At 42.0% G+C, this 67,119-nt stretch overlaps 2 protein-coding genes across 2 annotated transcripts in view; one reads left to right on the top strand and one right to left on the bottom strand.

Annotated features, from left to right (window-relative positions):
* Positions 1–9,328: 9,328 nt before the first annotated feature.
* On the bottom strand, positions 9,329–35,183 carry hsf4 (heat shock transcription factor 4; the record flags this gene model as incomplete). The annotated part of the gene is made up of 13 exons (XM_079502187.1): positions 9,329–10,790; positions 11,721–11,806; positions 11,977–12,042; positions 12,267–12,381; positions 13,398–13,622; positions 13,940–14,058; positions 17,712–17,811; positions 20,295–20,362; positions 20,644–20,719; positions 29,013–29,137; positions 31,226–31,353; positions 31,906–32,014; positions 35,058–35,183. The coding sequence occupies 12 exons, from the start codon at positions 35,181–35,183 to the stop codon at positions 11,747–11,749; spliced, it is 1,317 nt and encodes a 438-aa protein (XP_079358313.1). The 3' UTR covers positions 9,329–10,790; positions 11,721–11,746.
* Positions 35,184–50,790: 15,607 nt separating this feature from the next.
* Positions 50,791–67,119, top strand: part of cpne2 (copine II) — a 54,988-nt gene continuing 38,659 nt past the window's right edge. The window contains exons 1-8 of the mRNA XM_079500981.1: positions 50,791–50,918; positions 55,067–55,266; positions 60,441–60,620; positions 61,915–61,989; positions 62,666–62,737; positions 63,127–63,210; positions 63,844–63,933; positions 64,483–64,581. Of these exons, the coding sequence (XP_079357107.1) occupies positions 55,090–55,266; positions 60,441–60,620; positions 61,915–61,989; positions 62,666–62,737; positions 63,127–63,210; positions 63,844–63,933; positions 64,483–64,581 (777 nt within the window). The 5' untranslated portion in view covers positions 50,791–50,918; positions 55,067–55,089. The remainder of the gene's footprint in view (positions 50,919–55,066; positions 55,267–60,440; positions 60,621–61,914; positions 61,990–62,665; positions 62,738–63,126; positions 63,211–63,843; positions 63,934–64,482; positions 64,582–67,119) is intronic.

Here is a 67,119-nt window from a genome sequence, read left to right as displayed (position 1 = left end):
ATCCGACTTGAGCACATGACCATAGAGATACTGTGTAACAATTTGTGAGATTTTTGGACAGAATCTGGAGGAGTAATATCCAAAAATGTGTTTTACAAAAGTCGGCCTCCTGGTGGCGCTATAAAAGGCAGATGCGGAAAATGCAGGTCAAAGGTTTGTCCTTGGCCTCTAGGGAGTGTGCATGCAACATTTCACGCAGATCGGTGCAGTTTTACGTAACAAATGTGAAAAGCTGCCTCATGGTGGCGCTATAACAGGCCGTTCTGGAAAATGCGGGGCAGAGGTTCATCGTTGGCATCTAGGGAGTGTGTGTGCAAAGTTTGGCATCGACCGGGTTAACGGTGCCGGAGATTAGCTGGTAACGGACGGACGGAAGGACACACGGACGGACGGACACACACACACACGGACGGACACACACACGGACGGAGTGCAAAACATACTCTCTCACCATGCCTTCGGCCTGGTGGAGACAATGACAACAGATTATTAGTGCATACTAGGGTTTATAAGCACAAGCATATGACACTGACCAGCTCCCCAAAACCCAAATAAACCCAAACAATTTAATACAAACAAGGATATACAATGCTTAATGACAATGTGTGCGTGCATGCGTGCGTGCGTGCGTGCGTGCGTGCATGTGTGTGTGTGTTTGTGACCTTGGGACCTTAGGCGTCCCAGGCAGGCTCACATACCATTCAGCTACCGGTATTTCACCCTCTCTCATAATGTGTCCGGTCAGGTCAATAATTATGTGTTCTGTGTGTGTGTGTGTGTGCGTGCGTGCGTGCGTGCGTGCGTGCGTGCGTGCGTGCGTGCGTGCGTGCGTGTGCGTGTGCGTGTGTGTGCACGTGCGCTGTAAAAGGATGTTTGGAAAGTATTTAGTCCATGAGCCAGACCCCCCTAATTTGCGCGTTAATTACGAAATGGGTGGGCAAATTCTTGTTTGAATTTTTGACTAGCTGTACATCTCTACTTCACATTTTTGTATGATAACAATCGCAGACTAGCAGCTTAGTGGTAGTAATCATGCATTGAGTACATGCACCCCTATATTGCCACATGCAAATTGTGACAACACATATATGATCAACTTTTGAACCTTACTTTGTGCAGAGACCAATCAAACCACTTTTCTGCATAATTCAAATATGGGGAATTGATTGGAATGGTTAGTTTACTTCCACAAAACTTCCATATATGCTTAAATGGGCTTTTAATGCAGTATTTTGCACACACATTACACACTAATTTAAAATAAGGCTTGCAAATATCCCCATTTTGGAAGTGTGTGCTAAGAACCAACATGTTCCTAATGGCTATAGAAAACTGCTCACCATTCTAAGCTTTAATATGAGTGGTAACATGTGTTTGTACGTTTTGTAACTCTAGAGATACAATCAGAAACACTATTATAGTGTGATAACACGAGCCAGGGCCATAGCTATAGAATCAAATCGGTGGGCAAAGCTTGACTTGTTGTGCATCTCTACTTCACAGTTTGGCATGATAACCATTGCATACACATAGCTTAGTGGTCGTTATCATGCATTGAATATGTGGCCCCCTATATTACCTGCACACACATTCTTACAAAAATATATGATAAACGTTTGAGCCATTATTGTGTAGAGACCTATAATCACACCTTTCTGCATAATTCAAGTATGGGTAATTGATTGGAATAGTCATTTTACTTATTCAATACTTTCATATATGCTTAAATGGCTTTTTAATGCAAAATTATGCACACAAATGATCCATGCAATAACCAACCCCAAGAAGAGGACCTGATTATCACAGAGGCAGCCTTGACTGACTCGGAAATAAAGGACTGAATTTACCAGTGCTCCCATGGGCCAGTGCCCGTGGGATCACTGGGCAGGGGCCCTGCCTAGAGCCCGGGCAGAGGACTTTTGTGGCGGTTCTGGACAACCGTGGGTCTGACCGACTCGACACCGGGCTGGCTGAAGAAGTTCCTCATGCAGAAGACCCCAACACGGTGTAGTGTCTGGCCCTGAGACTTATTGACAGTCATGCCGAAGCAGGGTCTCACTGGAAACTGTTGGTGGGGCAGAGTGAATGGATAGATGATGTTGGTTGGACACAGGGTGATGCGTGGCCGTGGACTGAGAGTGCATCCTGCATTGACACCAACCACAGATCTTGCAGCTTTAGGCGTGCATCTCGTGCTTTGTCTGACCAGCGGATTCGACCGTTATCTCTCTGTGCACGTTGTTGTGCGTCACGCACATGCGGCATGTAAAAAAGGTGATCTGTAACTGCCATCTATTAGCCAATTCATCGTTCTGTTAAGCTGGTCAAGTCATGGTGATGTCAGAAGTGATGTCAGCAGTATCACCTTTTATGCCCATCTTTGTCAGGCATGGCCAAATATGGGGTCTATGCAGATGTCAGAAGTCGGTGGGACGAACCCGTATTTAGGCATGCCCAAATATGGAGTTGCAGAGGCAGAGGCCTTGTGATGTCAGCTGTGGCCCGGGCAGAGGCCTTTTGTGGCGGTTCTGGACAACCATGGGTCCGACCAACTCGACACCGGGCACTGCACTCCCTGTGGGGGTGTAGAACGCGTGTGTCGAATTTGAAGTAGGTGGGGCGAACGGTTTTGGTGTTACATGTATTACAGACGTACAGCTGTACAGACACAGAGACTTTGCATTTATAGTTAGATGATACATTGGCTACTATATGGACATTGAATATTCCCTCATTTAAAACCTTTGACTTTGACATGTTAACAAAATGAAATAAGAATGTTGACTCTGTCAATAAAATATTCAATTGACAGAGTCAGGCAAAATCAGGCATATTTTCCTATATAATGCCTAATTTGCATATTTAAATATACAATTTCAGAAAACTTGTAATACAATAAATCATTGTTTTCATGTAATTAATCAACTAGGGAAGTTTCATGGTGATCACTAGTTCTTAATTTTTTTCATCCTATTCACCCATCATGTATATAGGTGAAAATAACAAAATGTGTGATAAATATGAAAAAGCTGCTCCTGTGGAAGTGTTATCATATATTAATTTACTTATATTGACCTTCTAAACAATTTAATATAGGTATGGTTTTGCCCACTCATTTCGTAATGAAAACTTGTCTGGCTCATGGACTAATTAGGTAAATACTGTATGTTAAGGCTACAGTATATGGATCAGTTATGACACTGGCTTCTTATTTCATAATTTTATTCTGTGGAAGCAAATTTGTAACATAACTACAGGGAGGAGTGATGGCAAAAATGAATGCGGAGGACAAGACATTTATGATATATATTTCATAGTTACTTACGCAAGCAGAGCGTGCAAGTAATGTTATCAGTCAGGTGCTACGATGCGCGTGTTCGGGCCAGCACATGTTATGACGTCATATGCTGGCCCCAAGTTGACCGTGTAGGTATGTTTTCCGTCATCCTACGAAGCATCTGTCCCATGACGTGATGAAGATTTGTACCAATGTCCCTTAGAATGCACGTGATATGATGTCATACGGACATACGGAAGCTGACCGTGCAGGTATGCTTTCTGTGAACCGTGATGAAGATTATGTACCAACGCTAGGGTATAATTGGTTGACGATGGTGACGTAACGATGACACATGTTTCAGTGTCGGGTGGACTAAAGGTAATGCCCCTATGTATACATGTATGTAATCTGACACCACTGCCATAACAGGCATAAGTAATCATTACCATACTTCAAAATACTACTTTTTCTCCTCCAAAAGCAAGGTACGTAGCAAATAGCTAAACCTAATAATTCAATATGGCAAACGTTCCTTCACAGAGAGGCTGAGATTTGAAAGTTTGTAGCGGTCTACAGTACTTGCACGCTCTGCTTGCGCACTAGTAGGCCATTTATGGCCTACTACTGAGGGCTCTGCATCAGTGTTGATTTTGACAGCAAATTTAGATTTAGATTTAGGCAAGTCTTTTGAATAAAATTCCATTTAGTTTTAGTCATATTTGACAACTTTAAGGCCGGGTCCCATGGAGTCCCAGGCCGGTGAACAGCCGTACCCCCACATTTTAGTCTAGTTTTTGTGTTGATGAAATTGGCAATGTATTTAGTATTGTTTTGTCATCACAGCTTAGTTACTGTAGCTTAGTTTTTGTCTGTGAAATATGGTCCGAAATTTTTCGTCATCATTTCGACAAAATGAACACTGCTACACAAACATGCACATGCAAAACCAACTGCATATATCTTGATATCTTTTACTTTTATTGCATTTGAACAACTTTAATATTGTCATATTTCATACATCAGTGGCATACATGTTCAGTTTCATTGTGACTCTCTGTAACAATACATGGTATAGTCATTGCAAAATGCCATTAAAAACAATTCACATTTTCAGCAACGTTTCCCAAAAGCATCTCAGCAGTATAAGAGCAGTGTCTTTGGGCTTTCTTTGTGACATCCACTTGTCAACCCAACATCCCTATATTGGGCATGTTATATATGAATATTATATTATGGTGAAAATCGTTATAAGATTGTCGCTATTGGTTGTACAACAACGTGTATAGGGCTTTAAGTGGCTATGTGTGCATATCTATAGGTAGGCTATTGTGGTTTTACCGATGTATTCATTCATTGATGTAGAAGAAGGAGTAGGGGAAAAAGAGGAGAAGGAGGGAAAAAACTAAAACAAAAAAAGTCCATTACTGCATCAAAAGTAATCAACAAACTATAAAAACTGGTCAAACACTGGCCAAATTGTCAAATAATATAGCCTAAGATTTTTTTTTGAAAATACAAGCTTGTATAGATTTGCTATTTTCATTATGTACCGAGTCAAACAAAATGTCATGCCTCAATTACTACAATTTCGAATGGTTATCAGCCCAGTTCAAATATGATTTTTTTTTTTTTTTGGGGGGGGGGCTGATAAACCTTAGAACGGTGGTGGTCTATAACATAGACATAGAAAGGTAAGACGCCTCATTCGGCGCTGTACTTCTTTGGAGTGACATGTATCTTTAGGGCGCTGCCATATTGAGCTAAAAAAATCACACCTGTGTGATTTACATCATACTTCATCTCATTCTGGCCAATCACAATTGGCGTCCTCACTTTTGTCTTCAGTGTTTGTGTTTACACACTTTTGTCTTCGGGTGCGTTCGGAAATGCACACCGGGAATGTGGTCAGTTTGTTGAGTGTGGTGGGCGGTGACGTCACAGTGTGCCTTATTTACGAACAACCACAGCTGTGACGCATTCACACCGCCGACACCGGACAACCCCAGCTTCAGAGTAGGGTCGCTCAGTGCACTCGGCACACCCGGTGTGCAGCGCACTGGATTTTCGAACGACAACGCACCGAGTGCACTGAATAAACGAATGACAAGAGAGCACACCAGTGCGTTCAGGGCGCATTTCCGAATGCACCTATAAATGTTTGAAGTGATTTCACTGGGGAGGAAGTGATATCACTGAGGAGGAAGTGATGATTCTGACAAGTACCGGAAAAGACGTGCTGTGATTGGCCAGTGGACACACCCAGAGTTTTTAACTTTTTATAGCTCAATGGCAGCCGCCATAAGGCATAAGGCCTATTCATAGTCCAGTTTTCGATGAAGAGGTGACCACCGAAACGGTAGTTAGTAAAAAACAAATGTGTTGTGTGAACGGTGACCACCGCGGTGTGACGTCATGTTGTAGTTTTCGGTGGTCACCTCTTCACCGAAAACTAGACTATGAATAGGCCTATTCATGAATAGGCCTGTATATATGAATAGGCCTATATATATGAATAGGCCTATACGAATACGATACACATGCCCCAGATCAAGGAAGCTAGATCCGGAGGACGCATCTCCTCCTTTTAATGTCTATGGTCTATAATGTGAGTGTTATTCATCATCCTGCCACCTGAGTCCAAGGTTCGTATGGAGAAGAAGTGAAGGTATAATTCAAATTTACAATAATAGTGTTTTGTTCATGATGTTGTATGTGTGCTGCTGAGATGCTTTTGAGGGCTAAATGTTGTTACAGCAGAGAACTATGGATGCAACACACAAAAATACTTCCGTAATAAATCCGCAATCCTGACAAGCAAACTAATGTCATTTGAACACACATCCAATCATTCCCAGTGCAAATTAATAAAATACTGTAAAATAAAAACAAACAATAAATTGAGAACACAACAGTGTGTGTGTGTGTGTGTGTGTGTGTGTGTGTGTGTGTGTGTGTGTGTGTGTGTGTGTGTGTGTGTGTGTGTGTGTGTGTGTGTTGTGTGTGTGTGTGTGTGTGTGTATCACTCCATGGGGGAAAAAAAACCGTCAACACTCATATAATGAAAGTAAAGAACAAGAATAAATGCTATGTCTAAAATGTACTGAATACTGTCAAATATCATACAATGATTTTTAGTGCAATTCATGTGGTACACCACAGTCCATTTGTTTGTTTGTTTGTTTGTCTGTCAAGCATACACACAGAGGAAGATCTGCTATAGTGAAATCGCTAATCTTTATAAAAAAAATGTAGGTGGCAAGCTGCATAATTATGCAATTAAAGGAAATTCATCATACAGAGTGCCACATATTTTGTGTATAATGTGTATAAAATACAATATCATGTTGGCTGGACTTCAAATCCAAATAGGATTTCCTCTAAATACATCATAGTCTTGCATAGCCAGACAACTATTCCACAATCTCCCAATGCTATAGAGTCTGGAACCTCCCGTCATCCGTTTCTCATTTCTGTTCACGAAAATATATTTTAAAATATCTTTAGATTTTATTTTATTAATATCCATTTCTGATATTAAAGAAGCAAGCTTAGATTATCGAGATTTATATTAGGATACATTTGCACGACTGTAAAGACGAAACGGAAGTGCATGCGGCTCATCAAAAGAGCTTCCGTCCTCCAGTCTGTATGACCGGAAGCATTTACAAATTGTGGGAGGCAACAGTCTGGCCATGCGAGACTAAATACATCATAATAAAAAGAATTATGATAATGACCACAACTTGCGATAAAACACTAAAATACACTATTTACCCTGTGGGTCCCTGCTAGCATTGTAATATGTCATCGTGCAACAGATATCGGCAGTACATTCATTTAGAATGTTTTACAAGGCTTGTAATCTTGCCATTTTGGCAGCGCAGGCCTTGTAACCTGACCGTGGCCTCATTCTACAGTACACAACCACAGACTGTTACTGTCCCATACATTCCTATGGTCATCTTTTACGTATTGCAACTTTGTGAAGTTCTCACGATTTCCGAATAGTATTGCACGGTATGCAGAGTATCTTCAGCACTGGGGACAAGGTATAGGTCCCCAGAAAACTGTTCAAGTTAATCTATGAACCATGGGCCTGTAATCAGAGATAAGGGGTTACGGGTGAACAATGTAATAAAGTCACTCAGTGTTCAGTTACCTCAGAGTGTACACACATGTAACCAAATTAATGGATAGTTCTCTATCGTGTTCGAGACTGGCTCTCCACTACATATTATTAATATGTACGGGAAGCTGACCCCACGGGCAGTGTACTTCCCGTACATAGTAATAATATGTAGTGGAGAGCCAGTCTCTTCACTCAGAGAACCTGGGTTACTGTGTAACCCTCCGGTCCATTTGGTTACATTGATACACACTCTCAGACAGGGAGTGAAAACGCAGAGATTGAAATTGATCGTGAAAATTGTCCTCCGCCAAACACTATAGGCTTGGCATTGGCAATTGGCTTTTGTTGAGCTGCAAATTCCGTACCACTAAAACCCTCTATACGTGATAAAAACAGACTTAAAGAGTGCATTTGGTACGCTCTTATTTCATTCTACACAAATCAAGTTGCCAAAAATAGCCGATCTACAACACGTTGTGAGTTTGTACATCGGCTATTTTTGGCCGATTCGCCGAGTGGCGAACGTTCAACCCCAGAATAGGGATGCTGGGGGTTTGAGTGGTTAACAGAAGTGGCATTTAAAATGTAACATTTTTTTTGATTATCGCAATATCGTTAATCACAATTATTGTTGGCACAATAATCGTGACATTTAATTTGTCCCATCCCTACAAATGGATACAATTAACAGTGAGGAGTTTTACTGTGTAAGTGTGTAAATGGTAGCAGGATTGTAGGTCATCTGATGGCGGCTGTAATCTGTTCTGTAGTTCAATCATTCCAATTACTATATTGAGTTTCAATGAGTAGCAAGGAGTCCTGTCGATGAATCTATGTGTGCAGGTTTGTCTTCAAACCTTCACACCTGGAGGGGCAGTAAGTCTAGTGGACCAGTGGTATTTTATTCACATGAACCCTACCGTCCATATTCCCGGGTGAACGTTCAGCGAAAATAGTCGATGTACAAGCTCACAGTGCATCGCACCGTGCCTTGAGCTTGTACAGCTTGCCTGTTTTCGCAGAACAGATTGATTGGTCTATAGGGAAAAGGACTGAGTATAGACATCTGCCAGTAAGCATACAGGGTTTACATGGTTAAAGAAGCACAGTTTGTTTCAGTAGAAACAACAAGTGCTAAAAAGAAATGTGTTTTGATGCATGATTAAAATTACAGTACATTACAAAGTACTTAAGTTATTGTTTTGTAATTAAGCTTGATTTATCAGAATGCATATGATGCACCTTCTGTTTAAATGGAATGTGCAGTACTATACGCATTGAAAACCCTCTTCACTGCAAACTTTCCAAGGACAAGTCTTTGGTATCTAAGTGGACACAGATGCTGCAAATGATTCATATCAATATTTTGGACACAGCACCTAAAATATAAGAGTTAAGTACAGAGTATCTGCGGGGCCTGTATGGAGTATGAATACTAATGGCTTTCACCACACATCTCCTGACTCATTGGCAGAGCTCTAAGCATAGTGAGTCAGCCAACCATTGTTGATTTTGACAGCAAATTTTGATTTAGTTTAGTCATAGTCTTTTAAATGAAAAAAATTAGTTTTAGTAGTCACCTCAAAAGTTTTAATCTAGTTTTAGTCGATTATTATCATAAGAGTTTAGTCGACAAAATGCATTGTTGATTTTTGTCGTCGAAAATGTAGGCTATTTTAGCCGGCCTTGATGGCTGATTTTATACACTTGGGTTGCATGCTGAAAATAGACAATCTACAAGCCCAGAGTTTGTTGTGAGCTTGTAGATCAGCTATTTTCAGAGTGCAGCACCCGAGTGCAACCAAGTATCAAATTATTTGTCTTTTAGTTCTACTCAATGTCTTTTCCACTTTAGTTTTTATTTAGTTGTCGTCAGTGGGAAAAAAAAGGGTAGTCGATATTTTTTCGTCATAGTTTTAGTCTACAAAATTAACACTGATTGGCAGAGCTTTATGCTTTAGTCAGCCAATTCACAGTCTTTATACACATACTGTTCGCTACTGTACATCCTGTTATTATACAATGGGTTGTGGGCCTATTTCTGTTGGGGCTCCAGCCCCCCACCTGACAAGAGTAGTAACATGTTAAAATGACCATGGGAACAAAACGTTTTGACTGAAAAAGGTTAAACAACCCCGATTATACAGACCAGTGGCTCTCGTATACAACAGCATACAATGCAATTTCACTTAGGCAACGCAGTGATATAATGTTGGTCACGCTCGCAAAGAGAAAATATACAGTATAGTCTGTTGCCATAAATAAGGAAATTAGTGATACAAATTGTGCAAAAAAGCAAATGTATGGTGTCCTCACAATTTTTGTCGAATGAGAAATCCATATTCTTATTTACTTGACCCCTCACATTAAAATGGACAGAAGAGAAGTAACACTATGTCTATATGGAAAACCTGTGCAAAGATACAGTTGGGAATTGGTGCTATTTTAACCACTATCTTTACCATGGTAAGCCAAGAGCAAAAAGGCATCTCAGTGGATTGTGTCTTCGAATCCATTATTTTAGCTCCTTACAAAAGAACACCCTTTTTGTCTTTTTCAAGGGCATCCATTCTTGCAACACTAGAGGCCGGCGTGGTAGCATTTGAGATGCCCATGGTCTGTCTTTGAACAGACTCAAAATTGGGCACATAACATGTTCTGTAAATAAATAAGTACACCATGTTATTTATAGAAAGAAAAAGTCAGCTCTACAAGCAAAAGCTCGCTCACACAAAGACTAAAGTGCTTACAAACTGGAGCCAGGGGCACAGCTTTTGCAGTCTCTCCAGCAGGCGTAATGGTCAAGACTAATGGAATCTGGTAATTACAGTGCTTTTCATATCACAAACCCCACGTTTGGTGAGTGCAGTCATCATATTGGATGATTGGTCTGCTTCTAAGTATCACAGGTCACTCCAGTCCTGGGTGAAGTTCTTCCCATTGCTGGGAAGAAGGCGTTCCTGTTGGTCGCGGTGTCCAGCCGATTGGCCTATCAAGGTTGTCCCGTCACTGAAACGCTCAACGTCAGTGATGGAAGACATAATAATTCCAAAGCTTCTCCAAAAACATAGGAGCCAGGAAGTCGTTTCCAAAGCAGTGTCCGGCCAAATCTGTACATCCTCTGTCCTCCATGCCCACAGAGCTATCTGATGGTTGGTCCACACAGTCAGTGACCAAGAAATACAGGACTTGAGATGTTGAGGTCCAAAAATAAGAAGTTTGGTTGGCTGTTAATTGCTGTCTTGTCTATAGGTATTGCACAATATGCCAGAATGGTGGAATCAACACTATTGAGTCTCTGAAGGGCTGTGGTTACTTCTGTAGCCTGAGGATAAGAAGACAAGGAAGTATGATGGCCATTCTCGGGGCATATATATCCACCTGTAGATACACAGAAACGGACAGGGCTCAGTAGCAGAGAACATGTCGATTGGGAACACAGAATTCTAGTGATGCACGATATTATCGGTAGCCATTATTTTGACATCGGTATCGAACCGATGTCAAAATAATGCAGATATGTTTTCACCGATATTGTCCGATATTTCACCGATATTGACACAATAATGATGTGACCATTAATGGCTTTGAAATTAATTACAGAATTCAGCAATGAGCTTAACACAATCCAACCTATCATGGCGCCAGTGCCAGAAAAATGCGTAAAATAAACAAAGAAGAAGGGCCCCCTGAGTAACCAGGCGTAAACGTGTTCTATAAAATATAAATATCGTATCGGGAAAAATCTGTATCGGCAGATGCTTAAAACAGATTTACTGCTTGTGACGTAACGCTCCGCCAGAAGGAATCCAACTGGCAACTGCTTCTGGCGGATTGGTCCGTCTGATAAGCTTCATTATTGATATCAAACCGGATCGCTGATTTCTATTTTCCGTATGTCGGATCCGTATGTATGCTGTCATGCGAGTAAAAAACAAATATATAAAATAAATAATATTATTTTAATTACTGGATTAAATTAAATTAAAGAGAGACGGGTTCCCTCGTTCTGGCAAAGGCGGATTGTGGAGAGAAAAGCGAGGTCCCGTGTTCGTGGCAAAGATTGTGTTAATATAATATAATATAATATAATATAATATAATATAATATAATATAATATAATATAATATAATATAATATAATATAATATAATATAATGTACATTTGGTATCAGTATCGTATTGAATCTGCATATTATCAGATATCGGACAAAATTTCAATATCGTGCATCTCTACAGAATTCCTTATGACCACAAGATGTAGATGCTGTCCACTTCTTCACACCAATCTGAAATCACGTGGTTTACTTACCAGTATCAAGGCACGTGATTGGTCAATTATTGCTCTTCACAACCAGCGGTTGGGTAGGCGTCAGGGTCCTGGTTCTGGAACATGTACTATAGAGAGACAATTTAAATGTCCTTGCTGTACTTCAGAGGGTAACATTTTGCAAGAATGTGTTTGAAAGGTGTTGCGCGCCACAATATCCAATCTACAAGTTCACGCAATGCAACACTATTTCATGTGATGGTCTGATGGAGCATGAATTATGCATTATAGGACTCACTGATTTAAGGTTCGACTCCATCTCTGTAAAGTTCCACTCAGTCAAAGGCAGGTTTAAATTGAAGGGCTAGAAAGAAAGAAAGAAAGAAAGAAAGAAAGAAAGAAAGAAAGATTATAAAACAAGAAATTACAGTCATTATACAAGCTTGCGCCAAACTTTTGTATGTTTGTGTGTGTGTGTGTGTGTGTGTGTGTGTGTGTGTGTGTGTGTGTGTGTGTGTGTGTGTGTGTGTGTGTGTGTGTGTGTGTGTGTGTGTGCGTGTGCGTGTGTGTGTGTGTGTGCATACTGACATCCATAGCAGCTGCTCCAGGTTCCACAGTGTTCTGTTGATGGCTCCTCAGTAGGAGTTGCTGCAGATCCTCGAGGCTCATGTCTACATTCTCTGCTGGATCACAAACCTCCGTCCTGCACGCACGCGCGCGCGCACACGCACATGCACATGCACACGCACACGCACACACACACACACACACACACACACACACACACACACACACACACACACACACACACACACACACACACACACCCCTTTAGGCCTATTTGCGCTCACATTTAACAACAAATTGTTGAACACGAATACGATATGACAAGGCTTAGAAAACTCAACAATTTCAGGATACAGATCACGGATACAGGAAGCATCGCCTCCTCCATATGTGGCGACTGCCAATTATAACAGTCACTGAACAGAATTTAGCCAATTAGCCAATGCCTTACTCCGCTTGGGCATCCCTGCAATCTGCAGGCCGCTCACAACTAATTTATGGACATCACAGAGGCTTCCAAATATGAACACAAGCTGTTTTCATTTGTAACCCAGCTGCACACACACATGCAGATGCACAGACACAAGTAGAATGATAGCCTCAGTGTTTTCACAGACAAGAATAAACACTTGGACACATACGTATGTCTACAGACATATTATGTCTACAGACATAATTATGTGTGTGTGTGTGGGGGGGGGGGGGGGGGGGGGGCAGTGCTACGGCCTCTGCTACAGAGTTGACGCGGAATTATATAGGTAAGGTTAGTAAGAGTGGTGTAGCAGAATGAGCTGTTGATAACATGATGAGGATGTTGCAGAATGAGCTGTTGATAACATGATGAGGATGTTTCACAGAAACCCTAGAGTTACTTGACTTCCTGTCATGCATCTGTAAATGGTGGCACGATGCTAGGAGGTGATTTTGGCAAAAATGAAGTAAAAGAAGTTTGGTGCTTGTAAGCAGCGTACTTTGAGGTCAGAGCACAGGGCAATGTTGCGTGAGGGGCGTAGAGGCGCGCCAAAGCGCCGCCGCGTTTGGAGATGGATCCCTAAGCGAGCAGCAGTCTTACGCAGTGCTACGGAAGTGACAGACAGACAGACATACAGACAGACATCTATAGAATTAGTAGTTAGATGTAGCTCGCTATACCTGTCAAGAGCAGCTCTCTTGCCCCGCCTCTCCCCCAGGGAAGCCACCGAACCCCTCCCCTCCAGGACGGACTGTACCATTGCCACCGGGAGGACGGGGGGTTCTGAAGAGCACACATCGCAGGAGGAAGCCAGTGCTACGGCCTCTGCTCCTGCTCCTCCTCTCCCTCCACCTCTTACTCCTGGACTCACTGGCTCCTCCTTGATCAGCATGGCGCACTTATCTCTATGGATGCAAGCCATATTCATCAGTGTTCCTCAAAGGCTGGTCCTATAGGTCAAAGCCTCAGAGAGGTTATCCATGGCCTTAGAGGCGATCCTCTAGGGCAGTAGTTATATATTTTATTTGTTATAGTCATAGCTATTAAACTGAATTAAACTCTTCAGTTGAGTTGTGAGTTGGGAATTTCTTTGCCATTTTACTTGATTACATTATTGTATTGTATTGTATTGTATTGTATATTATTGTATTGTATTGTATTGTATTGTATTGTATTGTATTGTATTGTATTGTATTGTATTGTATTGTATTACTGTACTCACCTGGTCTCCTCAGGTTGCATCTGGATAGACATACTTGGCTGGGACATGTCAGTGACATCTGAAATGATTGGTCCCCCAGACAGCCCCCCACTTGAGCAAGAGGCAGTTTCATTGGATGGCTGAGGAACAAGAAGAGAAAGTTGACTCGAAGGGAGAGAAGAGTTTATGACACGAGTTGATGTGCTGTTTGTTACCTACCAGGCTAGACTGAATATGGCTCTGATTGTACATTTACAAGTCTCTATTGTAGAGCACAAAGGACATAAATTAGTACTTGAATCACAATGGCCAAAGTAACCCCCTTGCACAAGAAAGGGAGTAAATTAGACCCCGGCAACTACCGCCCTATTTCTATTCTTAGTTCCATCTCGAAAGTGATGGAAAAAATAGTCTATGAACAGGTTGAAAAGTATCTTGCCACTAATAAATTATTGTACGAGTTCCAATCTGGCTTCAGAACATCCCACTCCACTGACACATGCCTTCTCTATTTGAGCGACCACATCAAACAAGAGGTGGACGCTGGCAAATACTGCGGCATGGTCATGCTGGACCTCCAAAAGGCTTTTGACACCGTGAACCACTCCATACTGGTTAACAAGCTAAAAGCAATTGGTTTCGATAGCACATCAGTGAGCTGGATGCAATCCTACCTGGAGGGGAGAGAACAGATGGTGGAAGTGAACGGAACACTGTCCCCCCCCCTCCCAGTGAGCTGTGGCGTTCCACAAGGAAGCATACTAGGGCCTCTACTGTTCCTAATATATGTAAACGACATGACTTCAGCCTGTGACTGCAACTTGTTCCTGTTCGCAGATGACTCAGCACTGCTGGTCTCGGACAGGGACAAACTGCAGGTTGAAAATGCCCTCAGCTCTGAACTCGGTAGAATCTGCACCTGGCTCGCTGATAACAAACTATCTTTACACCTGGGAAAAACTGAATCCATTCTCTTTGGCTCTATTAGTAATCTCAGCAAGGCAAATGGCTTCTTGGTTAGAGTGGGTGACAATGTTATCACACGTAAAGATGAAATTACCTACCTAGGTTCCATCCTGGAGGCTAATCTTTCCGGTGATAAAATGGCCACCAACGTAATCAAAAAAGTCAACCATAGAACAAGATTCCTCTACAGGATCTCCTCACTGGTCAACAAAAACACCTTGAAGACCTTAACAGGAGCCCTTGTACAGGGTTTCTTTGACTATGCATGCACCTCCTGGTACCACAGCACCTCAAAGGCCCTTAAAACCAGGCTCCAGACTTCCCAAAACAAACTGGTCAGGCTCCTACTTGATCTAGCCCCCCGAACCCACCTCACCCCTGCCCACTTCGACAGGCTGGAATGGCTTAGGGTCGACGACAGAGTACAGCAACTTGCAATGGGTCTGGTCCACAAGATTCGATACACCACCAAGATACCCATGTACCTGTCTAGATACTTCCTTAATGTTAACGAAGTCCACACCCACAACACCAGAGGGAGTGCAACGAACCATGTACAACCCAGATTCGGCACAAACAAGGGACTAAATTCTTTTCGCTCCTATGCCACCAAAATGTGGAACGCCCTACCAACTGTCATTAAGACATGCGAATCCCTTGACTCCTTCAAAACCGCTCTCAAAGGGCACCTACGGATGGCTGCAATTCGAAACTGGCCCCCGTAAAATCTGAATCCCCCCCCCCGCCCCCCCCTTTTTTCCCCTCACTGTATATATTTCTTTTCCCTTTTTACCTCCTTTTTGATGAATTCCTGTTCTGTCTATAGAAGAGTCTATTTGTACGTCTCTAAATGTTTTGATGATTTGAACATGGTGGACCCTGTTGGAAACAAGTGTAATGCTTAATTGGGTCGTCCACTCACAGTTAACAGCCTTTGTATTGAGTTTGTGCTTGAAATGTACTGTAATTCTGCAAACTGTTAATAAATTCTTCAATCAATCAATCAATCAAACAGTCATTGGTACGGTAAAATAACAATACATGTTGGTGTAACATTGTTGTCTGTATTTGTTGTCTGTATTTGTTGTCTGCATCTTGCAGACAACAAATACTTGCATCTTGCATCTTGCATTGGGTATTGCAATGGGTCTGGTCCACAAGATTCGATACACCACCAAGATACCCATGTACCTGTCTAAATACTTCCTTATAATGTTAACGAAGTCCACACCAACAACACCACAGGTATTTTCGCTTCTATGCCACCAAAATGTGGAACGCCCTACCAACAGTCATTAAGACATGCAAATGTACTGTAATTCTGCAAACTGTTAATAAATATTTTCAATCAATCAATCAAAAGGCTCAAGATCATACCTAAAATTGTAGTCTTTTCCATTGTCTGACACAAAATGTCTCCCTCTAGTGTCGAAGCAAGGAACAACCGCAATAACGGTGCAAAGTCACTTTATAATAATTATTGGTCTCACTCTCCTGACTTTGATCTTTTTTACAACTCTACTCAGCTTGTATCCACCAGATAAAAACAATCTCTTGTAAATGCACAACCACAGACCATAACAGCCCACCAGTGATCAAATGCCATGAGCTGATTTGGGGTTCAGGTTTTGTTGTCCTACCAACATCTTGCTGCTTGAATTCCCACACCGGTGTATACAGTTTATCTTCTCTGTCTGGTGGAAACCTCATTATGTCCAAAACTGTAGTTCAAATTCAAAGGTAGCAGATCTACAAGCTCAAAATCAGTTTCGACCATCTGCTACTTTTGATGCTTTTGTGCAACGATGTAGTGTTTATGCATACCTATGCATAACTGTGGGCATGGTGTGACGTTATCACTTTACTTTGTAAAACATTTATGTCACCTAATATGGCACAGTCCTACACAGTATACACACTTGATCTATAGGTAATAATGGGACTCTGTTCTATAACCCAGGGGCGGCGGTGACTCAGGGGTAGAGTGCCTGGATGGCAACCGTAAGGTTGCCAGTTCGAACCCGCGCTCCCCCAGAGTTACTGTCGAAGTGTCCTTGAGCAAGACACTGAACCCCTAATTGCTCCCGATGTGCTAGTTGGTGCCTTGCATGGTTTCCACTGCCATCGGTGTATGAATGTGTGTGTGAATGGGTGAATGTAATGCACAATCTCTGTAAAGCGCCTTGGATAAAGGCGCTATATAAATGCACCATTTACCATTTTTAACCCTACTACACACTGGTGAATGAGGTATGAAGTACTTGGTTCTCAAACGTTCTTCGTGCCAAAAGGAACCCCAAGCGGATTTGGCCACAGATTCCCATCTGAAAGATTTTTTTTCAAGATTTTTCAAAAATAGCAGATGTACAAGCTCGCAGCGTGGCATGAATTGAGTGCCGCGCTGTGAACTGCTTTGAGTGCCCCCTTCTGTGAATGTTTGGTCTTTCAGACTTCTTAACAAAGTTAAAATGGGTTAAGTGGGAGGCGCACACTGGAGGCACTGTCTAATTGTGAACTGAGCAGACTATTATATGAACTGTACTTGATTTTCCCTGAATATCCATCGACTTATTATTTTAATATTAGTTTTGTTTATTTTTTTTGTTTGTTTTTTATTGTTATACTTTTGCTTTCTCTGTTTTTCCCTTTTTTTCTGCTTTAAGTATTTGTTTCTACATTATTGCAAAAAGAAATTCTGTTCCCTGTTGATTGAAAAACAATAAAAAAGTATTAATCGTAAAATAACCCTGCTCTAAAGTAGTAGTAATTATCGTTAGCTAATAGCTGTGCTAATTTCCCTTTTGAGTGTAATATTGTGTTTCCATACCGACTGGATGTAGAAGGGCTCGTGGAGGGGCTCCATGGTGTGACTATGGCTGAACTTGGAGGCCGGAGGGCTGGGTGAGCCATCGTCCAACATCAGGGGCCTGTAGCATATCAGTGAACAAATCACATTGTATTGGATAATCCATAACGGTCACGGTGTCAGTATACAGTACCACAGTTAGTTGCGACATACTAGCGTCATGTCCAGGGGGTGGACTTGTACATCAAACTGCCTCACGCTATACAGAAACAGGAGATAGGCTCCTGCCCTATGGGCCTCATGGCTCGGCAAGGCTATACTTACTTACCACAGAACATTGTAGATATTGTATAGTGTTTTCATAGCACTTGCCCTAGCCTCAACGACCTTGCAGGCTTATACAAATGAGGCTAAAAATGTGATTTAGATAGCATGTTACAGTATGTAGACAGATCCTATAGTGTTTATAGTTTCAATGTACAGATTATCGATTTACTTTGGATATTCTACTATATATAGACTGATAGGTTCTTGGTTTACTTATGATCCTAAATTAGATGACTATATTTCTATGCATTTGATGTATTACCTTGTGTTGTCTTTGCTTACTGTAAATCGCTCTGGATTAAGAGCGTCTGCTAAATGCTTAAATTGTAAATTGAGTTACTTGGTAGTTGGTACATATAAATGCCATGTCCTGTTAGGTCACTGTAGTGTACATAAATGTTGTGTTTTGTTGAATCTTTAATAATTTTAACATGTGGAGCATAAAGAAATTGCTCGATCCATGTGGTGAACAGTGAATTAGTAACATTTAAACACAGCCACCTAACTGCCATTGACATGTTTAGAAAATGCCATGCATTCTCTATGATACACATTACCACATACCCAGACTTTATATTCCTCTGGGAGATATGACAAAAGCACAGGGAAGGCATAATCTTCCCTAGTGAAGGAGTTCACCATCTTAACATAATAATAATAATAATCTTTATTGTCCCGAAGGATATTCATCTTCACAGGTCTGTTCAACACCAACAACAACAACAAAAACAACACATAGCACAGAAAAACATAACACCAAGACAAACAAAAACATGAGTTCCCCACTGTATACAGAACCATCCTATCGGCGGGGCAGTTTGTTTAATGCCGCGATGGCTGAGGGGACAAAACTCCTAATGAAACGAACCTTTTTCCAGGGTAAGGTTCTGTATCTTTGTCCTGATGGCATGAGGTTGAAGAAGCGATAACGGGGGATGATCAGTGTCACGTGATATTGAGAGTGCTAGCCGTGTGATGGCATTATTGTTCATATCAGAAAGTGTTGGTGTGGGAAGTCCGATAATTTTGGAAGCAATACTGGTAATACTGAAGAGTTTGTTTCTGTTAGGCATGGACAGTATGGATGAAATGCGGCCACCATACACGGTTGCTGTGGATGGTTTGGTATAGAATACATAGGAGGAGGAGGAGGAGACACCTGAGTCTGAACACCGCGACCTTGGGTGGTTCACAGAAGGGCTGCGTTATAACAGCAAGCACACAGACAGGAGTGTGTGCACATCTCTGCTGGACGTCAAGGCATCAAGGCAAACATCACAGAGGAGGAAGAAGAAACATCCGCACACTAGTAGAGCGTAAAATGAAACCAAATGGACCCGTAAGTGTGTGAGCAAATGGACCCTTACTGGTCCATTTGGTTTCATTTTATGCTATCTATAAGGGTCCATTTGGTTACCAAATGTTCATCATTTAGCTGGGAGGGGACCACCTGGAACCCCCTCAAGGACCACTGAGGGGGTTCCAGCTGGGGACCACCTGGAACCCCCTCAAGGACCACTGAGGGGGTGAAAAACTGACCTAAAAGGGTTTTTAAAGTCTCTTGTGGAGCTCTAGAAACAAGTGTGCAGATTTTTCTTCTTCTTAGCGTAACAGCAAGGCCAGCTGTGAGTGTGTTTTAAGCCTGCTCCTTCTCCTTATCAGCTAGACTACTGTACCATTCTGTTCACACTTCAACTTAAGCTAATTGTCATAATTATGACAACGTATATAAGTAGTCAATTAAAAATGTTGATCATTATGTTATATCCTCGTTGTCTTTGTAAGTAGACAACGAATTAGACAATCAAATTCAATCATGTCAATACGTCATGCATCTCCTTTCTAAAATGTTTAACTGCCCATAGTGGTCTTCTTGTAGCACTGTGTGAGCGAGGCTGCCTTCTCTCACACTGGGGTTGATTCACCAATCACCTGACACAGTGACAGCGCTGAGCCAGCACTTTTCACACACAGACAACAGCGGGGTCATGCACCCATTTGTGCCTTCATTGGTGAATATGCGTGTGTGTGACTGTGTGTGTGTGTGTGTGTGTGTGTGTGTGTGTGTGTGTGTGTGTGTGTGTGTGTGTGTGTGTGTGTGTGTAACCTGACTCAGCAGCCATTTCCATTCACAGCATTTGTTCAGTGTGTCAGCTGAGTTAGCCCTTCCCTCTGCTCCACTCTGACCCTGTTTGTCTCACTATTGTTGATGTGTTACTGTGTGCATGCGTGCGTGTTTGTGTGTGTGTGTGTGTGTGTGTGTGTGTGTGCGCTCACAGTTTTCTCTTCAGGCCCACAGAGCTGGGTGTGTTGGACTGCATCTGGCTGAACAGAAACTGAATCAGCTGGCAAGGAAAAAAGAGGCACAGCATGAATCAGCACCCGATCACACACCCCCCTCCGCTCTCTCTCTCTCAGTCACTCTTTAACCAATGTCGATCACATCAATTACCTACAATCACATAGTTACAAATATTACGTTTGAAGTGTACATATACACACACACGCACGCACACTCACGCACACACGTAATTAGTACCCAAGTAATGTAATCAAATCACTTTCAATACACTGATTACAATCACATAATATAGGTAACATTATTATGTTTGAAGTGTACACGCACCTTGTTCATTACTTTCTGCTGCTGCGTGTGGTTCTGTCTCAGTGAGACCAACTCTCTCCACAGCACCTCATTCTGCCTGGAGGGGAGGAGAGAATAGCTGTTATAAAGTTATAATTCTGTCTGTAGTGATTATTATGATCAATATATTTAACCACTCCGCAGCAGCATGCCCATTTTGGGGGGAACATTCCCCAATGCGTCATGTTGCAATCTACAAGCATAGATCTGCTATTTTTGGTGGAGAGATTTGGTGTAGATCGGGGGGAAAAACAGCGCACCAAGTACAAAACTTTGCAACTCTGGTCTGTTTAACTATATAACAGTATAGAGGTTTTAAGTTGTTAAACAGCTCATTATCTGTTTTTTCTTTCCCTGTGGCCAACAGTTCTTGGCAGATTTACCAGCATTGACTCACTCACACGCACGCACGCACACACGCACACACGCACACACGCACGCACGCATGCATGCAGTGATACTGCATGTATGCATTTACTAAGTAAAATCTTGAGGTGCTTTTACTTTACTGTTTTGTGCAAAGCAGATCGAAATGTGAAAGACCTTGTTGTTGAAATGTGCTATACAAATACAATTGCCTTGCCTTGCTTTGCCTTGCCTTACTGGAGAGTATTTCCAATTTTCAATACTTTTACTTCTACTCCACTACATCTCAGAGACAAATATTGTACTTTTACTCCACTACAATTATTTGAAAATTTCAGTTACTGATTACTTTGTAGATTTGGATTATTATTCAAAAAAAACATATACATTAACCACTTCAACCCTATTCAAACATTGGCTATTAGAAAATAGCCGATCTACAAACTCTCAACGTGTTGTGAGCTTGAAACAGGCTATTTTCTAAAGATTTCTATACATTTGAAACCGTGAAATTGGACATTCTGCATAATGATTTATTTAACCTTTGGTACTTTAAGTATAATTCCAGGCAAATACTAATACTTTTACTGAAGTAAATCTTTAATACCAAACTTTGACTTGTAACAGAGTATTTCTATATTGCAGTAAAGGCTATTGATATGTTTACTTAAAGGGGAAAACCACCCATTTTCAACATTTTACTATGTCATTAATATACCTTAGAGCTGTTGTATGGAAATAATAAAAAGTCCCCCCCATTCTGTGTTTCCTAGAACTGTAAGTATGAAAAAAATCATTAACATGGTGAAACACATCTTGATGACATCTTCAAGATGTGTTTCACCATGTTAATGATTTTTTTCAGACCTCTAGGTATATTAATGACATAGTAAAATGTTGAAAATGAGTGGAATTCCCCTTTAAGTAGAATATTTTTTCCACAACTGCATGTACATACGTACGCACATGCACACACCTGTCCATCAGTTGTCAGGTGAGCAGGTGAACATTCTCTTCTCTCGTTATGAACAATGCAATTACAATATGGACACAAAGCAGCAGGGCCACACAATGGGCCCGCTGTGGTTACGTGTAGCAACAATGGGCTGTACAGACAAATAAATCAGGTGTGAGTAATTGGTTCAAACTTAGTGGTGGTTTGGGGATGGGGGGCGATGGGTGTTAGCGGCAGGTGTTCCTGCATGTGCTCTCCGTTTTTCGCCCCTTAAAATGTGCACCCAATGGGAGATTTTCAAGCACCCATTAATTCAAACTCTATTTTCTCCTTTCGGTATAATTGTGTTAATTGATATTTTGTTTAGTCATGCTTGTTTGTTTTGGTTTTAATTTGAGAAGAATAATTATTGCAGCTCACTGTGCCAAGGATTATGTAATGACTTACTGCTATTACAGTTTAATTACATTTTCACAAAATAATCCTGTCCTTGATGCTATATTTCAAAAGAAAAACAAATGCTTTTTTAAACATTTTGTATAGCCTTGTCTTGTGTACATACTGTAATAGCTTAATCCTTACATAGTGTAGACAAACACAGGCATAACATAATCTCATGTGTTTGTACTTTGTACGCACAATGCACATACACATATGAATACTCGTCACACAGGTGTCTGTCTACTCTAAAGCATTGGTGCCCACACTTTTTTGACTTGAGATCTACTTTCAAAATGACCAGATCAAGAAGACCACACCCAAAAAAGTATTATCCCATTGCTGAAAATAGCAGCACTGGCCTTACATACTATGACAAACACACTTGGAATGGGAAATAGAGAGAGGAAAATAGAATTTGTAGTTATTGTAATGCTATTGAAAGAAACTTATTGGAGCCTGTGTTTGAGCTGACAGGCTCTATATGGGCATGTCATATGGTCTACCTGCAAAGCCTTAGTGATCTACTGGTAGATCGCGATCTACCTTCTGGGCACCCCTGGTCTAAAGTGTTGGCCAACAACAAAAAAAACAAATTTAGTAAAAGTTCATTGTGATGATCATGAGGATATTACCGGTATCATTTATTATTTCAACAGTGGACCGTAATGTTTCCTGATTGGATTCAGGCATGCAGTGCAATGTCGTGGTACCAGGCTAAATGCAGATTTGAATTTCACAGAGTTTGTTTATTTCTTTTATTTAACAGACACACAAGCTGAGCAGCAATATTATAACTATGTTTATTTCAGTGAGTAAATCTTTACTCTTGAAAAGAAAAGATTGTGGATATTACTGTCAGTTTTAAGATGGCATGTGTCACAGCAGGTATGTGGTATACTGTATGTGCATGGTTTAAACTTTAAGGTCTTGAAAAGGAAAGAAAAACAAAGAAAAGGAAACTCTCTGTGGTGACCATGTGCCAACGCAGGTGCTTGCCTGACCTCAGTGGCATAAACCATTGTCAATTGCTGGGCTGGTGCATGTCATTCAGAAGCCTTTTAGCTCTGCTCAAACACTGCCATGTGTATACATCCTGTAGAGAGGGGAGGGACGTCCAAAGCCTGGGAGTAGTTATTCCCATGGGCTCCAGACAGTCCCGTTGTTGAGGGTGAGGGTGGTTGAGATGTAACTGCTATGAGAATAAATAGAGTCCGCACACCAATTGATGCTCCAAAATGTACGTTTACTAGTGCTAATGCTTCGAGCCAACGTTTCCGTCCCAGGTCAGCAAGTTTAACAGCCAGCCAGTGCTACTAGTACTGGGTGGTAGTCATTCAGGCTGACTGGATAGTTGTTCTTGGGCTTGAATATAGTGGTGAAGGGACACCGATGGCCTAGTGGTTAAGGCCCATAGCACATATACTGTACAGTATAGGCTCTAATGAAGCCAGACAGCGAGTCATGAATATAGTGGTGAAGGGACACCGATGGCCTAGTGGTTTAAGGCCCATAAATTCTGGAAAATTGTAAAATCCCTAAACTCTGGTCCTATTGCATCTGCACTGCCAAAATCTCTTGACACAGAGGATGGCCCTATTACTGATAAACACCTGATGTGTGATTTCTTTAATCAACATTTTATAACCGCTGGAAATCTTTTTGAAAGATCCGATCCCTCCCCTGCAGGAGGTTTATCTGCAGCTGATTCAAGCACATCCACAGTGGAGGAAAACAGAGATTCGTTTTCATTCAAAGAGTTTACTGTGACAGATGTTTTACTTGAGCTAACTCATATTGATGCGAACAAATCCACTGGCGAGGACAATATGGTGCCTAGTTTGCTAAAACTTGCAGCTCCACTGATTGCCCCATCTGTAACGCATATTTTTAATTTATCCATAGCTTCAGGAACTATTCCAATTGTGTGGAAATCTGCACAAGTAAGCCCACTATTCAAAGGGGGAGATGCAAGTGCGGTTAATAATTATAGGCCCATTTCTAAATTATCATGCCTGGCTAAAATCTTCGAAGCACTTGTCAAACAGCAGCTCTGTAGCTTTTTAAGCATTAATAACATCTTGAACACTTTTCAGTCAGGCTTCAGGCCTGGACACAGTACAACCACAGCAACATCATTGGTCGTAAATGACATAGCAACTGCACTGGACAAAAAATTAAAATGTGCAGCCATTTTTATTGACCTGGCAAAAGCCTTCGATACGGTGGATCATACCATTTTAATGCAGAGATTAAAATGTATTGGTTTAGATAGCATGGCCTGTTCTTGGTTCCAGGACTATTTATCAAACAGAACCCAAGCCATTATGGTTGGAGACATTAAATCGAACTTCTTAGAAGTTAAAAAAGGAGTCCCCCAAGGCTCCATACTTGGACCCATTTTATTTACTATTTATATTAATGAAATCTCAAAGAACATTGAGAACTGCGATATTAATTTTTATGCTGATGACACAATTTTATACACCACTGCCCCATCAAGTAGTCAAGCTATATTTAACTTACAATCTGCTTTTAACATTATTCAGCATGCACTAGTGGATCTTAAACTTGCCCTAAATGTAGGCAAGACGAAGTACATGTTGTTTTCAAATAAAACAAAAGTGGAAACAGGTGACCCCATATTGTCTCTGAGAGGGGCACACATTGAGCGGGTCTCATCATATAAGTATTTAGGGATCTGGCTAGATGAGGATTTCTCTTTTAAAACACATATAGCAAATCTAACAAAGAAAATCAAACCTAAAATTGGCTTCCTCTATCGAAATAGATTATGTTTCTCTAAAGAGAATAGAAAGAGGATAATCCAAGCAACAATTATGCCAATTTTTGATTATGGAGATATCCTGTATATGCATGCCACTGACAGCATTCTAAAACCCTTGGACGCAATTTATCACAGTGCACTCCGCTTTATTACAGGAGCAGGTTTCAGAACACATCACTGTGCATTATATACCTCAGTAGAATGGTCCTCTCTGGCTCTTAGAAGGAAACAACATGCTACCCTGTTCACGTATAAAGCTTTAATTGGTAAACTACCTCTGTATTTAACAAAACTGCTAGCTCTCAATACATCAGCTTATGGTACTAGATCACAAGATATGCTTTTATTGAAGGTACCAAAAACTACTACTAAATTGGGAGATACTGCCTTCAGGGTGTATGCTCCACATTTATGGAATGGTTGTCAAAATAAATTGAAGTTGAATGTTTTTATTTCGTTTACTACTTTTAAGATACTCTTAACTGACCTCACACTAGAGGAAGGCATATGCACCTGTTTTCTGTAACATTTGGTTACAAGGTTTTGTTTCTGTGTGTATGTGCTTGTGGATTATATTTGTTGTACTGTGTGTCCATGTCATGTATGTAAAATGTAAATGTTCTTATTTGTATACAGGGCGCCATTGAAAAAGAGACCCTGGTCTCAATTGGATTCCCCTGAAATAAAGGTTACAAACAAACAAACAAGGGACACCGATGGCCTAGTGGTTTAAGGCCCATAGCACATATACTGTATAGGCTCTAATGAAGCCTGACAGCGAGTCGTGGGTTCGATTCAAGTCTCTTCTTGAGACTCATATTTTTTCTATATGGATTTTGATAATTCCTGATTCCTGATTTTGTTGTTAGTTTATCTGATTCATGTCTTGTTGCCATGTGGGTGCACATCATGCATAATTGTTTTGATGTATTTGATTTTATATGCATAAATGTTTCTGATGTTTCTGATTTTATTGTTTAAAGCACTTTGGTCAATCTTATTTGTTTTAAACGTGCTATATAAATAATAATGCTTGATTTGATTTGATTAGATTCCCAAGCCTGATGGCCTTTGTTATGTGTCACTCCCTGTCTCGTTCTACCCGTTTCCTGTCACTTCTCGTTGTACGATCCAATAAAGGTCTTGACCACTCTCCCTGAGATACCATCTGGGCTGCATGCTTTCCTGGCGTCCACCTGTTTCAACACCTTCCTCATGTCATAATGCTCTGACTGCCAGGCTAGAACTAGCATTGTTGGCCTGGGAACGTGATTTCTCTTAATCCCTGCCGCAAGCATCATGAGTCATCCTGTTGGAACTGAGTCTAACTTGGCTTGGTGTAATCTATTACCGTTTAACATTTTGCACGCCGCTTTATATTCCTCCAGACAAAAAGCAATGCACACTTCCAGAGCAACACAGATTCATCTGACGAGTCACGGTTATTTGCGTCCTCTTCGGTTTCTCGTTAATTCATCACATGCCCAGCCTTTATTTACCATGGGTGAGTGGAGACTCTGGAGAGATACAAATAATGTATGGGCGATAAACCTTCCTCTGGTTATATGGCAGCTGACCTATCAGTGCAGCTAAATTACCCCATGCTACTGGCACCGTTCCGATCTCCGGGCTTAAAGCAATTTATCATGCCAAAAATGGAAAAGCTATAGGCTGTTCACTAGAATTCACAGCTGAGGAGACAGTGGCCTTTATCTGGGTGCAAAGGAAGCAAAACGCAGAGAGGAAAACTGCAGCGACCTTCAGAAGTTCACAGTATGGCTGGGTACCAACGAGGATGAGGCACATCTTTACAAACCCATTTACAAAAGTAACACTCAATGACAAGAGTGAGTTAACTTTAAATTTCGTCTACATTTCTTTATAATGTTGAAAGGACAAACCTTTCAGCTATCCAGCCTTCGTCGATGTTTGTGTTTGTGCCGTGTGACCCAGTACTTTTGTAAATGTTATTAGTCTAAGCGGGTATCACACCAGAGGAGTCAGAGTGTGGTGGTAACAAAAAGTGGATCTATCGCACAGCCAGCAACATACCTTCTGGTAACTGGTTCGAAGCCAACACACTTCCCACACTGTTAGGGAATTGTTGCACCAGGACTATGCAATTTAGTTCATAGATATTCTATATCCATATTATATTCTATGTGTGTGGTATTGTTGATCAAGTCCTATTTGTTCACCCATTTGAATAACTAAGGCTAAAGACATTTAATGGCCCGGTTTCCCAAAGGACACATGGTGTAAGAGGTATGGTGTTGCACATGCTCAGATGCCCTCTAGGCCACACACCTGAGGCCTGGTATGGTAGGCCTCAGGTCTACCATTCTGAAATTTAATTTAATAATATTTGGACTGCTGGACAGCTGACAGTAGGCTCTCTTTACTATATAAAAAAAAATATATATACATAAATATAATATATAAAAAATATAAAATATAATATATAAAAGAATATATATATATATATAGCTGGCAGCTGTCCAGAAGCTGTCCAGCAGTCCAAATATTATTAAATTAAATTTCAAAATGGTAGACCTACCATTGCGTGGCACATCTATGCACGAAATGTCTATGTTCACAGGCTTCTGTGTGCGGCCTAGAGGGCATCTGAGCATGTGCAACACCATACCTCTTACACCATGTGTCCTTTGAGAAACCGGGCCATTATCAACTGACAATGGTATTATTCAACCTCACACAGGCAGCATCAGAGCCAAGCGGCTGATTTGCCTGCCCTCAGTTGGATAAGCTCAGACAATGATGAATGCCATGATGAATCATACATTTTTGCCCTTTATCTTTGGGCAAAATAAAGTTGGAAAAGGTATTTTGGGAGTTCAATTAACACAGAGTTTTACTAGAAATGGGTGCTACGCAGAGTGATGTGCATTTGTGCTAGGCTGTGTGGCCTACAACGTGCGGCGTATGGTGCCCACACGCACTTTTGGAGGTGCACTCTATAGAGGCCCCTCAATTCAATTTGGGCTTGAATCGGTCATGTTTGTTTGTTTGTAAGATATAGGCCCCACCCACTAATTCTGCAAGCAAACAGTATTCAAAACCTGTTTGAGGCTCATTGTCATATGACTCCTTTGTTGGTATTGCTAATTTGGTGAAAAAAAGCATGTTTCTGAAACAGTGCTCGTTGCAGCCTTTGTGATGAGGTCTGTATGGGACTCCCTCGATGTGTGATTAAAATTTGGGGTGGATTGTAACATGCATTCATACTAGGGATGCACCGAAAGGGAAATTCTTGGCAGAAACCGAATACCGAATATAGGAAACAACACCGAATAACGAAAATCCGAATATGATTAATATTATATATCTTTTTTCCTACCATTGCTGTCATGGCCGTACCTTAACGCTACCTGATTTATGGCAAAATAAATGGTTATGGCAAAACTTAACTTAAATAATAATCACTATTATGGGCACATAAAACATTTATTCAGCTTTTTTGAATGCATTAATTGCATACACTATTCGGTGATATATTTTCTGCCTATTCGGTTTCTGCCGAAACCGAATAGGCCGAAAATGCATTTTTAGCCATTTTCTGCGGAATATTTTCTGCGGAATATTTTCTGCGGAATATTTTCTGCGGCCGAATATTCGGTGCATCACTAATTCATACATTACATTTATTTGTGAAATTGCCTCGAATAGGCCCCTCTCGAAAGTCGCAACCATTGGAAGCTAATTGTAGACAAGCATTTTGATGTTCACCACTAAGTGAGCATGGCAATGACCCCTGACCCCTGGCCTCAGGTAAAAGTTACTCACTGTTTCATGTCCTGCATCTGACACTCCATGTTGTCCTGTTGTGTTCTGAGGAGCTGGACTTCATACAGAAGTTTGCTCAGGTCCTCCTGACGCACTTTACTCTCCTCACTCTTTACTATGGACACCTGGACACACAAATCAGAATCAGCTTTGAGCTTTCACAGGTTTACAAGGTGAAGACGTGGGTGGGATTCGTTTTGTGCATAGCAAGGGCAGAAGAAGGGTGGGAAGTGAGAAAGGAGATCAAAAAAGAAAAACAAATCTACATATCTACAGATTTACACATGTACCTGAGATAAGATACAGCAGATGTATACTACTATACTGTGCTGCGCATGTCATACTTATGGACGTTAGTTATGGTGCTAGAAAAGCACACAAAAAAGGTTGACACTGGTATAACCCACAAGGGAGAGCAAAGAAGAAAATGTCAACACAGAGGAAATGGTTTGCATACAATGCATACAAGTAGGATCTAATTATCTAACTTTATCTAACAACACAAGTGCAGGATTATAGACAGGAGCATGCATTGAGCAAACAAGGACACATAAATTGTCAGATGGACAGCTAGGTAATGGACACAATTAGGCTTCTCACACGTGTGCTGTCACACAGGTGACGACTTGGGTTGGATTTGACCATCCGTCAATGTTTGATGTGAGCCTGCAACATGAAACATTGCATGTTGACGAGGATGTGATGATCCACGATTCTGTCCCTGCATGTGTGTCCCAGAGATTATGCCTACACCTAACCTCAAAACCCCTTCTACCTGGGCGAAACACAGGGAAAAGTGAGAGTCCGCTAAAATAAAAATGATGGGGCATCGTCGGGGCATCGTGGGGCATCGATGGGGCATCGTCACAAATGTTGACGGATGGTCAGATCTGATGTTGCCTCAAGCCGTCTACTTAAGATTGAGAATAAGGCCCGGTCCGGGCACCACTTTGCCATTAAAGGCTTCATTTTTAGTGTTGTTCCACCAGGCCGAAGGCATGGGGAGAGAGTATGTTTTGCACTCTGTCCATGTGTGGGAGTCTGTGTGTGTGTGTGCGTGTGTGCGTGTGTGCGTGCGTGCGTGCGTGCGTGTGTGTGTGTGTGTGTGTGTGCGTGTGTGGGCACCCTTTTCACATTGGCCTATTATAGCACCACCAGGTGGCCACAACCTGACCTGCCCTGGTTTGTTTATATTTTGTCTAAAGTTATATTATAACATTAGCATATTAACCTGAATAATTAAGTCATGGTTGGCTAAACATCATTGCATGGTAATAAAAAGCTATGAATAAAAGTATTTTCGAACAAATTAAAATGCAACAATAACATATCTTTGACAAAAAAATAACTAGAGCTATATTTTTCAATGCTGTCTTTGTGTTGACGTCCTCACAAATTTAGTAATAACTAGATAAAGTGCCCCTCGGGGCACAGGTCTCCACTATGCAGGCCAGGTCAGGTTGTGGCCTCCTGGTGGTGGTATAATAGGCCAATGTGAAAAGGGTTCCATTTCTTCTTACGCCTTGGATGGCAATTTGATGATTTGAGGGATTTTGTTCCAAAAATGTGTTTTGCAAAAATCCACCTGTTGGTGGCGCTATAATAGGCCAATGTGAAAAGGGTGCGGGATATATTCCTCAGCCTAGTAGAAAAGTCTGTGAAAGATTTCACGTAAATTGCATGCTGCGTTCATGATTTGAGGCTTTTTGTTCAAAACGGGCCAATCCTGCAAACTTTGAAAGCCAATGTTAGCCAATTATGATGGAATATGAAATATCGGACAGATCCGTCTTGAACACATGACTATAGAGATAGTGTGTGTAATGATTAGCGGGATTTTTGGACAGAATCTAGAGGAGTAATAGGAAAAAAATGTGTTTATCAAAAGTCGGCCTCCTGGTGGCGCTACAACAGGCCATTCTGGAAAATTTGGGGGCAACACTCCCTCGTTGGCATCCAGGGAGTGGGCGTGCAAAATTTGGCACTGACCGGGTTAACCGTGCCGGAGATTAGCTGGTAACAGACGGACGGACGGACGGACACACTGACACACACACACACACACACACAGACTCACACACACACGGACAGAGTGCAAAACATCCCCATGTTCTCTCCCCATGCCTTCTCTTCCCATACCTTCGGCCTGGTGGAGACAATAAACATGTGTGGTGTGTGTGTGTGTGTGCAGTGTGTGCGTCCATAGTCCATACCTTTCTTTTGATGTGCTCCAGGAGGTGTTCATGTCCTTGTAAGAAGTAAAGGTGTTGGAACTCAGTGTCGTCTCTCTCTGGCTTCACCAGACCACTCTGTTCAATGTTCACCACCTTACGGAAACCATCTGACACATGCACGCACGCACGCACGCACGCACGCACATACATATGCATGCACACACACACACACACACACACACACACACACACACACACACACACACACACACACACACACACACACACACACACACACACACACACACACACACACACACACACACACACACACACACACACACACACACACACACACACACGCACACGCTTGTATTACTATAATTTAGGACTCGCACACATTTACTACCCTGCTTTATGTCAAACAATCTTTGGCTAATGACACCCAGTAAAATAATAAGACTTTTATAGCACATTCATTACAGTCAAATAAGAGTTTATCGCATACAATTGCATTCATGAATACTACTTAATAATACTTAAGCCTTGCATCAATTTATTTTTAAGAGGGACTGGCTTTTTCCACAGTTCCTCATGTAAAACACACGCTATTTACGACACAGCAGTAAAGTAGTCTGGTGTTTAACACTGTTATTTGAGGGGTGTGAAGAGGAGGAGAGGGGAGGAGGACAGAGCTGAGGAGAGAGATATCTACTCACACATGTTGAGCTGTCGAACAAAGCTAGCCATATTATTGTGTTTGAAGTATTTGGGTAGAACTTCCTTGGCGAAGCGTCCTTGGTCAAAAACATGGAAACTAGTCCCAGTCTGCTGAAGAAAAAGAACAACCGGAAATAGAAACCTTAATTGTAATTGGAAATACTCAGTACCTTTAGGTATAGGTATTATTTAGGTATTGCGTATTTATCTACATAGGCCTAATGATAATCCAGTTGCAGTTATACAGTAGCAGGTGATTTGTACTGTGCCCGGGTAACATGATGAAAACATTAGATTGTCTACATGTTCACAACTGAGTGTGAATCAGTTTTAAAGCTGCAATCCGTCATTTCCATGGCCCCTGCGTGAATAGTGGTGAGTTTCTACTGTGGCCCCATTTGGGCCAGAGGATATACGGTAAGCGTCATGCTATCCCTGCCCACATGGGTCTACATTTCTCAATAGATGATCAGGTAGACCACGTACTACAACACCACAGTTGTGTTAGTTATATTGTATTAACATATTGGCCCTTGCAAAAGAGATAGGATGTCAATATCTTATGTCCCAATGTCAATGGGACTGTCAATGGGACTATTCCCGCATGGTAAAATAAATGTGAAATTACACAGAATTAAAAAAACAATGTATGCTAATTTCCTGTTATTAAGCATTTCCTTTGCTCTTTCTTGTCTCTCTCTCCCTCTTTTTTTTTAACAACTATTCTGAAAATGCAATTTCAGGCCAGCGATACCAATTTCCAATATCCAATCAGGAGAGAAAACTCACACAGGATACAGATTAAGCAATCTGATGACACAAAGAAATGAGCAGCCAAAACTGGAACAAAATCAAAGCTGATAAATGGGTACTCTCTCCTGATTGGCTGAAAATTGGCCACCCACCTGAAGATATATTTTCTGTTTCATTAAATTCAAAATACAGCTTTAACCTTTAAAAACATTTTGTTTTAACCCAAAAGCAATACGTTTAGGGATAAGGCATAAGGGGTGTGGCCAGGATATAGCCCTTCAGTATGTCTCCATAGGGAACCACTGCTGGACATCAAATTATTGGTTTAGGAATGCGACAAAAACTAAATCAAATATCCATGAGGGGAGTAATCAATCGTTATTTTGGGGGTAAACATCCCTTTGAAAAAAAATCAAACTTGTGTGAACTGAAGTGAGGGGCGCTCTTATCATCATACATCAGCCAATCAAATCATCACATTCCATCCTACAAACAAACACACCTATATACACAAAGCTCTGCATAGAAGGGGGCAAGGGGCTAAAAACAATAATTGTAAAGCACATTGAATTGCCTTGTTGTTGAAATGTGCTATACACATAAACTTGCCTTGCCTTCACCCTTTTCTTTTTTTAAAAGATTTGTTTTTTTGGCTTTTCTGCCTTCATTGATAGCATCAAGTGAAGACCGACAGGCGACAGGAAAGAGAAGGGTAGAGACATGCAGCAAAGGTCGCCATGAACGGGACTCGAACACACAACGCGCGTCAGGCCAGAGCCTATGTGTGGCATGCGCCTGGACCACCTGGCCAGCGGGCACCTTGCCTTCACCTTTTTCATTCATGTTGTGTGTTGTTCTACCAGTGGCAAAACTAGCACACAGTAGTGTAAAGTAACAAAGTACAAGTACTGTATTTATGTACAGTTTTGAGGTATTTTTTACTGGATCATTTCCAATTTTCATACTTTTACTTCTACACTAGTTAAATTAGGCCTATACTTTTACTCCACTACCATTATTTGAAAAATGTAGTTACTAGTTAATTTGTAGATTTAGATTATTATTACAAAACATAGTTCCATTTATATACTGTACGTAGGCCTATACCTGAAATACGTCATACGTCATACGCTCTACAAGCTCACAATGCGTCGTATTGTGAGCTTGTAGAGCTATTTTCAAACATCTTTTTTAATACTTGGGACATTATGCATAATGATAGGCTACTTTCTACTTTTGGTACTTTAAGTAGGCCTACATTTTGAATTGCAGACTTTTGCTTGTAACAAGCGTATTCCTACATTGCAGTATTGATACTTTGACTTAAGTGAAAATGTGAGTACTTTTTCCACCACTAGCAGATCTACAAGCTCATAGGGTGGCGCGCTACGAGCTTGTAGGTCTGCTATATAAAGCTCGTAATACTTGACAGTAATTTGCTATTTGAGATCATCTCTATTTTGCATGGAAATTAACGAGATGATGCCAGGATGTAATCATGTGACAAAATCACATTCATCATCATGATCTGCGTGAAAATGTGAAAAGTCACGTGCCATTATATCACAGCTAAAGTGATGTTTAATTACTAGCATGTCAATCTGCTAGTAGTATCTCTCCAAGTCCAAGGTTCTGTATCTTTTTCATATCTGGCATTATGTCATTAAAGAAAGGTCTGCAAGTATACATTCAAGTGAGCAATACAGATATACAGTTCTCAATTACATGCAGTTATACAGATTAAATTACTGGTATGCTTGCTTTAACAATATCATAATTTAATACACTCAAATCAACAGTCAAATGATCACCTAGCCTGTTTTGTCTAGTCTTGACTGGTGAGATAAATCGTAGGTCAATAGTAGAACCTTATAATAAACTAAAAGCTTTTGAAAAGCCTATATACCGGCACTATTGTTTTGCATTGCTTAAAGCAGAATAGACGAGCACTTTATCAACAAGTTGAACAGCAGCATAACCTCAGCCATCAACCAGTATGGCCGATTGCTGAGGTTATGCTGCTGTTCAACTTGTTCATACAGAATACAGTGAGCTGCCTAGCTCTTTCTTACTTACTTACTTACTTACTTACACACACACATAGTGTACTGTACATATTGTCAATTTATGGAGACTTGAATTCATGGATTATTATTTTTTATTTTATTTTAGGGAGCTGGTGATCACATTATTGGCATTGGAATGGGGGGAGTAATTTATAGAATGTTTGGGGTGAACTACCCCTTAATGTTTAACCAGGCAACACAATTCTATACCATGTGAGGGATAACCCATATTGTTAGGTCCAAGCAGATTAACACAGACATATTGTCTTTGAGTTACAGTAGGCCTACTGTAGTGTACGCAAGGATTAAAAAAAACGTAATGAATAACTCACCGCACTCCAGCAGATGAGGTGGTTGGTATCTGGATCCTCGACCAAGGTCCACAGCTTGGTGAGAAACGCTGGCACATTGCTGGCGTAACCGCCATCGACGCCCATCGCACCTGGAGACTCTTGCATGATGCCACCACGGCTCGACCCCCAAGGCCGCAACAGGAAACCAAACGTTTGCGTGAGGTGGAGTGAGACTGAGTGTGTGTGTGTGTGTGTGTGTGTGTGTGTGTGTGTGTGTGTGTGTGTGTGTGTGTGTGTGTGTGTGTGTGTTAATGTTTGGCGTTTGCGTGTGTACAATCCCAGGTTAGACCATGTTGAGACATTCCATTGTTAATAAGTATTTGTGTTTGTCCTCTTCTGTCAGAATTTCTCTCTCTGCACTTCTTTCTCGTTTCTTAATTCGAACACAATCTACTCCCACGTCTTTACGCTTTCTTAGTACTTTTCCTTGCAGTTGACACCCTTTTTGGCTTCTCTCCTCTTCGTTCCTCCTTCCTCGGTCGCTTCCTTACTGCTCTATGTAGGCCTAACTCATTTCTGCCTCCATGCCCTCTGGCTCTGACACACACGCATACTGCTCTCCCAAAACTGGCTGTCATCACAGTAGGCACGCGTCAGCACAAACTACTGTATCACACACACACACACACACACACACACACACACACACACACACACACACACACACACACACACACACACACACACACACACACACACACACACACACACACACACACACACACACACACACACACACACACACACACACACACACACACACACACACACACACACACACACACACACACACACACACACACACACACACACACACACACACACACACACGTTCCATTCAGGCCCACCCCCTGGCCCCCCACTAAACAACAAAGGGGGCAGCCCATTCTCTTCCAAAATTCTCTTCCATTCGAACAATACAGCGGCCACACACAAAAGCTGAGAAAATTGCCTACTGTCCAACCAAGACAACTAATAGCACACAGAGAGTGTAGGCAGGGGAAAGAAAAAGAAAAAAAAAGATTGTATTCAGATAATTATTATAAAACACCAATTTGTTGCAAGGTTCAGCCCCAGTTGGATATCGAATCACTAACTGATCAAACTATTGGCTATAGTTATTTTTCTTTTACATTTGTTGTGCTTGGATATTTCCGTCTTTTCAGTGAACCAAGTAACAAAGTAAAGGGACATAATTTAAAGCTGTTCTTTGTGTCGGGTCCCTTCTGTTCCCACGGGGGACTTTAATCTTTGTTTTCTATCATCTCACTGAATGTTGTTGCTTTGCAGCTCACCAGCTCCACCTATATATATCCCTCGTCACTGCCATGAATCAGTGGGGGAAAAATCAGGCTACTCACATGATCTTTTACTTAACCCATTTTGACCTGAGATCAGATTCTAGAAATGTCTTGACTACATCCTGACAGTTTTCTGAAAAAGCTATGTTTCTATGTCAGTCGTTCTTCGATTTTTCAAAAATAGCAGACCTACAAGCTCGTAGCGCGCCACTCGGTGGCGCGCTATGAGCTTGTAGATCTGCTATTTTTCAATAGCTAAAGCATAACATAATGCTAACACCAAAAGGGGTTCCCGCCCAAAGTAAAAGTGTCAATATTAGAATGTAGAAATACTCTGTTACACGTAGACGTCCCGTGTTCATGTACTCAGTAAAAGTACAAACGTATCGGCATCAAAATAATAATAAAATAAACTGAAAGTAAAAGTAGGCCCTATACCCAATGTACAGAATGTTTGATTGATTGATTGATTGAAGTATAAACAGTATGCAGAATAGGTTAATTTCAAGCACAACTCACAACTCACAACACATTGTTTGTGTGGGTTTGTCTCCCAGCAGTGCTTGTAATATACACTGTATAGGCTCCAGTAAGGCCTGCCACTAACCCAACATCCGGGGAATCCCTCCCCGGAGTCTCTTTTCGTCCTCCACTTCGCAGTTCCGTGGACCTCTAATATTAACCCCCAACTGACTGCCGAGTGTGACCGTGGACCAGGCCACTTCATGGAGCCCACCAGAAGTGTGACCGTGGACCCGGCCTCACAGTGCACGACCTGGACCAGATGTGGACCAGGCCCCTCCATGGAGCCCACCCTGTCTATCTCTCTTCTATTCTTTCTTCCTATTCCCCCTCTACCCCCCCCCCCCCCCCCCCCCTCTCCCCCGACACGGTCGACCCACCCTAAAGTCGGGTTCTGCCTGACGTTTCTTCCTAAAGGGGAGTTTTTCGTTACCATTGCCGCAATATTGCTTGCTCTGGGTGGATCTTTGTTGGTTGTAAAGTGTCTTGAGACAACTTGTTGTGATTAGACACTTTAATAAAATTGAATTGAATTGAATACAAAAACTGTTAACTGTGGACGACACCATGTTAACAATAACGTACGCCATTTTCAATTAATCAGAACATTTACAGACATCATAAAAGGAGGTAAAATACAATACTACAATGAGGGGAAAAGGGGGTGGGGGGAACTCAGACTTTTACGGGAGCCAGTTTCGAATTGCAGCCGTCCGTATAGGTGCCCTTTGAGAGCGGTTTTGAAGGAGTCAAGGGACGCACATGTCTTAATGACTGTTGGTAGGGCGTTCCACATTTTGGTGGCATAGGAGCGAAATTAATTTAGTCCCTTGTTTGTGCCGAATCTGGGTTGCACATGGTTTACGACTGGCAGGTTCCGAGAGGGGGCCGATACGACTGGCAGGTTCCGAGAGAGGGCCGATACGACTGGCAGGTTTCGAGAGGAGGCCGATACCATGGCAGGTTTAGACTTTCGAGAGGGGGCCGATACGACTGGCAGTCTCCCAGTTTCTTACTGGGTGAAGATTGACAGCAGCCCAAACTTCTAGTAACTATAAATAATCATGCTTTCATTATCATTGCAGGGTAAAAGCCCAAAAAACCCTGCTCTTGACTTTGGTCAAGTCTGCAGATCTCACTTACTGTAAATCAGGTAAAGATTAGTGATTAGTGAGATTTTGTTTGCTGAAGTTTGCAAATGACGCTAGCATAATACACTTAATACACAGGTTTGTACAATGTGTGTTCATGTGTATCAACTCTCTCCAACTCTATTCTGCTATATAGCCTCTTTAGTCTTTACTGCAGAGTCGACAAGGCTGTTCGAGCCTCTAATGGCCTTGTCGACAGTGCAGTGAAAGGTTGCCATCTAGTGGTGCAACCGTGCATCATCCAGAGGTGTTGTCTGCTGACAGAGTTGGAGTTATAGTATCACCGGCCCATGAATTTCCTCTTAACTACAGTACATGAAATGAAAGTGAAAATCCTGCCTAGGGCACCACGTTGCTCAGGGCCATTGGATGGTGCTAGGGCACCACGTTGCTCAGGGCCATTGGATGGTGAATGGTGAAGTATTTTAAATCCTGCCTAGGGCACCACGTTGCTCAGGGCCATTGGATGGTGAATGGTGAAGTATTTTAAATCCTGCCTAGGGCACCACGTTGCTCAGGGCCATTGGATGGTGAATGGTGAAGTATTTTAAATCCTGCCTAGGGCACCACGTTGCTCAGGGCCATTGGATGGTGAATGGTGAAGTATTTTAAATCCTGCCTAGGGCACCACGTTGCTCAGGGCCATTGGATGGTGAATGGTGAAGTATTTTAAATCCTGCCTAGGGCACCACGTTGCTCAGGGCCATTGGATGGTGAATGGTGAAGTATTTTAAATCCTGCCTAGGGCACCACGTTGCTCAGGGCCATTGGATGGTGAATGGTGAAGTATTTTAAATCCTGCCTAGGGCACCACGTTGCTCAGGGCCATTGGATGGTGAATGGTGAAGTATTTTAAATCCTGCCTAGGGCACCACGTTGCTCAGGGCCATTGGATGGTGAATGGTGAAGTATTTTAAATCCTGCCTAGGGCACCACGTTGCTCAGGGCCATTGGATGGTGAATGGTGAAGTATTTTAAATCCTGCCTAGGGCACCACGTTGCTCAGGGCCATTGGATGGTGAATGGTGAAGTATTTTAAATCCTGCCTAGGGCACCACGTTGCTCAGGGCCATTGGATGGTGAATGGTGAAGTATTTTAAATCCTGCCTAGGGCACCACGTTGCTCAGGGCCATTGGATGGTGAATGGTGAAGTATTTTAAATCCTGCCTAGGGCACCACGTTGCTCAGGGCCATTGGATGGTGAATGGTGAAGTATTTTAAATCCTGCCTAGGGCACCACGTTGCTCAGGGCCATTGGATGGTGAATGGTGAAGTATTTTAAATCCTGCCTAGGGCACCACGTTGCTCAGGGCCATTGGATGGTGAATGGTGAAGTATTTTAAATCCTGCCTAGGGCACCACGTTGCTCAGGGCCATTGGATGGTGAATGGTGAAGTATTTTAAATCCTGCCTAGGGCACCACGTTGCTCAGGGCCATTGGATGGTGAATGGTGAAGTATTTTAAATCCTGCCTAGGGCACCACGTTGCTCAGGGCCATTGGATGGTGAATGGTGAAGTATTTTAAATCCTGCCTAGGGCACCACGTTGCTCAGGGCCATTGGATGGTGAATGGTGAAGTATTTTAAATCCTGCCTAGGGCACCACGTTGCTCAGGGCCATTGGATGGTGAATGGTGAAGTATTTTAAATCCTGCCTAGGGCACCACGTTGCTCAGGGCCATTGGATGGTGAATGGTGAAGTATTTTAAATCCTGCCTAGGGCACCACGTTGCTCAGGGCCATTGGATGGTGAATGGTGAAGTATTTTAAATCCTGCCTAGGGCACCACGTTGCTCAGGGCCATTGGATGGTGAATGGTGAAGTATTTTAAATCCTGCCTAGGGCACCACGTTGCTCAGGGCCATTGGATGGTGAAGTATTTTTCATTTACATTTTGCCAAAGAAGCACCTCCATGGGGGTGCATTAAAAATACTTCACCAACACCATTTATAAAAGTGCTTCACAACAATGATGGTACACACACACACACACACACACACACACACACACACACACACACACACACACACACACACACACACACACACACACACACACACACACACACACACACACACACACACACACACACACACACACACACACACAAAAGTATTAACCCATTAAAGGGCCACTTCACCCCTTTTGCAACCTTATTTTAATGATGTTTAGGACACAAGAAACACTTTCCTGGGGTTTTTATGTGTGTAATATGTTTTTTTTTTAAATATATATTTTAGTCATGAAGCCATGTTCATGAAAATGTGGTCTCACTTCCTTCCTGGACTACAAAGTCACACCTCCATGCAGCCCCCCCCCCCCCCCCCCCCTCTCCACAAGGAGGGGAAGTGCACTAAAGCATTATGGGCATTGTAGGAACTTCATTATTGTTCTGGCCATAGGGAGCAAATTTCAAATGATGCTACTGATATCTATAAATACTATTAACATTGAGTGACTGCAGTTTCTTCCAGCGGTGAAATGTCCCTTTAAGACACAAGGCCTATCTATGGTGAAGTATTTTTAATTTCCAAAAGAAGAATTCCTCCATAGTACCTCTGGTTTGGATTTGAGAAGTCTGTGTTATACAAAGCACTTTACTTTACATGCAGTGAGAGAGCATTACAGATGTAACCCTATGTTATACAGTACATATTACTATAAGAAGTTATATTCAATTCAAAGAGGACTACATGACTGTAGTGCCCAGTTAAGATCTGGTGCTTTACCTCTGGCAGTTGAGGTGGGCAGATATACTGGCATTCCTGAGGAGCAGCGACTGTGTGCTCTTTGTGACCTGGGAGTTGTAGAGGATGAGTTTCATTTTGTTTTCTATTGTCCACTATATCATGATTTAAGAAACTTTTGAAAAAATTCAGGATAAGAACCCAGATCTGTTTTGGATGTCTGAGTGTTTTATGTTAAATTAGTTGTTCAGTAATGAAGTTTTTGTTTTTGGAAAATTCATAGAGAAGGCATGGCAGTTACGTTGGAGAACGATGTATCCATGAGTAACTGTCTATTTGTGTATATTTATCATTATATATGTACAATTTTGTGAGTGTCTTGTAAGCCCGTGCGGGCTGGGCATCTTATGATGTAGGACACTTTAATAAAAACTCTATCTATCTATCTAGCTATAGGTTCCTTTAACTTGTTGGCGGGCTGAGCATGCAGGCGATGGCGAGGAGTACTATGGGATTGTCCTTGTTTTTACTTGCTGTTTTTCTGGTGTAGAGGGAAGCGGTCACACTAAAACATGCTGTTTCTATCTATGATACAGAAGTTAGAACCCTGGCTGTTCACGCAGATTTATTTAATCTATTTTTGTTGTTAAATTACCAGTTCTCCAGCACGGACTCCTTCTTTCTTTTAGCATGATGGAAGAAAGGATAAGGATTACTCTGAAAAGGAAGAAGACGGTGGTAACCTATACATTACATTGGAAAGTGGCTGTGGGACTTTGTTGGAAAGTGGGTGAGGCACTGAGGTCAAGGTTAGACTGGGTCAGTGTGCAGTGCAGGCACACCAATAGGCACTACTCTAGTTTGGGGATGAGGTGGATCTGTATTACAGTATCTTTGGTAAATGGTAAATGGTGCATTTATATAGCGCCTTTATCCAAGGCGCTTTACATAGATTGTGCATTACATTCACCCATTCACACACACATTCATACACCGATTGCGGCGGAAGCCATGCAAGGTACCAACCAGCACATCGGGAGCAATTTGGGGTTCAGTGTCTTGCCCAAGGACACTTCGACATGTAGACAGGAGGAGCCGGGATTCGAACCGCCGACCCATGGATCATTGGACGACCTGCTCTACCTCTTGAGCCACAGTTGTTATTGTTGTTGTATCTATCTGCCGTCTTCCTGATGGCTGCAGTCTAGCTGCAAACGTTTGCCTTTGTGTTACAATACATACACGACACGCTGTGAGCTTGTAGATTGGCTATTTTTGGTGAGGAGGTTGGTGGTCCGTTTCAGGGGCGCATCCACAGTGCGTCAGGAGGCATGTATCAGTGGAGTGGGATGTTCTGAACCCAGATTAGAATTCGTACATTCGCTTTTTTTGCGGCAAGATACTTTTCAACCTGAAAAGACATTTTTTTCCATCACAAGCTAATTTGCTCCCTTACTTTGAAGTAATTCTTGGGGGTTGCCTTTTGGGTTGCATCATATTGCACATACGGTACAGTCAGTCCCTCTGATGAAGTAGTTACAGTAGACAATCATCATGTCATGCCATGGCAGGGGTGCCCAAAAGGTAGATTGTGATCTACCAGTAGATCACAAAGGCTGTGCAGGTATAAGGCAGAATATTTCATTAAAAAAAAATATATATATATATATTTTTGGCACACATTTTAGTTTTAAGATGTTGATATTGATTTTATATTCATCTTTAGGGCCCCAAATCACACCTTAGAAAGCATGAGTGTCTATTTCAAACACAAAGTGTTTTTGTCATATTTTGACAGCAGCAACTGCCTGTCATAATTCCCCATCTAAGTTTGTATTGGACAGTATTAAAGAGTGTTGCTGTGCACAAAAACGTTGGTAGCATTACAAATTAAATTAAAAAAAAACCTACTTATTCCATTTCTTCCCCCTCTATTTCCCATTCCAAGTGCATTTGTCTTATATGTAACGACAGCTCCGCTATATTCCAAAGCCCCCTCAGGTACATTACATATTTAAACTATTTTCAGCAATGGTATATTTTTTTATTTCGTTGGGTAGATCTTGTTGAGCTGGTCATTTTGAAAGCAGCTCTCACGTCAAAAATGTGTGGGCACTCCTGTGCCATGGTTATCAATATGCTTACGCAGATAAATGTGCTGTCACATGAGTCAGGCTGCTGAGGCCGTTTCATAACAGCTCACATCAGTTTTTTTTATTACCTTGTTACCATTACCAGTTTAAAATCGTCCTTACAGACACCTAGAGGTTTTTGTAGAAAGCTTTGATGTGCTCTACACCAAAACGCCCAGAGTGGGAGGGCAGTTTGTTAACCAGAGTTGTTGCTATGTTTGTTAAGAAGGTGTTTGGGTAATTGGCCTCATCAAGCTTGTCAGTGATGAGGGTGTTGTTGTCTCCACCAGGCCGAAGGCATGGGGAGAGAGTATGTTTTGTTTGATTTGATGTGATGTTAGTGAACCTGGTTTTCAGTTTCTGACTGCAGTTTAGGTGGTTGTTAAGTAACTTCCAGAGTTCCAGAGGATTGTTTTGTTTTCCTCTGCTTTTATATACGGTCAGCTGAGCTTGCATTTGGCAAGCTTTGACTTGCATTTTATAAATTCAGAGCATTTTTTGTGTCTATGGCTTTCATTGCAGTCAATATGTATCCATGGCTCCGAGCGGGTTATGACCCTGACGGTTGTCAGGGGAGCCATGTTGTTTAGTACTGATGTAAATTTGGTTTTAAAGCCAAGCCATGCTTCTTCGACACTCCAATTCTTTGTTAAAGGCCTCACTAGAGTTGGTTTTGAGGTCCCTAGATATGACTGTTTTGTGACAGTCAGGTTTTAGTTTTTTGCAGGTAGAGTATATCATAAAATGATCGTTGAGCCTGCATACAATAACAACTTTCTTGGAGATTCTGGATTTGTCCGAGGTCAGAATGAGATCAATGATAGTTTGAGTAGAGTCACACACCCTTGTGGGTAATTGGGTACAACAGCAGCAAGGTGCTGGCATAAGGTTTTATCCAGTTTAGATACAGTATAATGCCTGACGCCTCTCGCAAGTTTGCAACTATTGTAGCTGTTGGACTGTATAGCTGCTGGACTGCATTCACTTTTGGTTACCAAAATATTTTTTTTTGATGAAACACAGCTTTTTTCCATCTGCCATTCTTGTTCTGTAATAAATGTCTATAATTAACATGGCTACTAACAGTATCATTGCTGTTTTGGTGCAAGGTTTGCAGAGCTGTAATTTGCTGATGCAATGGTACACAGTTTCCTCGTGTTTCACTATGATAGTCTGCAATCTAAAACTGAGACATTTAATTATATTTTGGTCAGTGATGATCCTTATTGTTGAAAATAGATTTGGCCGAATGTCCACTTCACAGTACATCTGCAGAACACAGAGCTTTACCTGCTACTAAACTTTAAATGCACAGGATTCTTAGTTTTTCAGGGTTAGGTTATAGGCTTCATTAATAGTTAAAGCAGTACAGTAGAGAAGGGCTTCTCAAAGTGGGTGCCTTGACGCAAGTCCAGGGGTGTACCGTGTCTCAGAATACTTTGATAACATTTGGAATTTCAATTTATCAATGTCAGTTCAGTTTAAAAACATAGATCCTCTATAGTCTATACTTAGTAAAACGGACCCAAGAGTTAAACTGTACTTGGTGCGTTCTTTTTCCGCCTGCAGTACACCAACAGTATTATGCGTGTACCAGGTCTTATGACTTAACTTAAGACCTGGAGGTGTGGTCAATGCTGTTTGGCCACTCAGAATAGCCAAATGGCATTGATCACGCCTCCAGGTCTTAAGTTAAGTAATAAGACCTGGTACTTAAGACACGCATAATACTGTCTCTTCACCAAAGCAGATCTATACAAGCTCACAACGTGACACGTTTTGAGCTTGTAGATTGGCTATTTTTGGTGAATGTTCCCCCCGGAAAAGTTATTTTCAGTCTGTCCTAATGGAAACTAATATTCTTTTCAGTTTTCCTTGTAACTTTGGGAGAAAGATTAACATATTTGCATACCGTTAATATGACAATATCTATTATTACAAATGAGAAGTGAACAAGTTGTGAGCCCATACTTCGTGCAGAGTTCAGTTGGCCATAGACTGTGACGTATGCAGAGTATGCGGAAGTGCCGTTTACACCTGTGCTTTGTGGCCGTGATACATCACTGACTTTACCTCAGCGTTTTCCCTTTCCGTGATGCAATGGCCCGATTACAGCAGGGCTTTCCTACAACCTTCAAATAATATTCACGGACAAGGGACACACGACATCTACGGTTGACACGACAACAACACGGAACAACAACAGCACAACCTGCCCAATGGCACGAAAAACACACGGTCAGTGGACAAATAGAAATCGCTGTCCACCTTTGTTCAAAATGAGAACCACTGTCCAATGGCACGTTCGGAAATGATGAGGAAGTCATGGGGGTACGTCACATGACATCATTTGCCCCTGACTTGGCTTGAAAGTTTGTACGGAACAAATTTCTTCATAAAAAGTCCATAGCCTTTGCCACACGCATGACGTCACAGGCAGAAAGACAGGCGGGCGCCCCTCAAAAACTGCCCCAAAACAAAGCACCCTCAAAGCCCCCCTGGAAGCCCCTAAAGCAATCCTGGGGGTCCCCGGAGTGCTTCAAAACCTCCAAAAACCTCAAAAATGGGCTTTCTGAGACAACTAGAGGTGGTGAACGTCCAAGTCCAGGATGAAGAAGGTCATGCTGGAAGCCAAGGAGCAAACCCAGTTGCATCTGAACAGGAATAAAGCTGTCATCGCCACCAAGAAACAGCTGTCCCACAACAAGGAGCAGGCCCAGAAGTACCGGGCTCTGCTGGACGATATTGAAGCACAACAGCCTGCAGCTGGTCCTCCACGAGCTCCATTGCAACGACCGGGAGGTGGAGAGCCTCAATGTGATGCTGGCAGGCCGTCAGCGACCAGAGACTCAATGTGACGCTGGCAGGCCGTCAGCGACCAGAGACTCAATGTGACGCTGGCAGGCCGTCAGCGACCAGAGACTCAATGTGACGCTGGCAGGCCGTCAGCGACCAGAGACTCAATGTGACGCTGGCAGGCCGTCAGCGACCAGAGACTCAATGTGACGCTGGCAGGCCGTCAGCGACCAGAGACTCAATGTGACGCTGGCAGGCCGTCAGGGACCAGAGACTCAATGTGACGCTGGCAGGCCGTCAGCGACCAGAGCCTCAATGTGACGCTGGCAGGCCGTCAGCGACCAGAGACTCAATGTGACGCTGGCAGGCCGTCAGCGACCAGAGCCTCAATGTGACGCTGGCAGGCCGTCAGTGACCAGAGACTCAATGTGACGCTGGCAGGCCGTCAGCGACCAGAGACTCAATGTGACGCTGGCAGGCCGTCAGTGACCAGAGACTCAATGTGACGCTGGCAGGCCGTCAGTGACCAGAGCCTCAGCGACCAGAGACTCAATGTGACGCTGACAGGCCCTTAGCGACTAGAGCCTCAACCTGGACAACTGGGAGCATGCAGCGGCTCAACACCGCCAGGAAGAAGCGCGAGTGACACGACGGGGAGCTGCAGCTTGTCGACAGACAGACAGGATCTTCTCGGAGGAGCAGGCCTGTTCCAGATTCACGGTACCGCCACTCAGCCTGTGTCTTGTGGAAGGTCATGTACATCCATGGAAGATGACAACCAATAGCAACACATGACAATGGAAGATGTATGTGTGCTTTTACAGTGTTTCCTATCAAGGTTGTCATACTTAACTAAAAGTAGTGAAATAACTCAACAAACTAAAACATTTAACTGAAATAAAAATGCCTGGTGTGTTTGCCTTGAGTGGGCGAAGTATCTGCGGGCTGGTTGTGGTGGGCTGGTCACTTGGTAAAACGGACCTGAGTTAAACTGTACTTGGTGTGTTCTTTTTCAGCTTACAGTACACCAGTAGTCTCCACCAAAATTAGTTACTTTTCAATAGATCAGCTATTTTTGGTGAATGTTTCCCCCAGAATAGTGACTTGGTAAAAGGTTTAAGTGGTTAAATTCCAAGTATAAAAGTTATTTTCAGTCTGTCCTAATGGAGACAAAAAATATTCTCTCCAGTTTTCCTTGTTCCTTTGGGAGAAAGATTTACATATGTATACGCACTGTTAATATGGCAAAAGGTGCTATAACGTAATTATGGGGTGCGGTTGATGAAAAAGTTATTTACAGGGCTGACCTGAGCCAAAGATGTTTGAGAACCTCTGCAGTAGAGAGACATGGAACTGGGAGAGAGAGTGACATGCAGCAAAGGTCCTACATGGCCTGGGAATCGAAGTGGGCACTCGATGTCAGGCACCAGAGCATACTGTTTCTGACACGTGTCTGTCTTCCTAACCACTCGGTTATCGCACGCCCCAAAACTCAGGATTCTTCCTCACTTACGTAGTTGTGGGTATTAACCGTGATATGACAGATGACTTACAGTATAGATGGAACGCAATGCTGTAAAATGTACATTATACTGTGTATTGATGTGGCTGAATATAGCTGATGCTGATCAATTCAATTATACCTTGAGCCAGATAGAGACATACCTACAGTACTAATACATGTTAAACTACTGTAATTCTGTACATGGTACATGATACCTATCTGTACCTAGAGGATGATAAATGATTATTTATGTCCACTCTGTTCCATTCTGTCCAGTAATAGTCTCAGTGAGCTCACTGCTGCTGTGATGGCCCTGGTTTTACCTTCACTGACACACTTACCTTCAATGCATGCACGTGCACAGTCTGCACACGCGCACACACACACACACACACACACACACACACACACACACACACACACACACACACACACACACACACACACACGCACGCGCGCGTGAGACTGGGGCTGAAGGACAGCAGGTTCAACTTCTCCTCTGCATTGCACTAGACCTGAGGTTATCGCATGGCTGAAATCCCAGCCGTGATTGATTCCAATGCTGGGACACTGAACTTATATTTAGGAAGGTTAGAAATTACTTAAATAGAGCACCGAAGTCTTATGTACAGTAATTAACATATCCTACTGTACCTTGGATGCATTTTCTCCCCGCCATTCTGAATCCCCATAGACTTCTCATCTCATATGGATATGAAGCCTCATCTGATGGTGAGAAAACTAATGTTACTGCTGACGAATTAGTTACATTTTCCGAAGTAATCCTTACTCCTGGTTGTTTCCGGTAGTGGTCTCCATCCATTTATGTAGGCCTATTTATGACCAGCGTTTTTCATATACCTGTATCTGTAATATCTGAGTTTGATCCAATAGCTGATGAACATATACATTACTTCCTTTTGGGGGACTGTGTTCAGAAAGATAGTGTAGTTGTACAGTGTAGTTTTCTTTCTTTTATTTTGTTGTATTACCTTAATTGCCATATCTCCCTACAGTACATTTGTCCTGACTCCTAATACTCTTGTGTGTCTACTCACTTTGTGTCTCAGAGTTGGTTTGTACAAGGATACTTTGACATGATGCCAGACGGCCACTCCACTTCCCGAGCAACTGTAGGAATATATTAGCATGCCAAAAAGGTAGCCATGGTTGTTGCAATGAAAAATCTAGTTTGAAGTCTAATGAAGTCTAATTCATGTGAAATGATGATCAATTTATTTATTTTTTGCACCATCAACAGCACGCTCTGAGGCACAAATCGAGTAAGACAGGTACTGAAGTGTAATGTTGTACTGATGGGGTGGCTGCTGCCATGCATTCAAATGATTTGTCTTCTGCTGACTAGCTGACTTATAATTTACTGCTACATCATGTAATAAGTTCTGGAGGTGAGATTAATACACTTTTTTTCTCCCTATGATTGTTCTTCATTCTGATTTGTACTGAAATGTGGGTCAATGTGATGAATATTACTGGTTACAGCTAAGTTACACATACTGTAGCTTAAGTTGAGTACTGAGTAGACAACATGAAGTAGTGAAAGCATGCTATATGGCTATATAAAAAACATTGAAAAAGTGCTCCTTGGAGCACAGCCGGTCTCCACCAGGTCAGGAACATTTGTGATGTTCGCTCTGTTATAGCGCCACCATGAGGCTGATTTGAAATTATCCAAGTGGCATTTTGTCCTCTAGTGAGAATGTGCGTTGAAAATCTCAGGGAAATTGCAAGCTGTGTTCATGAGTTGAGGCATTTTGTTCAAAACGGACCAATATAGTAAAAACTTTGGAAGCCAATCTTAGCCAATCAGGATGGAATATGAGAAATTGGACAGATCCGTTTTGATCACATGACTATAAATACTGTGTACCGATTTGCGTGATGTAATGATGAGTAATAAATAAATAATAAATAAATGTGTTTTGCAAAAAATGCCTCATGGTGGCGCTATAACAGGCCTATCTGAAAAATATGGCAGCGGTTCGACTTTGGCATGCAGGGAGTATACTTGTGTGCACTGTATCGCAGCGACCGGCCAACGGTGCCAGAGATTAGCTGGTAACAGACAGACGGACAGGGTGCAAACATACTCATGCCTTTGGCATATACATCAAAATGTATTATGATTCTGAAACAAAGTGCACCTCTCACTCTCTCGGTCTTAATCATGGGACAGACGGGACAGACAGCAGAGGCAGAACACATCTTAGTACCAATATTTACCAACAGGGGGTGTCACTGACTGAGCATTACATTGAAAGAAATACACAGTAGCCTACAATATTGTAGCCTGCAGTAGATTATATACAGTACAGAATTTGCAGATGTTCAAATCTGAGGCCATTAATGTTCCATTTTACATTCGCTGCAATTCTTCAGAATTGAATGAAAGGTTGATGACACAGAGGCTGTTTTTAAGATTCATTAAAGACTATAGGCTATAATTGACATTAAATAATTAAATTAACTCCACTACACCTCCTAGGCAAATAATGTGTAGTGCACTGTCTTATTTGAAAACTTGAGTTACTTTGTAGACTTTGCACGCATCCGCCTCGTTGACGGCAGACTGCTGGACGAGCACTGGCGCTTTGGCATGGGGGGGGTCAGATCAACATGGAATGAATTCTGTACTGGCCATATGGAGCATGTCTTGAGTGTACAGGGTTTGATGAGGTCAGATCAACATATGGAATGTCAGAACAGGTGAGATCAATACAGTATATGGAGATCCAAGGGTAGCGGGGACATTCTCTTGAGTGTAGAGGGTTTGATGAGGACCCATGTAAGTATAGGGCCGGGCCTTAATTTTCGGGCCTATGTTGAGAACTCTAGTTTTCGCCGGCTACCGGGCGCGGCTGCACTAATAACTTTGGGGCAGGCCCGTCTAGAGTTTGAATGGACAGGTGGGCATGTTGAGAACTCTAGTTTTCGCCGGCAAGTGAGACAAGGGAGGGAGACATGAAGGATGGATGGGGAAGGATCAACACATGGGATGTCAGAACAGGTTCTGACATATACCCATATGGAGATCTAAGGGTTTGAGGTCAGATGTAGGGGTTGCTGGCCAATATTGATGACGTATCAGGGATCTCCATAATATGGGCTTAACTGCGACAGCAGGTCACATTTATTATATGACATCAGGGTCTCCACAATCCACATCTCCATCCCTGATGATGTCACATGATGTCACAGACATTGATCAACACACTGATGGTGCCCAACTAACACACCTCATATGCTATTTTGAAAACATTTGAAAACTTGTGAAATGGGACATTCTGCATAATGAGTAAGTACATTTTGAATTCCGGACTTATACTTGAGTTGTAAAAGCATATATATATATATATATATATATATATATATATATATATATATATATATATATATATATATATGTACTTACGCCTGTACTTTTTCCTCCACTGCATACAGACTCGGAGAGAGAGCGGTTCTCCCCTGCATGCTCTGAGTCTGCATCTCTCCATCCAAATCACTCAGCCTCGTTACAGCAGACTTGGCAGAGAGGATGATGATTTATACCCAACAACACCGATGCGGTATCCATCACACTTGGAATAAAATGACCAGATCAGCAACTCTAATTTGCGTTCAATTGTAGGAGAAGAGCATTGGTGGGGAAAGAAGGTCACATTTAGTGAATTGAAGACTGAAGAGAGAGACAGCGTGCGCGAGAAGTTGAGAGTCATTTACGGAGGTAGGTAACTGTATTGATATACGAATGTGCAGTGTTTTCTCTTTCAAATTCTTTGGGTTTTTACGTCGTTTCCCATGTGCGTAATGGTAGCTTAACTTGTTGTGATAGTATAGTGAATGATTTAATAAGGGCAGGAGTTTGGTTGTGACAAAAGAGACGTCAAATATAAAACAAACAAACAAACAAAAAACATTTCTACCTTGAAAGAAGTGCGCGCGCGTGTTGAGTTATGATGAGCGCATGATGAGTTATTTTGTGGGAAAGTCCGTCCATTTATGTTGACACGGCGTGGCTACAAATTAGGCTACATGGAAATTAAATTGCATGATTGCTATCTTTGAAAGCAGTAGGCCTATGTAGCTGTTCTTGTTACATTACGTTTAAGTGCAGACCGCACAGGTGATTAGACTTAACTGCTGATCTGCACGGGTCACTTATATCTACAATTAGGACTGAGAAAGAGTTTCCACTGCGCAGCACTTGATTTTGCGCGCGCGCGCACACACACACACAGTCACACAGTCACACACACACACACACACACACACACACACACACACACAGCCTCTTCACAGCATGTTATTGTGCCAGATTTGGTCACATAATTGTGACCAAATCTAGCTATAACTGCCAGGTGTGTCCACATAGAGTATAGAGAGAGAGACTTAATTTTCTTTCAAAAGTGAGTTTGCTGTTGGTGGTAGCCTACTGTAGGCTACATGTAGGCTGAAGCCTGCAACTATGGCTGAGCGTGGAACTCATCAGGGTCTCTGTAAATACCCCCAGCGTCTTGGACAAATGCTGAGTAAGTGATTACTGATTATAAAATAATTATGATTTTGGCACATTACACTGTTTTGGGCATAGTAGGGTATACTTCAAATGTGTGCTTCAAATTTACTGAGACAAAGTGGATGCTGACAAAATATTGCCCCACAATGGAACACTAAAAGTGGGATTATGTTCCACCTAGGCTACAATACATGTTCTCCCCTTGTAGGACCCCCCCCCCCCCCCCCTGTCAGGTGAAAAGAAGCGGCTTGAACTCATCATGCATAGAAGGGAGCATGAGGTCAGTCTGTTGCTCTCCCCAGGTTGGCAGAGGAAGTGTAGGGCCCAGGATTACATTAGATCATAATTGACACTTTGGTGAACAAATGAGTTGCAAAATCGTGGGATAAAAATGTATAGGGGAAAACATAAATAAATTATGCAATGAGGTCAGTACAATTCTTGTAATAAAATACTATAAAAACATGTATCATAGCATACCCATACCTTGTCATGCTTATTGAGGCTGCACTGTAAATGTACTACCCTGGATTTGTTTTAACCCAGTTTGCTGTGCAGGTGCTGACATGTTTAATAGAGCTTTTAATAGAGCCTGCCTGCTTGCTCAGGGGATATATTGAATCTTGACCATCAGGTAAAAATGTGTGTCAGATCCTGTCTATAGGTGAGACTTGATTGATTGATTGATTGATTGATTGATTGATTGATTGATTACTTTATTAACAGTTTGCACAAAAAAATCACAGTCTCATACAAAAGGATCACAGGTCCTGTGTATTCAATTAATCTAAACATAAGGACAAACAATAATACAGTATACAGTAATATATGCAAAAACATCAAATAAACGAGTAATAATCAAAAAGAGAAAGATATACTGTAAACAGGCATAGTGGAGGGGGGGGGGTCATTTCTGACACAACCTGTGCTAAAAATATTTTTGTTTGTATGAATGCTTTTGATGTCAATTCAAACTGATGCACTGATGAGCAGATTGATTTGGAATGTCAGATAGAAGAAGACAATACTTGGACAACAATTATTATAGGAAATACACTGCAATAACTGCAATAATGATAGAGAAAGACAATTCAAAATGTTACACAGACTCCATTATACACCTCTACTGAGAAGCAGGCTTGGTCTCCTAACTGTAATACTGTAAATGTGACACAGAAGTTGGTACGTATACACATGTTTTGGAAATGTACAACAAGTACAGACCACCTGTTGACAACCTCTGCTCTATATATTTGTTTGATATTATGTTTGATATTTTGTTTTGTTCCTTGGGGCTTGTGTTTAGTGAAAAGGGTCCTTCACAAGTAGTAGATTGATGATTGATTAATTTAGTCATTTATACATCCATTTCACTCCTTCACACTCCATTAAATTAAATGACTAAAGTATAGTAGTCTAAAATAATCAAAACCATTGCTCTGGTGTTTTAATGTACAGCTGACAACCGCCCCATGTACCAGATAGGAGGCTACTGGACTATGTGTGGCGTGCCTGCAATGACATGTCAGTATCTTAGCAACAGACGATATCGTTCCAGACTAGTGTTCTAGTGTTTTTTCTAAGGACTCATGGTCCTGTGGTGCTCTGTAAAATCCTGAGAGTCAGTTTAATTCTGAGAGCAATTTGAGCAAACTACTTCACACAAATTTGCACATTTATTAAGGTAGTACTACTCACATGCACTACTACTAAACACATCCATATACAGACTTCCTCCACTGACTGTATAGTACATACACATGTATACAGATAAATGTACACGCACGCACGCACACACGCACGTGCACGCGCGCGCGCACACACACACACACACACACACACACACACACACACACACACACACACACACACACACACACACACACACACACACACACACACACACACACACACACACACACACACACACACACACACACTGTCTCACCCCAAAAGTGAAACCCAATCACCAGAGAAAAACAACATATGTTTCTGCAAATCAAGGAGTGGTTAAATGTCAACATTAATGAAACAAAAACACGCTTCCTATCAACACAGTCCATGTGGAAACTAACCCTAGCCTAGGCATTGTCTAATTTACTTAAGTAGCCTGCTAGTACTACTCTATAGGTTATATGCAACTTTGAAATAGATTAGGCTACAACTCATTCCCACCTTTTGTCCCCCAACATCAACACAACATCACACAGCTCGAAACGGGGACACACTTGGTAAATGCCTCAACATACGCCATAAAATCTGTTGCATTGGTTGGCAAACTCAACAATATCCTCTTTTCTTTTCCTTTTCTATTTTCTGAAGCTGCTTGCAAAAGGAAAAGTTGCTGTACAACCAACATTTAGTGATGATAAATTCTGTCAGACAAATTATTCATTGTGTATATCACTTCCTGCATGGGAATAGGAAGAGCATACTTGATTTGCGGGATACAGTACAGGGGCTCTGGAATCTTTTATGTTAGAATGCCTGTACTGTGACACACCAAACCTGATGCTGAACTATTCTCTGTTAGGATTATTGGAAATTGAGAAAAAGTGTTCTACACAGTAAGTCAGTGTTAATGTATCCATTTCTAACCCTTGACAGTGAACAATTGGACCCGCCATTTGTACACTCTCAGACAGGGGGCCACCCGCTGACCAGCCTGCGTGGGGGCCTACTGACGTCTAATTACGCAGCTGCTCTCAGAGTTAAATTAACACTACACTAGTACACTCACTGTACACCGTTGCCTGCCTTGCCATCTTCTATACAGTATATCCACAAATTATCTGATCAAAGTCCTACAGCAGTGGTTTTCAACCTTTTCAGACTGCGACCCCCCCCCCCAAAAAAAAGGATATTTTAACTGCCCCCCCCCATCCTCACAAACACTAGGCATTGTAGGAGTTGAGGCGTTACATTTTGTTTGACTTGGCTCCACAGCTAAATATTGTGAAAATAGCCTACAAGCTTACGTCGCCTAACAGCACAAGGCGCTGTGAGCTTGTAGATCAGCTATTTTCGGCAAAGAGGTGTATAGAGGGGAAAAGGAGCAAACCAAGTACTGGCCAAAGGTCAAGTTTACTAAGTATTGAGGGTTTAAGTGGTTAAATGTCTGAAATAAACAACACAAGTTATAAAAACGTTTAATCTGCAACACAATTGTGTACAATGTAGTGGTGGTGGGGGGGAGGGGGGGGATCTATCTCTCAGCTAAGGGGTCCCTTGGCCCGAAAAACGTTGAAGACCACCATGGTCTATCTATGCAGTTGTTGTGACTCTCTTACTGTTACTGCCTCTGAGCATGTCTGAAACATTATATTTGTATTTGTTCATTTATGTCCCCCCCGCAGGGCATTTCCTCGGATCCCAAACCATGGCCTACACCCTAGGCTCGAACTCTGAGGGCCAGACCCCGAGTGTTGGACCCCAGCACTGTGTCACCAGGGTGGAGCTGTCGGTCATCGGGGCCAACTTACTGGACAGAGACGTAGCCTCCAAGTCAGACCCATTCTGTGTTATATTCCATGAAGTGGACTCTAACTGGGTGGAGGTAAGGATATAGCTGGGGATGGATGGATGGATGGATAGGGATGGATGGATTCATGGATAGATAGAATCAGTGTCCCAAATAACAATGCACAAGTACAGGTTCCATTTGTACACTCAGAGTTACAGACTTGTGTGAGTGTCCAAAATTGGAACCCACTCAAGGAACCCTGAGGGTGAGGGATATAAGCAGGCTAGGTGAACTTAATTAAATAGCATCACATTCGCAGTAACAGTAACAGTACTCCTACTTGTTCATGTCTTTTTTGAGAAGCTGTTGCTGATGATGGTTCTACCAGTGTGAGCCAGCATGAGACTTATTAGCCGCAATTTGCAACACTAGATCTTTTTATAATGGGATGAGTTCCATTGACATCCCATTCATCCAAATTGCATTTCCAATCTGCTTGTATTAAATGACGTTAAACTCACCAACATTGCAGCTGTAGGGAAAACTTGAATTATCCTCTTTCAATCTGCAAAGTGTTTGTATGCCTGTATGTATGTGTACACAAGAGACACTGGGTACATAATACACATCAGGGGGATATGCAATAGTAAAAGGATACAGCATTCAATGTACATTAATTTCAAGTAATAGTAGAGATAAAACAAAGAGAAAAAAAACATCTACAGATTAGAAGGACTGTGGCACCTGAAACCGAAGATAGGTTAGGACGTGTATCCTGCTTAGCCATGCACTGAGGTTTAGCTTAAGTTTAAGTTTAAGTTAGGTCCAGCTGTTAGTCAGCCATATCTTCAGGGAGGACTTAAAAGTGATAATGGAGCTGGTAGTTTTAAGCTTTTTGGGTATCTCATTCCACCTTACAGCTGCCGAGTGTAAAAATGAGTTTTTCCCCATACAGCTACTGAAGTTAACAGGTATAAGGTCTGTGGTACTACGTCTTGTGAAATGATTGTGGACGTTACTAACCTTAGAAAAATAGTTATGAAGGTATGTCGGGGTGTCCTTGCTTTGTATCCTGTGGACCATACACAGTTTTATTAATGAAACTCTTTGGTCTACCCTGAGCCAATTGAGGCTATCAAAATGAGTAGGGAGAAGATGTGTTCTGGGATGGAGTTTTAGGATAACCCTAACTAATTTATTTTGTGAGGTTTGGAGTTTATTTTTCAAAGCTGCACATGTGCCTGTGTACCATGAAAAGCTTGCATAATCAAAATGACATTGGACCAGAGCCCCTGCTAAAATTTCCAGAGCATTTCTATTTAAGAATGAGGATGTTCTAGCAAGGAATTTCACTCTTTGGTTAACCTTATTTATGACCTGTAATGCCATACTCTCTCCGGATAGGTTATTGTCCAATATACATCCAAGTATACTGGATTGCTTCCTTGGCCGAAACGTCAAAGTTTACTACTTGGTTAGTTGCTGGCATCACAACAACTTGTCATGGCTATAACCAAAAGGGACCCAGGCCAGGGGAACGTGTGTGTGTGTGACAAACCCCCAGTTAGACAGTCACATACTTAGGCATTAATCCCTGGATGGATGGATGGATGGATGGATGGATGGATAGAGAGATAGAGAGATAGAGAGATAGAGAGATCACATGGTTTATTGGAGAAAGTACAACAGCGAGTTGAACACGCACTGCAGTGGACTGCAATGAAGTTTGGGAGAATGGTGCTGCTGTGCTGTGTGAGTAGGCTGGTGCTTCAAGGCCTTGCTGTAGCTAACTGCTGGTTAAAAGAACATGTTTTTGTGGTGTGTATGTGTGTGCATGTGCATGTGCATGTGCGTGCGTGTGTGTGTGTGTGTGTGTGTGTGTGTGTGTGTGTGTGTGTGTGTGTGTGTGTGTGTGTGTGTGTGTGTGTGTGTGTGTGTGTGTGTGTGTGTGTGTGTGTGTGTGTGTGTACATGCGCGCATGCGTGCGTGCGTGCGTGCGTGCGTGTGTGTGTGTAGGCTGGTGCCTCGGGTCGTCGCTAACTGTGGTCAGCAGGGCACTCGGATCCGATATGAAATTACCAGGCGTTACTATGGCAACGGAGATGGAAACAAAAGCGCAGTGCTCCCGGTATGAGAGAAAACACAGTGGAAAAGTGAAGCTATCACGTCTTTTCCTTTCTGACTTTGTTCATCTTCCTCTATCCCTCCCTCTATCACAGTTTGCTCTCGAGGAGAGGAGAGGAGAGGAGAGGAGAGGAGAGGAGAGGAGAGGAGAGGAGAGGAGAGGAGAGGAGAGGAACGAGATGGGGAGGGGAGGAGATGGGGAGGGGAGGGGAGGGGAGGGGAAAAAGAAGGAGAGAGGCAAGGAGGAGAGGTGAGGAGTGATCTATAGATAGCTCTGGAGTGGTGAGAAGGGGGTGGGGAATCTGGGGAAAGAGGAAGAGAAGGTGAGAACAGGAGAGAGATGGTAAAACGGGGGGGAAAGAAGGTGTGAAAGATTAAAGATAGAGGGGAAGTTGGAGAGGGGAGGGGAAAAAAGAGGATGGAAAAAGAGGAAGCGAGTGAGAACTGAGAAAGAAGGGGAGAGAGGAAGAGAGAGAAGAGGGACAGTGTTGGGTAAGGTGTGTGTGTGTGTGTGTGTGTGTGTGTGTGTGTGTGCGTGTGCGCGTACACGTGTGCGGGCGCGTGTGAGAGAGACAGAGACAGAGACAGAGTGAGAGAGGAAAAAGAGATGTTCTCCTGGGAATGGAGTACTTAGCTTTCTAAAAAGGGGCTGATGGAGGAAGGACAAATATGTGATGTAGATTAATAGGGGCCAGAGGTAGAAGCGGGTGAGAAAGTGTGGTAGCAGGGCAGCAGCTAACACTGGTGTAGCACAACACTCTGAACTGCATGTTGAACACCTTCCCAGATCCCTACCCTAACCACACCACGCGAGCCCATTCATTCCCTGGAAAAACATGTTTTCAGATGGGGGTCGGCGGCCAATTACATATATTTTTGGGGGTCCTTCACAGAGAACGACTGACATAGAAACATAGGTTTTTCAGAAAACTGTCATGATTTAGAAGACATTTGTAGAATCGTCCTCAGGTCTAAATGGGTTTAAAGACCTATAGTGAAATGAAAAATAAGTTTTTCACACTTTTAGACCATATCCAATGGATGTCAAAACAATGAGAAAAAAATTCCATTTTTGGGTTTTTTTATATCAAAAGTCCATAAAAATGTAATTACTTCCTTTGAATGAAAACATGATGCGTGAGTCCAGAAAGGAATAAAACAGGTGGATGAAATCAAGCTTAAGGCGCTAGCCCATCCTATATACAGGTTTAATGTTTGTTTTTAGTTCAACGCAGTGCGTGCATGTGTGCGGCACGTGCATGCGGCACGTGCGTGCAGCACATGCATGCGTGTGTGATGTTAAATTTGAGTTTAACATAATCACAGTAATCCTTAATCATATTCCATCATATTCAAGGGCCTTTGGAGAGAAACAGACGATCTTCACATTATCATCCCATATACATTGGTCCAGTAGGTCCCCTGTCCACTGGCTGTTATGAGCCTTTCAATGGGATGATTTCTAGGTAGTTCTAGGTACGAGAAATGAGACAGCTTCAGACACTTTCAAATGTATATGCAGCTGATGCTCATTGACGCTCGTTAATGTTATAGGCATCAAGGCAATTAAGCTTCTTCACTGTAAATAGGCCAACATCTACGTGATGCCAATATATATTGGTATCGGTTCGGTTGATATCGGTAGAAACATATGCGTGCCCACGCAAAATTTACATTTTAACAAATACTGTACACATTTTTTTTTAAACAAACAAAAAAAAACCTCTTCCTCCTTAGATAATAATAATACCTGATGATCATGATTTAGGATGGAAAAAAATCACGGAACTCCATCTTTAAACTAATCCTGTACTGTCTGTGTTTGGCATGAGACAGATTGGAGAGTAGTAAGGCTACGGTGAATATTGTCACCAAACCTTAGACCATACAGAGCAACACCAGACTCACCCTCTCACATACACCCACACACTGTCTGTTGGCTCAGGCTGTGTCGGTGTCTTGTTTGTGCTGTTTTTCAAGTCTTGATTAAATTAAAATATAATTCAAGCGGGATGATTGTGACCATATACACCAGTAAGACGCCCTGAGGGGACGTCAGACAATAGGCATGCCACCTTAAATGAACGGAGCTGAACGTGAATCCCCCCCACCGCCCACCCCTTTTTTCCCTCACTGTATATGTTTCTTTTCCCTTTTTACCTCCATTATGATGAATTCCTGTTCTGTTCTTTGTCTATATAGAAGTGTCTATTTGTACGTCTCTAAATGTTTTTGATGAATTGAACATGGTGGACCCTATTGGAAACAAGTGTAATGCTTAATTGGGTCGTCCACTCACAGTTAACAGCCTTTGTATTTAGTTTGTGCTTGAAATGTACTGTAATTCTGCAAACTGTTAATAAATATTTCAATCAATCAATCAATCTTACTGACAGCTCTGCTCTGCTGGGTATGCCTGGGCTCTTTGCTGGAGGTGTGGGATTACTTCGCCTTCTGCATATTAAACCGTAATTGGCTCACTGATTTTTGACAAATATTTCTTGCACAGGAATGTTTGAACCCCCACCCCATTCAGCAGGGAACGTGAAAGAAATCTCTCGAGTGACACAGTTCACACAGATACAAGTCGATATAATCATGGTCCTTTTTGGGGTACATATAAGAAAACACATTTTGAGGCCCAATTACAGTTAAGTCCTGAGGATACAAATAGTCCTCTTTTCATGGAATGGCCCTAGGGATGTAGTTAGCAATGGTGGTTATGTTTGTTAGCAACTATTGTATTGCATATAAAGGGGTTTGGGAACAGAACCCTCAAGATAATATTCAAAACTCTTATTTGTTTGTTTGTTTGTTTATCTATCTATTTATCTATTTATTTATAAAAGTACTAAGCTGAGCAACAAAGCTTTGTTAGAAAACAGAAGATAAGTTGATATGGGTTTCAACATACAAGTCGATGTTTTTGATGACATTGCGAGTTTGACACCTTCTTTAAAACAATAAAAAAGGTGTGTTTGATAGAGGCTGGCCTAAGGCTTTGAGTGGGAGTACAGTACATACGGTATACAGTGTACTGTACTCACGTGGTGTGTGTGTGTGTGTGTGTGGGGGTGTGTGTGTCTTCACTGTCAAAAGCTATTTTCAAGGATTTTATTTTTCTCTTGTTTTGTCTTCTATAGATCAGCCGCACAGAAACAGCAGTGAACAACCTGAACCCAGTGTTTGGAGTCAAGTTTCAGGTGGACTACCATTTCGAGGAGGTGCAGAAGCTTCGATTTGCCCTGTTTGATGAAGACAAGTGTGCAACGCAGCTCTATGAACACGACTTCCTGGGAGAGTTTGTTTGTACACTTGGAGTGGTATGGCCCCTCATTCTTGCATATTTATTTTGCTGTGTTTGCCTTCACACTGGCTTTGTCAAGTGCAGCAAGAAAATAGCAGGGCCAGTGAAATCTATGGTGTTAAAAAAATATACTTTTTGTGCGTGCGTGCGTGCGTGCGCCAATGTGTTTTTGGGGCACATGGCCGAGGCACAGCGGAGAGGGGAGTGCAAAATGATCCGAAGTTTACAATCTGTCCTCCCATTGATGATCCGATAATTAATATGCATATACCATGTTAGCTATACAGTTTATAGATCATGCTGAGCATAACGTGTTTAATTTTGAAGTATTTATATTTAAACAAGATGAAGAAAGTCTCCACTTGGATCCCCACACACAGTGATATACCTCCATGTTTACGCACAGACAGACAGACAGACAGACAGACAGACAGACAGACAGACAGACAGACAGACAGACAGACAGACAGACAGACAGACAAACAGGCAGACAGAATATGTGTTTCCTTAAGCAATTGATTCATGTGCTCGTCTGAGTCTGACTATATTTCGATGTGGGCTTCGGTCTCCTTATTTGACCACGTCTATCCACGGTAACAGGATATCTTTGTGCTGCGTAAAATATGCCTTCTCCGTCTCCAACTGTGTTTACTCCTCATTAATCCGCCACATTGTTTGCTTCATTTCCTTCATTTGACACCTGCAGTGAATCTAAGTCAATTGCGATTGGAAGCTAAGCGAAACCCCCGTTTTTTGGCGAAGTAGAATGCGGTTGTTTAATGTGCAGCAGGATTGGAATGAGCCTTCACACCTGCCAAATGAGCCGCACTTTCCAACGCTACGCAGCAGCGTATTTGTTTTCATCGCAGTAAAGCATCCTGATGTGAATGCGCCCTAAAAATACGTTGCCATGGCCCTGTACCTCCTAGGCTCCAAAGTAGCCTGACAGCGTGTTGTGGGTTTGAGTCCTGATCCCGACGGTCTTTGCTGCGTGTTACTCCCCACCTCTCTCCCCATTTCCTGTCAACCTGCTATCCTATCAATAAAGGCCTAAAAAAGCAAAAGAGAATACATTCCCACAAAAATGTGACAAAAACTGTAATGTCAATTTTATTGTTTAGTATGTTTGTGAACATGGACATTAATTAGGTGTATATGTTTTTGTGAAGTAACTAAAGGATTGTGTGAGCGCTGTTTCAGTACTTTTACAATTCAGAACTTTTGAACTCCTCCAGCCCCAGCTAGTTGTCCTGACTTTAACATTCCATATATGTTCACTTCGCTTGTAATTTTGTCTGCTCTGTCACCAGATTGTATCCAATAAGAAACTTCACAGGCCACTGCTTTTAGCCAATGGAAAGCCAGCTGGGAAGGGAACCATACTGGTAAGAAAAATAGAGTGTTAGGCCTAACGTCAATGTTCACCTGCATGCCGTTAGCATTGATCCTTCACATTCTTGCTGAAGGACACTACAGCACAATTTTAGTAACTGCTAGAGTGCTCTCAAGAGCACTCTTATCAGTATTTATGTCCATAAATACGTCACCGACAGTTCGGTATGTATTTATAATAATGTACTGTGTGTGTGTGTGTGTGTGTGCGAGTGCGTGCGTGCATGCATGCGTGCGTGCGTGCCGCATGCATGTTCCATCTCTCTTGCTCACTTTTTCTTTCACACACAGACACACTTGCACAGTATTTTTAACTGCAGTGATGCTGCTGTTGATAATTATCATCATACTCAGTCAGTGTGGTTACTGTTGCTGGCTCCTAAGTATATCCTTGACTATAATTGTGATCTTGTTGATAATAACAATGATGGTGATGATGATGACGACGATGATGATGATGATGATGATGATGATGATGATGATGATGATGATGATGATGATTTGAGACTCACGACTGTGACATAAATGTGAATCATTTTTAACAACGTTGTAGCCATTGTTATTGTCCATGATGATGATGATGATGATAATGATGAAGATGAGGAGGAGGAGGACATTGTTCTGTATTTTCATCTGCAGCTAATGATGCAACTGTAACTGTTGTCTTAGATAACAGCCCAGGAGCTGTCTGATAACAGAATCATCAGTCTGACCCTGTGTGGGAGGAAGCTGGATAAAAAGGTAGCTGGTTACACCCACGCACACACCCGGGCATGGGAATACACACACTCACAGTGCGCGAGAACACGCATGATGTTTTAAAACGTGTCAACACACACACACACACACACACACACACACACACACACACACACACACACACACACACACACACACCACGTGAGTACAGTACACTGTATACCGTATGTACTGTGCTCCCACTCAAAGCCCTAGGCCAGCTTCTAATGCGCTGCATAGATAGTTTTGAATGAATATACAAAATCACTTTTGTTTGGAAAGACTGTACAAGGCATAACATCCTTCTCAGTTTTGTTTTACTTGATTTCTTTTCACATCACCTATATTTAATGTTGCAAAAACATTGTCTCTGAAATGTTGTTTTTCTACAGGACTTCTTTGGTAAGTCAGACCCGTATCTGGAGTTCCATAAACAAGGAGATGATGGCAAATGGATGCTGGTGCACAGGACAGAGGTGAGTTCAAGTTGGGCTTAAGTCAGCTGATACCTTACAGTAGCAGATCAGAATCAGCTTTATTGATATAATGTACAGTATCAGGCTCAAGAATAGGCCAACAGGCCTGGGCCATGGCTCAGTGGTCCAGGCACTTTGGCTGGTAATCCAGTCTGGAAGTGTGCCGCGGGTTCGACTCCTGATCCCGACGGCCTTTACTGCATGTCTTCCCCCCATCTCTCTCCCCATTTCCTGTCAGCCTACTGTCTGTCCCTCCATAAAAATATAAAATAAAGGCGAAAGCCACAAAAAAAACCATTTAAAAAGAATAGGCCAACATGATTTGAGAACTCCAATGTGGCACATCCCGTTGATACAATGGACGAAGCTAACTCGCAGACAGCATATCCATAACAGAAGTATCTAGTAGAGAAAAAAGAAAAAGAGGGGTTTAATTACTTAGTTTAAAATAATGTCAATGTATTTTAAATAGTTACTGTATCGACTTCAAATCATTGATTCCTATCGTATCGCCATAATGAACCAATATCGTCCATGATTGGTATCGTCAACCATGTATCGTGATACGTATCGTATCGCTGTTAAAATGTATGGTTACACCCCTAGTATCTACACTTTGTATGTTGTTTTTAGGTCATAAAGAACACCTTGGATCCAGTGTGGAAGCCTTTCACCGTGCCCCTCATCTCACTCTGCAATGGAGACGTGGACAGAAACATCAAGGTCAGTGCTTGCATGGATGGTTGCTTGTGTTTGTCATTTGCACATGCAGGCATACTTTGTACATGCCATGGAGATGCGCATGGCTCTGATACGGTACATTTAACAAGAACCGGCGACGATAGATGTACCGTATGCATCTCAGCGTCCCTAAGTCTGGGGTGAATATTCAGCGAAAACAGCAGGTCTACAAAGCTCACAACACGTCACAGCGTGACATGTTTTAGATTTGGTGTAGAGCGAAAAAGGAGGGTTCCCAGTATAGAGCCCTGGGGGACTCTGGTCAATGAAGCATATAGGGTTGATGATCCATCCATGCAATGCACTTTCAGTTCAGCCCTGACTGGCGTTCAGTGCAGTGTGTGCACGTGCGTGCCTGAATATGATTATATTGTATTTATTTATATCATTTCTACATGACATTCTTTACCACCATCTACACAATGTTATCATACATTCAATCAAAATATACAGGGATTACATGCGTGTATGATTGATGATACTGCGACTCATGACATGATGATATTCAGTTACTCTTTTACATGTTGACAGGTCATTTGTTATGACTATGACAACGATGGAGGCCACGACTTCATCGGTGAATTCCAGACCACAGTCACTAAGATGAGTGAAGCACAGAACTCACTGGAGGTAAAAACACTGGTTATTAATGAATGAATTCCTCGTCTGTCTGTCTGTAAACATTGTATTACAATATTATTGCTTTAACATTTTCTTAACCACCTATTATGAATTTCCCCCGTGGGATCAATAACTGTATCTAACAAAGGTTATTTTAACCGCCAACCCAAGCAATGTTATGTATCTTTATTTATATCTATTGTTGTGTTTATTGATTTTAGTTCTTGTGTTGCCCATTTCTTTTCTGTTAAGCAAAACTTGACAGTCAGCCTGATCTATATATCGATTTATTGATCTAAACAAACAATACAGTATACTGTATTTCTTGGTACAACAAATAGAAACATGTGTTCATCTACATGCTCACAACGCTTCGCATCATAAGGTGTTGTGACTTGTGAGCTTGCAGTTTCCCTTTTTATTTTTGTGCCAGCCGCAAACAACTTTTTTTTAACCAATTTTGACCTGAGATCAGATTCTAAAAATGTCTTCTATATCCTGACAGTTTTCTGAAAAAGCTATGTTTCTATGTCAGTCGTTCTTCGATTTTTCAAAAATAGCAGATCTACAAGCTCGTAGCGCGCCACTCGGTGGCGCGCTACGAGCTTGTAGATCTGCTTTTTTTCAATAGCTAAAGCATAACATAATGCTAACACCAAAAGTAAAGTAAAGTAAAGTTTTAGACCGCGACGGTGTCCAACATAATTATGTGGACGGATAAGACTCACCCATGGCTTCCCTGTGAGGTTAAGGTTAGGTTAAGGTTAGTGTCAGTAATATCCAACATACATCGCTATCCAGTATTTCTGTCAGAAAGGCAGATATCAGACTGCTATTTCTGTCAGAAAGAAATGCATCACACTACAACCTAGTGAAAGGTTGTAGGTTAGTTCAACTAACCTACAACCTATACATCTGGGGTAACCAGATGTATTATGTGGTCTATTGTAGGACAACTAACTTAGTTGTCCTACAATAGATCACATAATACATCTGGTTACCCCGCAGTACAAATTCATTATATTATACAAAATATAGCAAAATGACTAAAATAGAACAAAATACCAAAACCTACCCATGTAGCCAATATACTCAAGGCTCCCACTGAATACCCACAGCGGATGTAGTTAACCCAGGAAAGGACCTGGAGGCTCTGGAAATACAGATGATAAATTACTGTAGGCTAACTAAGCCTAACAGTTGACCCCATGTCAAAAACCCTCTTAAAATCCATTCCCCTACCTAACCCTTTATTGAACTCGGTAGAATCTGCACCTGGCTCGCTGATAACAAGCTATCTTTACACCTGGGAAAAACTGAATCCATTCTCTTTGGCTCTAATAGTAATCTCAGCAAGGCAAATGGCTTCTTGGTTAGAGTGGGTGACAATGTTATCACACGTAAAGATGAAATTACCTACCTAGGTTCCATCCTGGAGGCTAATCTTTCCGGTGATAAAATGGCCACCAACGTAATCAAAAAAGTCAACCAAAGAACAAGATTCCTTTACAGGATCTCCTCACTGGTCAACAAAAACACCTTGAAGACCTTAACAGGAGCCCTCATACAAGGTTTCTTTGACTATGCATGCACCTCCTGGTACCACAGCACCTCAAAGGCCCTTAAAACTAGGCTCCAGACTTCCCAAAACAAACTGGTCAGGCTCCTACTTGGCCTCACCCCCCGAACCCACCTCACCCCTGCCCACTTTGACAGGCTGGAATGGCTTAGGGTTGACGACAGAGTACAGCATCTTGCAATGGGTCTGGTCCACAAGATTCGATACACCACCAAGATACCCATGTACCTGTCTAGATACTTCCTTAATGTTAACGAAGTCCACACCCACAACACCAGAGGGAGTGCAACGAACCATGTACAACCCAGATTCGGCACAAACAAGGGACTAAATTATTTTTGCTCCTATGCCACCAAAATGTGGAACGCCCTACCAACAGTCATTAAGACATGCGAATCCCTTGACTCCTTCAAAACCGCTCTCAAAGGGCACCTACGGATGGCCGTAAAATCTGAATCCCCTCCCCAGTACTTCTTAAAAGTTCTTTGTGACGTGACAGATATGCCCATATATGGAGGTCTCATTACTTGTCCCTTTTATGCCCATATATGGAGATCCCTGATGTCATCAGTATATGCCCATTGCCATGTGACAGGGTTATGCCATTTTTATTCATGAAATTCAGTTGAAAAATGTTTGACATTATATTCTTAATTTCTGAAAATGTTTTATTTCTTGTCTTTCTTTCCATAAATAATTTGAAATAATGATAATTTTGTTTTAAATGGTGACCATACAAATGAGTCCCCTCAGAGTCACTATATACTCTAGGGGAAGTCAGTTGACTGAGTGAAAGGTTGTAAATGCAATGTACTGAGAACCACAGGTGTGGTTTGCCAGGGGAGAAGCGTTGATGCTCCATTATCAACTTGACCCCAGATTCTGTCAACCCCATAGTAGAGGCTCCAGGAGGGGTCCGCGCGCACCCCCCTTATTCTTTTTCTAGTTTGGATTTTTTGAATCCATAG

The sequence above is a fragment of the Electrona antarctica genome (genome assembly GCF_951216825.1).
Source record: "Electrona antarctica genome assembly, chromosome: 5".
Classification (NCBI taxonomy): Eukaryota; Metazoa; Chordata; class Actinopteri; order Myctophiformes; family Myctophidae; genus Electrona; species Electrona antarctica.
Note: the sequence above shows the minus strand (reverse complement) of the source record. Positions and strands in the feature narration are given on the sequence as shown.